General features: G+C 47.1%; 1 protein-coding gene across 1 annotated transcript; it reads left to right on the top strand.

Moving 5' to 3' along the window:
• Positions 1–33,937: 33,937 nt before the first annotated feature.
• GABARAPL2 (GABA type A receptor associated protein like 2) lies at positions 33,938–66,501 on the top strand. Its single transcript, XM_069217517.1, has 4 exons — positions 33,938–34,126; positions 41,748–41,803; positions 55,484–55,656; positions 65,915–66,501. The coding sequence occupies exons 1-4, from the start codon at positions 34,093–34,095 to the stop codon at positions 66,018–66,020; spliced, it is 369 nt and encodes a 122-aa protein (XP_069073618.1). The 5' UTR covers positions 33,938–34,092; the 3' UTR covers positions 66,021–66,501.
• Positions 66,502–72,089: the final 5,588 nt, after the last annotated feature.

Below are 72,089 nucleotides of genomic sequence, written 5' to 3'. Positions count from 1 at the left end.
GGTCTCTGTGCAAATCGCATGTAGCAGCTTCATAGACTTTAATGCATTTAACCACACACAATTTTGGGTTATTAGGAAGAACTGGATAACGTATACACTTAGAATTGGTTTTTGTATGCTTAGAAATACAAAAAGATACTCCAGCAGGAGTAAATACTCTACCTGCTATGTCCAGAGCCTTGACATCAGAAACTCTCCAACAAGAGACCAAACATAGGCCCTCATTACAACCCTGGTGGGCGGTGTTAAAGCGGCGGTAACACCGCCAACAGGCCGGCGGTAAAAAAAATGGGATTACGACCACAGCGGAAACCGCCAACACAGACATCCACTTTAACACTCTGACCGCCACGGCGGTAGCAACAAACACCGCGGCGGTCACCGCGTACAGACATGTGGAAGAAAATGTACCGCCCACCACATCACAACCCGCCAATCTGCCAGCTTTTCTGGGGCGGTACCAACGCCATCAAAAGCACGGTGGAAACAGGAATTGGAAGGGAAACCACTCACCTCTCCACACTCAACTAAGAACCAGGACGCCATGGAGCCCCAACTACAGGTCCTGCCCATGCTAGTCTACCTCCTCATCTACCAGGAACATCAAAGACAGCAGCGGCGATGGCGGTGAGTACTGCACCTAGTACACAGGGGAGGGGGCAGGAAAAATAGAGTGACACACACACACAACATGCAACACCCCCATCCCCACCCTCACCCACAACACCATACACACAAACACATGCAACAACATTACATATACACCCCGTACCCTCCTGGAAGAACGCAGGGACAAAAGGAATTGAGTCAACTTAGTGATATTTTAGAAATAGGCAGATATACTATAGAGTTGGGAAAACAGTATTAACACAAATATACAATATGTACAGAAGGCCGTACATTGTCCATTCACAAATGTCCGTGGGCCACTGGGCCAAAAATCATGGGCCAAGCCCACACTTGGCTCCTGCCTCAATACGGAGAGAACACTGCAGGGGCATCAGGTCGTAAACACACAGGCACCTCAATGGGATGGGGAAGGGGGGCACCTCAGCCGGAAGATGGAACAATGCCACTGCTCCTGGAGGGGGCTACATGCCCACAGCGATGTCCTGGGGAGTGCAAAGCCACAGTCTCTCAAGTGGGTGGTTTGCCCACTGCTTGGTCCTGGGGAGTGCAAAGCCACAGTCTCTCAAGTGGGTGGTTTTCCCACTGCTTGGTCCTGGGGAGTGCAAGGCCACAGTCTCTTAAGTGGGTGGTTTGTCCACTGCTTGGTCCTGGGGAGTGAAAAGCCACAGTCTCTCAAGTGGGTGGCTTCTCCACTGGTTCTGGAGGGGGCTTGGTGCCCAGAGTGCTTCATCCTGCCAAGGATAGGGTGAGTGGATCCATATCTCAACTGGTTCTGGAGGGGGCTTTGTGCCCAGTCTGCTTCATCCTGCCAAGGATAGGGTGAGTGGATGCCTTTCTCCACTGGTTCTGGAGGGGGCTTGGTGCCCAGAGTGCTTCATCCTGCCAAGGATAGGGTGAGTGGCTGCCTTTCTCCACTGGTTCTGGAGGGGGCTTTGTGCCCAGTGTGCTTCATCCTGCCAAGGATAGGGTGAGTGGATGCCTTTCTCCACTGGTTCTGCGGGGCTGCTGGTGGTCTGCACGCGGTGCAGGTGGTAGGGCTGGCAGCTCTGCTGGTGGGCACCAGGGCTTCACCTGCATCCTCCATTGGCTGAAGTGCCTTGCCTTTGGTTTTCTGCCCCTTTCTCACCTTGGCTGATGCTGTTTTGCCCTTGGCTCTGTCAGCTGGAGGTTTGGAGGAGGCCTTGCTGGGTGGGTCGTCATCCATGCCCCTGCTGCATGCTGGCCCCTTCTTCACCTTGGCAGGTGGCGGGTATGGTTTGGTCCTTTGTAGGGGTTGGTGGTACACTGGCTTTCCTGACGGGTGCCCTCTTTGAGCCTCTGGGATCTGCAGGGTCCACATTGGACGGCAACTTGGTGGCTGAGGTGCTGGGCTGGGTTCTGGACACCCTGGTCCGAGGGGAAATTTAGGGAACAGGTCAATTTTAACTAGGAAAAGTTTTTTAGTCACACTGGGGCCGGACGAGGGAGAGGGTTTAGGAGCAAAGGGAGAGGAAGTGGTAATAGGAGATGTCTGTCTGCTGTGTTTGGGTGAAGGTGCATGTGCTGGATGCTGTTGTGAGGTGGATGGCTGTTGGGTGGGTGTGTGCTTGCATTTGTGTACTTTGGGAGGAGGGGTTACAGACAAAGTGGGAGAGGACACAGGGGACGTGTTTATGGTTGTGGGGGTGGTGACTGCTCGTGAGAGGTGTGTTGTGATCGGTGTGCTGGTGATGGCAGTAGTGGATGAGGATGTAGTGCATGCAGGTGTGAGTGGAGACGATACTGCGAGGGAGGTGGACGAGGAGGAGGAGGGGGACACAGTAGAGGCAGTGGATGTTGGTGTGTCTGCATGGCGATGGTGCCTGTGTGAGTGCCTGTGGGATGATGTGTGGTGCTTGTGTTTGCCTGAATCACTCCTGTGTGTTGTCTTGTGTGAATGCTGGCCTGAAGATGTGCTTGGGATAGGCTGGGGTTGAGGGGATTGGGACTGGGTAACGAAAGTTGGAGGGGGAGGCTAGACACAGGGGCAATGGCTGCCATCAGTGCTGAGGTCAGAGCCTGAAATGCTCTCTGTTGGGCTGCCATGCCAGAGTGAATGCCCTTCAGGTATGCATTTGTTTGTTGCAAATGCCTCTCGACACCCTGGATGGCATTCAGATTGGTTGACTACCCAACAGTGAGGGATCTCAGAAGGTCAATAGCCTCCTCACTGAGGGCAGCAGGGCTGACTGGAGAAGGGCCTGAGGTGCCTGGGGCGAAGGAGATGCCCACCCTCCTGGGTGAGCGGGCACGGGAAACATACTGAGGGGCTGCTGGGAGGGCGGTGCTGGTAGTGGGGGTGGCGGCTGTACCAGTAGTTGGGGTGGGCACAGAGGTGTCCGCCACCGCCAGGGAGCTTCCATCAGAGGAGTAGTTGCTGTCTGTGGTCTCTCCTCCTGTCCCCGTTGTGGTGCTCCCCTCGCCCTCCGTCCCACTGGTGCCCTCACCCTCCAGGCCCATGTGAGATGCAGCTCCTTCCGTCGCTGGTGCCTCTGCTCCTCCGCCAGATGATGCTAATGCACATAAGTACAGGGTGACAAAACAAAAAGGGGGGGGAGACAGAGGATACACTTGGTCAATGCCAGCAACACCACTACCATTGGCGAACACAACACACAGGGAGCAGACCTATGCACAAGGCCATGCCCAACCAGTTCCTAGGATAGTCACCAGCCCATGGGGTACAATGCCTAACGCCATCAGCTGCACCCCAGAAACCCAAAGGACCCTGCCCAGTAGTAGATGCCCACTAACACTATTGGTGTAGGTGTGCCTCAAAGCCTGCCCAACAAGGGACCTACCCTGCCATCTTTGCCCTTGCCTAGGGGCACACATAGTCCCCACCCCCCACCCAGATAACTCCTAACATGCACACAGCAGGAGTCAGATTCAGTACTCACCCCCTTGTGGCTGCTGTGATACCTTCAAGCGCCCATCCAAATCTGGATAGGCCTCCGCCAGGATGCGGAACATCAGGGGGGTCATGGTGCGATGGGCACCCCTTCCTCGTTGGGGGTCCAGCCCCAGCTGGGCCTCTGCCCTCTTCTTTGCCTGGCGGCACAGGTCCTCCCACCTCTTGCGGCAGTGGGTGCTCCACCTGTCTAAGACCCCCAGCGTCCGCACCTCCTTGGCGATGGCACGCCAAATACCCTTTTTCTGGTGGGCGCTGACCTGCAGGGAAAAGACAGCAGAAAAGGGAATTAGTCACCCGTCCGGACCATCACACTCATTGCCCATAAGATCCCACCTATCCCCTGATGCACATACATTGACCACCTTACATGCTGCACTCTGGTCAGGACCCCTCAGCCCCCCCAACATGTGGCTTACACACAGAGCACTCCAGACATTCATGGCCCACACATCATGCTCACAGTGTACTCATCTGTTTGTCTGGAGGACCGTAAAGTAACGTGTACTGGGGTAGGACCCCATCCACCAGTTTCTCCAACTCCTCCGCAGTGAAGGCAGGGGCCCTTTCCCCAGACACTCGAGCCATTGTCGCTTCCAGACACAGGTCACGGCAGCACTTGCAGTGTAGGTCCTCTCCTGTTTATGGCCAGGTAGCAAGTGAGTGGATAGATAGAAAAGGGCGGTGACGTCCGCGGCAGTGCGTACCTTCACCGCCGGCGTACATCGCTATTGGCTCCTGGAACCCATAGGGCCCAATGATAACCAATGTGAAGTTGCGCGGCGGTCGATATTTGCAGGTGACTCTGGTTACCCCAACCCCTCATGGCTACTGACCCCAGTGAGGAATGCCAGATCAAGGGCAGAGGAACGTTACAATGAGGCACATGGGCATACAAGGAGGGTTACAGAACGGACCTTCGGCCTCCTGAAGGCCAGATTCGGTGCCTCCATCTGATCAGTGGATCCCTGTACTACTCACCCAAGAAGGTGTGCCAGATCATCGTTGTCTGTTGCATGTTACACAACCTGGCCTTGAGACACCAGGTGCCTTTTCTGCAGGAGGATGAGCCTGGAGATGGTCTTGTGGCAGCGGTGGAGCCTGTGGACAGTGAGGAAGAGGAGGCAGAGAAAGAAGATATTGACAACAGGAGCAACATTATTCTGCAATACTTCCAGTGACACACAGGTAAGACATTGTACGTTCATGTTACATTTCAATTAACTGTTGGACATTGTACAAGACAGCCTCTTACCCTATGTCTCTGGCCACTGACTTTACCCATTGCTATCTCTATTGTCAGATCCCTGTGCACCACTCTGGTTCCTGCTATGTGAACTGCTGCCCACTACAGGTCATACCAATGTATATATAACTGGACATATGGATTGAAATGTTTACAGCCTGGTAACCTAATAAATTTTGCAATCAATTGACACAATTCATACTTGTATTTGATCCAAAGGTGTTTATTTCAGTGCTCATAAGTAGAGGGGGATGTGCAATGGGCAGGGGTGATGGTGGAGGAAGGTCCAGTTAGAGTCCAGTCTCTTGGTTTCACAGGTGCATTGTCCGAGGGGGCATAGGAAGGGGAGTAATGGCAGTTCAAGGTGGACAGGGTGACATAATGGACAGAAGGGTGACAATCAGGAGAGTCTTATTTCCTGGCAGGGGTCTTGGCAATGTTCTCTGTCTTCTGCCTGGATCGCAGGGACCATTTGTGGGGCGGTTCTCCTTCTGCAGGGGGTGAGGTGCTGGTGGCCTGTTGGTCCTGTGGTGGGGCCTCCTGTCCACTAGCACCGGCGGAGGTGGAGAACTATTTATCTGTGTGGCTAGTGTCAGGGGCCCATTGTTGTGCCACTGCCTCCCTCATGGTCTAAGCCATGTCACCCAGCACCCCTGCAATGGTGACCAGGATGGTGTAATTGTTTGTTAGGTCATCCCTGATCCCTAGGTACTGTACCTCCTGCAGCCGCTGGGTACACTGCAGCTTGGCCAGTATCTGGCCCACAGTCTCCTGGGAATGGTTGTATTCTCCCAAGATGTTGGAGAGAGCCTCATGGAGAGTGGGTTCCCTGGGCCTGTCCTCCCCCTGTCGCACAACAGTCCTCCCAGCTTCCCTGTTGTCCTGTGCCTCTGTTCCCTGAACTGTGTGCCCACTGCCACTGACCCCAGGTCCATGATCGTCCTGTGTTTGTGGGGTTGCCTGGGGTCCCTGTAGTGGTGGACACACTGCTGAGTGACGTGTCCTGGGGACAGTGGCATGGGCCCGCTGGGTGGGTGCTGTGCTGGTGTTTCCTGAGGGGGGAGGCTCTATGGTGGGTTGGGACTGGGGCAGGGGAACCGACTGTCCAGAGGTCCCTGATGGGCCAGGTTGTTCATCCTGATCCAGGCGTGCAGAGCTGCTGTCATCACTGTGGGCCTCTTCAGTGGGTGGACTGGTTGTAGCTGTTCCCTGTCAGCTTGGCCTTGTGTTCATGGTGGTTTTGTGAGCTGGGTGAATCTCTGTGATGGACATGCTGTGGTGATGGGTGTCCATGCAGGTCTGTGATGGGTGTCCATGAATTAGTGTTACATGCTGGGCTTGGTATTGGGATGGGTGGGTTGTGATGGTGGGGTATATGTGAGGTGGTGGAGTGATGGTGGTGAGGGTAGGGGTAGGAGTTTGTGATGGCATGCAGGTAGGGTGGGGGATTTAGTAGTAAAGATTTGACTTACCAGAGTGCAGCCCTCCTGCTACTCCTGCGAGACCCTCAGGATGCATGATTGCCAAGACTTGCTCCTTCCATGTTGTTAGTTGTGGGGGAGGAGGTGGGGGTCCACCGCCAGTCCTCTGAACTGCTACCTGGTGTCTTGCAACCATGGAACGCACCTTCCCCCATAGGTCGTTCCACCTCTTCCTGATGTCATCCCTTGTTCTTGGGTGCTGTCCCACGGCGTTGACCCTATCCAGGATTCTCCGCCATAGCTCCATCTTCCTTGCAATGGACGTCTGCTGCACCTGCGATCCGAATAGCTGTGGCTCTAACCGGATGATTTCCTCCACCATAACCCTTAGCTCCTCCTCTGAAAACCTGGGGTGTCTTTGGGGTGCCATGGATGTGGTGTGAGTGGTAGGTGTGAGGATGTGTGGGGTGTTGGGGTGTGTGGTGTGAGGTGTGTGGAAGGTGTTATGTGCCTCTGATTGAGTGGGTGTTCCTGCCTTGTCTCTCTCTCAGTTGTCAAATCCTTTGGGTCGTAAAGGGTTGTGGGTAGTGTGGGTGTGTTTTTTATATTGGTGTGGGTGTGTGGGTGTGGTGTGTGTATGTGTGTCAAGTGTGTGTAGTTTGAATTGTCCAATGTGGTGGGGTTTTGTAAATGTGTGTGTATTTTGAGCGCGGCAGTGTGTACCGCCAATGGTTTACCGCAGTTGAAAGACTACTGTGGTGATTCGTGGGTCGTGATATTGTGGGCGTGTTCCTGTTGACGTAACGGTGTGGGTTCTGCTATCGCCAGTTTATCACTGACCTTTGGTGTGGCGGACTTGTGTGGGTGTCTGTATAGTGCCGGATTTCTCTGGGTGAGTCATAATACCCATAGCAGATTACCGCTGCGGTCACAATATGTTGGCGTCCGTCAGCACAGCCGTAGGTGGCATTTACCGCCAGGGTTGTAATGAGGGCCATAGATTTTATCCTGGGGAAAAGCAGGATAAGTTACACAACCTGATGCAGTTTTGGCATGCCTTGTTATGGAGAAAGACACCCCAAGGGGGTAAATACTCTACCTATAATATTCAAAGCCTTTACATAAGATACTCTCCTACAAAAGATCAGGCACAGCAGGAGAGTCAATTTTGCAGACAGTTGTTTGCGAGATAGGTCCTCATTACAGGGACAGTTCCTAAGAAATCTTAACACCACATTTGCGTCCCATAATACTGAATACTCAGGTTGAGGAGGCCGCACCATGAGAATGCCCTGGAAAAGTTTGAATATCAATGGATGCTCTCCTACTGGTTTACCAGTGACATGGGGATGCCCTGCAGATATAGCTGAATCATAATTGTTAACAGTTCTAAAGGCCAAACCCGAGAGGCCAAATCTGAAAGAAATTCAGTATCTCATGAATTTCTGTCTCAAAGGGATCCACACTCTGTTCACTGCACAATTGAACCCATCGCCTCCAAGCCAGTTCATATCATTTATGAGTTGCAGGGCCCAGAACTACAGCAGGAAGAACATTGCTGGGTCTGAAACTCCCTGCATTTGCAAGAGTCTCTGGAAAGTCTCCACGCCATGAGGGACAAGAGTCCTTGCCGGATACGTGGAAGAGGAAGTCCCATTGGATCTGAAAGAACATTCGGGAGGATAGGAATCTGTACCGGGTGGACGCGTGACAATGACATCACTACTGGGAACCAGGGCTTTGCCTTTCAACATAGGGTCACTAGAATTACCTCTGCCCCCTGTTGATGTATTTCGGCGGGGCCTCGTGGTATCATAAAAAACAGGGGAAACGCATACAGAAAGCCCTGCAACCACAATTAAAGAAATGCATCCGAGCCTACCGCCTGAAGATCAGGTCTCCAGCTGAAGAATATTGGGAGATGAGCGTTCAGGTTGGAAGCAAACAGTTCTATCGTGCATGGGCCCCAGTGCAGGTTCAATGCCTGAAACACAAGGGGGTGAAGCTTCCAGTTGCTGGAACCGCACCAATAATATGAATTCCAGTCTGCTGTTACATTGGATCGTCCCGGGATATATTCTGCTACTACTGAGATTTGATGATTGAGGCAATAATGCCAGAAATCCTTCACTATCTCTGCCAACAGGCGTGACTTTATGCCCTCCACACGATTTATGTACCTGACCACAGACACATTGTCCACCCTGAGAAGGATGCAACAGTGAGCTTTGTGAGGGGATAGGGATCTGATCGCAAAAGCCCTGGCCAACAGTTCTAGGCAACTCATATGATAGTGAAGTTCCTCTTGTGACCATCGGCCCCCCATCTCCACAGGACCACAACGGGCCCCCCAGCCCCAAAGGCTGCCATCCGACTTTATGATCGCTTCTGGTGCATAGGCAAAGATGGCTCTGACGTTCCACGCATCCATGTGATCCAGTCACCAGGAGATCTTGGTCCTGGCCTCGCTAGGCCCTTCTGTAGATGCATAATCTTCAATCGATGAAGGGCTTGATAAGGTAGAGGGCCTGAGAAAATGGCTTGTATGGAAGACACTAGAAGTCCCACCAGCCGAGCTAAGATCCTCAACGATATAGTCAGAGAGGCAAGAGCTTTCCTCAATTCGTTCTTGATGGAACACTGTTTGGACAGAGGTAATTGGAGCTGAGCTTTGATAGAGTCTATCTGAAAACCTAAAAATTCAATAGTCTGGGAAGGCAAAGTATTGGTTTTCTCGGCATTGATGACAAACTCGAGATTTTGGAGTAACTGAACCGTCCAAGAGATATGACGAAGAACTGTCTCTCTGTCTTAGGCCATCAGGAGAATGTCATTGAGGTACAAGATCACCCGCAGAGACTGCACCACCAGACCGGGAGGAGGGATTGCCATTGTCCACAGGAACACCATCAGAATCTCAACCAACACCGAAGACACCTTCAGCAGCGCCGAACACATGCACTTCCAAATCCACATCGATCCCAAGACCACCCTCAGGGGCACCCTCATCTACAGACCCCCCCGGACCCTGACCTCAGTTCAGTGAGTCCATTGCCGACACCGCCAGCACTCAAGCCCCAGTTTACACAGATTACATTCTCCTCAGGGACCTGAACTTCCAACTCGAAAACACCAATGACAGCAACTCGATCTCCCTGCTTGCCAACCTCGCCAACCTCGGACTCAATCAACTCATCACATCTCCCACCCATTCCGCTGGACACCCGCTCGACCCCATCTTCTCCGCCAGCAGACACATCACCTTCAGCCACACCACCGAACTCCACTGGACCGACCACCGCTGCGTCCACTTCACCTTCAATAAACCCATCACCCACTACCTCCCACAACCGACCCACTGCCGCAGCTGGAACAAGATCGCCAACGACAGGCTGATCTCTGCCCTCACCTGAGCCCCACCAGCTGCCTCCACCGACTCAGCCGCCCGCAACCTCGATCGAAGACTGCGCCAACACTCTTGCCCCACTCAAAAGACCTGCACACCATCAGTAAGGCCACCTGGTTCACTACCGACCTCCGGACCTCCAAACAGGCCTGTAGAAAACTCAAGAGGCGCCAGGAAAAGAATCCAGCCACCCACACAGCCCTCAAGAATGCCATCCACAAGCACCACCAGCTCATCCGAGCCACCAAGAGATCCTCCTTCAAGGAACGCATCGATAACAATGCTCTTCAACATTGTAAAGGAACTCACCAACCCCAGCTCCAGCACCAACGACATCCCACCTTCACAAGACCTCTGCGACTCCCTCGCCACCTTCTTTCACCACAAGATCACCGACATACAAGATAGCTTCAACAACATGACCTCACCAGAAGCCACCAACACCTCCAACTCATCGCCTCCCAACCACACAAACCTTCTGCTCTCCTAGACACACGTCAACGACGCCAACACCATCAAAGTAATGAACACCATTCATTCCAGCTCTCCATCCAACCCCTGCCCGCACTACATCTACAACAGAGCAAGCTCCATCATCGCCCCCAACTCCGTTTGATCATCAATCGCTCCTTTGAGACCGCCACCTTCCCGGAAAACTGGAAACACGCCGAGATCAACACCTTACTCAAGAAACCCCAGGCTGACCCCAAGGACCTGAAAAAACTACCGGACCGTCTCCCTGTTCCTGTTCACGGCAAAGGAACTCGAGAAGATCGTCAACAGGCAACTGTCCCACCACCTGGAGGAAAACAACACTCTGGACTCGTCTCAATCCAACTTTTGCAGGAATCACAGCACCGAGACCGCCCTCATCGCTGCAACCGACGACATCCGGACCCTCCTGGACAAAGGCGAAACAGCAGCCGTCATCCTCCTGGACCACTCGGCCGCCTTTGACACCGTCTGCCACCATACCCTACGCACACGACGCAGGGATCCGCAACAAGGCCCTGGACTGGATCACCTCCTTCCTCACCAACAGAACACAGAGAGTCTGCCTCCCACCATTCCCATCTGAAGTCACCAAGACCATCTGCGGCGTACCACAGGGCTCCTCCCTCAGCCCGACACTTTTCAACGTCTACATGGCACCGCTTGCCAAAATCGCCCGATCTCACAAACTCAACATCATCTCTTACGCCGACAACACCCAGCTGATCCTCTCCCTCATCAAGGACCCCGCCACGGCTAAAACCAACTTCCACGAGGGAATGAAGGCCGTAGCCAACTGGATGAAGAACAGTCGACTGAAACGTAACTCAGATAAGACGGAGGTCCTCATCTTCGGCCCCACCCACTCCACGTGAGACGCCCTCACCGGGAGCCGCACCAACGCCCACCAACCACGCCCGCACCTAGGCTTCATCCTGGACTCATCGCTCTCCATGACCCAGCAAGTCAATGCCGTTTCGTCCTCCTGCTTTAACACCCTTCGCATGCTCTGCAAAATCTACAGGTGGATCCCCACTGAAACCAGAAGGACGGTTACCCAGGCCCTCATCAGCAGCAGACTGGACTACAGCAACACCCTGTACACGGGAACCAAAGCAGCTTTCCAGAAAAGACTGCAACAAATACAGAATGCCTCCGCACGCCTCATCCTCAACATCCCCTGCCACAGCCACATCACAGCCTACCTGAGACTGAGAAACCTACACTGGCTTCCCGTCAACAAAAGGATCACATTCAAACTCCTAACCCACGCCCACAAAGCACTCCACAACGCCGGACCAGCATACCTCAACAATCATCTCACCTTCTACACCCCGAACTGTCATCTCCGCTCCACCGATCACGCCCTCGCCTCCATCCCACGCATCCACAGGACAACCTCTGGTGGCAGATCCTTCTCCTACCTCGCAGCCAAGACCTGGAACACCCTCTCCATTCACCTATGACAGACCAAGGACCTACTGACCTTCAGGAGACTCTTCAAGACCTGGCTGTTCGAGCAGTAGCAGCTCCCCACACCCCTCAAAAGCACCTTGAGACTCTCACGGGTAAGTAGCATGCTCTACAAATACTACGATTGATTGATAATCAAATGCACTCCTCGTTCTCTGAGATGCAGAACAACTGGAAGGAGTAATTTGGTGAAACACCAAGGGGTTGAAAATAGGCCTAATGGAACGGCAGTGAATTCGTACCATTGAGGGCCAAGTGAAACTGGAGAAATCTCCGATGGGGAACATAAATTGGAACCGAGAGTTAGGCATCTTTGAGGTTGAGACGCACTAACCAATCGCTTTCTCTTAAAAGGTTTCTGAGTAAGTGTATGCCCTCCATTTTTAAATGATGACGCACAATCCAGGAAATGAACTTGTTTAGGACTAAGCAGGACCCTCTGCCTTTCTTCTGCACCAAGAAGATCGTGCTGAGGAACCCCCAAGAGTGAGGGAGACTATCCACTATGGTTCCTTTCAGAAGAGGCGAGTAAATTTCTTCCTCAATTAATGTGCAATTTGTTTGGGAAAGGGGGAGTGGGGGTACTTTTGAACCAGAGGGGTATAGAACTCCAGGTAAAATCCCTGCACAGTCTGCAAGACCCACTGATCTTGCGTAATAATCTCCCATTTGTCCAGAAAAATTGTATTCTTCCCCCCAAAATAACCTCTAAAGAGGTAATGCCTCTTCCCTGCAAGGTTGGTGTCGGAGGCGTTACTACCTCCATGATAACCCCCTCTGGAGGCCCAACTGCTGCCTCCTCTGTAACACGTCGGGTAGAAGTTAGAGGCGTTATAGGAGCTTCCTTTGCTTCTCTGAAAGGCATCTCTTGAAGTCTGGAGGTATCCATGGCATGTTGCCGGACTTCTGAAGCACCAAGCCCTGTAAAAAGGGCATTACTAAACACTTTTTACATGGAAAACTGAGTTTTATCGAGTGACGCAAAGGTGGCTACATATTTTCCCAGATCCTTGATGAATTTGTTGCCAAACAGTAAGCCGGTGGCCAATGTACCTGCCTCAGTGGAGGCTTATTCTACCAGTTTGAGGTTGAGTTGCATAAGGAACGATTTCCTTCGTTCTGTAGACATTGCTTAGCTGGCATTGCTTAAAAGGCATTTTGCCCTTTGCACCCATCCTAGAATGACTTCAGGATCTGAAGGAGAATTGGACTCTTCCATGTGGACTGTCAGATCTAGAATTTTAGTCAAGGGTCTGGAGGGGTCCTGTAGTTTATCTTGGCCACCTCACCAAGCGAGATCCAGACCCTTCTTAGAGACCTTCATAATTGTTTTAAAAAAGGTTGCTATGTTAGGATCAAGCGTGGCAGCTACCTTTCCAATGAGTAAAGGACAAGGGCATTCTGATCTGAAGGTATTCCTGGCATCTCTTTCAAAACCCTTGCACAACATAACCTGTACGTAATGTGCCACCTCCATGCAAGGTACCAACTCCGTGGAGAGTGGGTGAATAATGTTCTCTGGTTCGAATAAAAGGTTCTGTCCACTAAGACTTGGAATTTCTGATGCTAGATGGTGAACCTTACGTTCTTTCTTGGAGGGAGGGTGTTTCTGTAAGTCTTTTTGGGAGCCCTCTGAGTCCAAGGAGTATGAAGAGGGCTCATAAGAAACATTGCAATTGGGAGAGGGAAAAGGAATCTCATGATCCTTGCAGAGGAGCAGAGCTCCCATATTCTTGATCACGGAGAACTGATGCTGCCATTCGCATCGAGTTCTGCTGATGATGAACCTCCTGAAGACTGCATTGGGAGGGACTCAGAATCATTGGGCACCATCTGCTGGGATAGGCTTTTGCTTGACTGGATCCACCCAGTAATTCTCTTCTCATAGTTGACTAAATGCTGAGTAAATGGTTTAAGGGCCTTAGTCAGGGCCCAGTTCACGGATTCTTGCATGTGGTATCCCAGTGCTTCCAACAACCTCTCTTCCATGTTGTGCTGATAAGGCACTTCATTTATGTCTTGATATTGGTCAACCTCTTTGGTGTAGTATGCAATGGCTAATAAGCTGAGAGGATTGAAAAAGGTTCAGTGGGTGGGGGAGGGAGACAACCCTGGAGCAGGTGATATCTGTAATCACTATGGACAGGCAGTGAGGACAACGGGTAGGTGTCAATAAACATTTAATTTGAAAAATACAAGACATTGCCTCAGGTCAGATACAACCTAATCTCGGCAATCCTATGGGTGGGATAATCCTCACCTCTGCGTCCTTAAAAGAACTAAAAATTATTGACGGGAAAGCTAGACATTTTTTTATTCTATGTCAGGCCCGAGATCTTTGGATTATGCTAGTTCAAAGCTGATCCACCACCATTGATGCTACATCAACAATAGGTTTATGATAAAACACCTTGAAGAATCTGAGGACCAGTCTGCCCCTGTCATTATGTCCTCCAGACGAGAGCCTGAACAAAAGGCTTTGGATGCCGTAGCACCCTGAGCTGAGTGTGCTCCAAACACAGAAATATCTGTACCAGCTTCATTGAGCAATCATCTAACCCACCTGACCAGAGTGGCTGATGAAACCGGACCAAATGGCTTCTGTAAAGAAATAAGTACTTGACTCTGGAGATCACGACAAACCTAATGCATAGATTCCTCATACGCTTTCAAACATTTAACAACACATAACTTTTGGTGATGAGGAAATGCAGGACATGAAATACATTTAGAAGCTGTTTTTGTTCTTTTGGAAATTGTAAAAGACACTCCTAAAGGAGTAAATACTCTACCTGCTAAATTGAGCGCCTTCACATCTGAGACGCATCGGCAAGATATTAAACAGAGAAGAACAGTACGTTTTGCCAACAACTGTTTAAGTGAAAGATTCTTGTTGCAGGGCCAAGCTCTCAAAAAACACAAAACTAAATCAACATGCCACAAAACCGAATTCTTATGCTGAGGAAGTTTGATCATCCTGATTCCCACAACAATTTGCAAACCAAAAGGTGTCCCGTGACCAGTTTACCCTCTACATGGGGATGACCTGCAGATATTGCAGACCAAAAATTGTTAATGGTTCTATAAGCCAAACCCTGAGATGCTATATTGGCAAGAAAATTAGCAATCCTACTAATACCTGTTCCCATGGGACAAATACATTGTTCACCACACCAACCAGTCCTTTGCCAAGAAGAATTGTAACCCTTGTGACTGGATGGGGCTAGGAATTGGGACAAGAAAAACAATGCTTTGTCAGAAACTCCCTGCACTTGCCAAAGTCTCCTGAAAGTCTCCACGCCATGAGAAATAACAGTTTTGTCAGAATCATGGGATGAGGAAACCCTGCTGGGTTTAGCAATAGAGATGGAGAGATGGATGGTGGGAGATGCACAGAAGACGAGCGCATGACAGTACCATTGCCACTGGAAACCATGGCTGAGCCTTCTAAAGAGCTGTTACCAAAACCATCTCTGCTGCCTGTCTCCTCACCTAAGAGAGTACTCTCTGAATCATGGAGAACAGAGGAAAGGCATACAAGAGCCCCGTCTCCCATGACTGGAGGAATGCATCTGACCCCGCAGCTAGGGGATCCGTTCTCCAACTGAAAAACCGGGGCAACTGAGCATTCAGTCGAGAGGCAAACTGATCAACAGCAGATGGACCCCACCACCAATTCAGGCTAGGAAACTTCTGAGGTTCCAGTCTCCAGTCGCTGCTGTCTCTCAGGAAGCGAGAGTTCCACTCCGCAACTAGATTGGAACGTCCCAGAATGTACTCCACCATCACAGAAATCTGGTGTTGAAGACAAATCTCCCAGAGCTCTTTGGCTATCGCTACCAGCCCCTGCAATCTGGTACACCCCAGACAATTTATATAGCGCACTGCTGAAATGCTGTCCATGCAAAGCAGGATACAACAACTCGGTTTGCGAGGGGAAAGAGATCGAATTGCAAAGGCCCCCGCCAGAAGTTCTAGGCAATTGACATGAAGCTTCTTTTCCTGAGAGGACCACTGACCTACCCATTTCCACCGAGCTGCAGCGAGCTCCCTAGCCCCAAAGACTGGCATCCGACTCTATCACTACCTCCGGAGTAGCTGCAAATATTGCCCTGCCATTCCAGGCATCCATATGATCTAACCACCAGGTTATCTCTGCTCTGGCTTTGTTGAACAAAAGAATCTGCACTGAGAATGACAGACCCTTGCAAAGATGCAAACTCTTTAAGTGCTGGAGGGCCTGATAGTGTAGGGGCCCTGGAAAGACTGCCTGAATGGACGAGGCTAGGAGACCCACCAGGCGAGCCAGGGTCTTCAATGATATAGTCGGAGAGACAAGGGCTCTCCTCAGCTCCTTCTTGATAGAATTCCTCTTCGCGAGGGGTAATAATAGCTGTGTTTTGACTGAATCTACCCGGAATCTTATAAATTCTATGTTCTGGGATGAAGTCAAGATTGATTTCTCTGAGTTGATGAGGTAACCTAGATCCTGAAGAGGTTTCATTGTCCCGGACTAATGCATTAGCACCGTCTCGTTTGACTGTGCCATAATCAGAATATCATTCAATTAAATAATGAGGCGCACCCCTCTTTCTCTGAACAATTGGACCACTGGTCTTAACAGCTTGATGAAACACCAAGGTTAGGACGAAAGACCGAAGGGAAGGACCGTAAACTCCTACCATTGGCCTCTCCAGAGGAATTGAAGGTACCTTTGATGTGGACTACAGATGGGAACAGATAGGTAAGCGTCTGAGATCTAGTCGTACAAGATCATCTTTTTCTTGTAACAGATCTCTCAAAAGATGGATGCCTTCCATTGTGAAGTGACAGTGAACAATCCAGGAGTTGAATTTCTGAAGATTGAGACCTAGACGAGAGCCTCCGCCCCTCTTTTGGACCAGGAAGATTGAGCTGGCAAAGCCCAAAGGATGAGGGTTTGATATGACTATGGCCTTCTAGTGAAGCAACGCAGAGACCTCTAGATCTATGAAATTGCTCTCTACTTGAGAAAAATGAATATTCCGGGGAGGCTTAGTTTGGTGGAGGGAAGTGTAAAATTCCATTCTGAACCCCAAAACAGTTTGCAAGATCCAAGGAACTTGTGAAATATTCCCCCAAGCATGTTTAAACTTTAGTATTCTTCCCCCCAGAATTTCTTCTGAAAATGGAATGAGTCTCATCTGTAGCAGTGCCATCTGATGTGGAGGAACCACCTTGGTAGCTGCCCCAGAAGCAGCAGCCATAACCTCTTCTAGATCTGGAAGGGTAGAATCCAGACGTGGCATAGGAACCTCCTTGTCCTCTTTGAGGGTAGCCTCCTGAGGCCTGATAATATCCACGGCCTGGAGCCTGACCACTGGAGTGCCCAGCCTGTGAAAAAAGGCCCCCACTAAACATTTTTTTCATGGAAGATTGGGCCTTGTCTAAGGCGGAAAAGGTGACAACATATCTTCCCAAGTCCTTTACAAATTTGTCGCCAAACATGCTGTTTGCCATGGTTCTTGCCTCATTTGGTGCCAGCTCTGCCGGCTTCGGGTCGATTCTCATAAGAAAGGAACATCTGCATTTGGTAGGTATTGCACAGTTAGCATTGCCCAGTAGGTATATGGCCCTCTGAGCCCATTCCAAGATCGCATTAGTGTCTAAACATGCACTAGATTATTTCGCTTGTACTGCGAGTTTGAGGATTTTTGTGATGGGAAATGTTGAGAAGCTTGTTGTGACAGCCCTTCCAGGCCCAATACAGACCTTTCTAGGGACACTTCGTGAATTTCTTTATAAAGGTCGCTAAGTTGGGATCTAGTTCGGGCATTTCTGCCACCTCGCCCAGTAGTGAGGGGCATAGGCATTCGGGGTGCAATGTACTAGTGACATTGCGATCAAAGCCTTTATGTATCCTGTCTTGCACATAGTATGCTACCTCCCTACAAGGTACCCACTCAGTGGATCTGGGATGGATAATGGCTTCAGGATCAAAGTATACATTTTGCTGAGTCTGGCTATCTTCCTCATTGCACTAACCCGAAGGTTTAGGCTCATTTAGCTCCTGCTCTGAATCAGAGGAGTGGGAAGAGGCCGATTGAGAGGCATCCAATGAAACTGTGGGGAGTCCTGGAGCTGGGCCTGAGGCTCCCAAAAAAGTGAAGGGGTAATATTCATGGTCCTTTAGCACCAATGCAGCCATCTGCGCAAGAACCTCAACCGATGAAGCTGGACCAATGGAGACTCTCTGGGCAAGGCCCAAAACTGGTGCCCAATCATCGCCAGACATATTCAAAATAGGGGCTCGTCCCCTGAGTTCCCGATGGCCATATCTCCTCAAAGGGAGGATAAAAGGCTTTAAGGCCTTAATTAGAGCCTGGTTCACAGAGTCCTGAACATGATTGCCCATGGTCTCAACTAATCTCTCCTTCATCTTATGTCCTTCATTTCCCTCTGGGAAGTCTAGCTAATACTCATCCTCCTCGGTGTAGAACGCCATTATTCTGACTACAAGGGATTGAGGATTTAAATGAGGGGGCACCCCAGCAAGTCAATCAATCAACAAGCACAAAGTGCATCAAATTAAGGCAACAGTATTAATGTGGAGGGATCACCTACCAAACCCCTAGGACAAAGCCCTACACCACTTTTGCCCCCCTTGGGCGTTTTAGGGAACAATTTGTAAGCCTTGCAAATGGTTAAGTTTGAATTAACATGATGCACTCAGAGACACATTCTAAATTTGGAGCGGGTCGTCCGTGTGCATGCGTGACATCGGAAAAGAAAAGAGGACTTCATCCTCTGCCCCGGGAGCCGCTAGTGGTGTGCAGACGTGCACTGATCACACACCGAATCCGGTGTGCAATCAAAGAGGAGTGGGGCAAGAAGCCCCCTTCCAAGATTTAAGTAATTAGAGCCCCAATAGAAGCACGCTTGACGTATCACGCACAAGCCGATCTTCCTTTGTTTGCATACGCAGGTCCTGCGCGAACCTAGAGAAAAGAGCCACAGCGAGCCACCGGGTTCGGGTCCCACTCCTGCTCCACGTTCCCAATAGAATCAATATATGTATAATACTGTAAGAAATACCAAGAAAAGGAAAACACTTATTTCGAGCTGCTGGCAGCAAAAAAAGAGGAAGGAATTTGTTACATAAGACTTATATATATATGAGGATTACATATGATTGGACAGTGTTATGGACTACCGGGGATCTTGGGATATGTAGTTTGTGTTTAACGTATTTTTATTGGCTGCTGTTTTTCTGTGCAGTAAATAGGGAGAAACAAAATCCGAAGCCTCCGGTCCTGACATACAATAAAAACAATTCTAGCCTACGCATCAACAATTTTCAATTCTATTAAGGACACAGAGGCGAGGATTATGCTTCTCTTTCCATGCTTTTATTATCCAGCAGCCAATCAGAGAAGATTTAGAAAACAAAACATATCCCATAAACCCTCTCCATATCACATGACCAACCTTAGAGAGGGACAATATATAAGGCTGAGACAATAATACACTTCCTCTTTCTTTGTGTGAAGACTATAAAAGTAGTCCTGTATCACAGTAAAAGCTTGAAAGAACAACAACTTAGGGGGTCATTCTGACCCTGGCGGTTATGGACCACCAGGGCCAACGACCGCGGAAGCACCGCCAACAGGCTGGCGGTGCTTCTGGGGCCATTCTGACCGTGGCGGTAAAGCCGCGGTCAGAAAAAGGAAACCGGCGGTTTCCCGCCGGTTTCCCGCTGGCCCAGGGAATCCTCCACAGCGGCGCTGCAAGCAGCGCCGCCATGGGGATTCCGACCCCCTTCCCGCCACCCTGTTTCTGGCGGTTCTCACCGCCAGAAACAGGATGGCGAGAACGGGTGTCGTGGGGCCCCTGGGGGCCCCTGCAGTGCCCATGCCACTGGCATGGGCACTGCAGGGGCCCCCTAACAGGGCCCCATTAAGATTTTCAGTGTCTGCTTGGCAGACACTGAAAATCGCGACGGGTGCAACTGCACCGGTCGCACACCAGCAACTCCGCCGGCTCCATTCGGAGCCGGCTTCATCGTTGCTGGTGCTTTCCCGCTGGGCGAGCGGGCGGCCTTTTGGCGGTCGCCCGCCAGCCCAGCGGGAAAGTCAGAATGACCGCCGCGGTCTTTTGACCGCGGTACGGTCTTCTGGCGGTGACCGCATGGCGGGCGGCGACCGCCGCCCGCCGCGGTCAGAATGACCGCCTTAATGTCCAATCAAATCGAACCAAATTTCTCCAACATGGAGAAGACCTTTGAGGAGTTAACAATCCAGATCCAAAACACAGGATATCCAGATTATGAAGAACGAAACATCGTCCGTCGAACCCAACCGAGAATTCTGACTTACTTCTGTTTAAAACCTAGGAAGAACAAACCAAAATCATAATATCTACGAAGGATAATACTAAATAACATACAGTAAACTCAATAATACAATTGTTTAACATAATAGGGTGAGTAACGTAATATGTAATTTCCGGAAAATTAGTACTTAACTTATAAGACAAATTCTTTTGTGTCGTAGGGTGGGATAATCCTCACCTCCGTGTCCTTAATAGAACTGAAATTCTTGATGCGTAAGCTAGAATTTTTTTTATTCTATGTCAGGACCGGAGGCTCTGATTATGCTTGTTCAAAGCTGATCCACCACCACAGATGTGATATCCACAATGGGCTTGTAATAAAAAGTCTTGAACGTGGACTCCATCGACCAATCCGCTGCTCTCATAATGTCTTCTAATCTAACACCCAAATTAAAGGATTTTGAAGCCATGGCTCCTCTAACTGAATGAGCTCCAAACACAAAAATATTGATTCCTGCTTTGGAGAGTAACCATCTAATCCATCTAGCCAAAATAGCAGACGTAACTGGTTTAAACGGTTTTTAGAGAGCAATTAAAACTTGACCACCAGGATCTCTCCTGAATTCACATGTAGCTGCCTCATATGCTTTCAGACACTCTACCACACATAACTTGGAACTGTGGGGAAAAGCTGGATAAGATACAGACTTAGTACCTGTTTTAGTACACCTAGAAATGGAAAATGAGACCCCATACAGAGTAAAAGACCTTTCTGATAAGTCAAGAGCTCTCACATCTGCTACTCTTTTGCAAGATATAAGACACAAAAGTAAAATCAGTTTGGCTGATAACTGCTTGTGAGATAAAAAACTTATTCTCTGGCCATGTAAGAAGAAAAGAGAGTACTACATTCACATCCCAAAGAAACGAATAGCGAGGCTGTGGGGGATTAGCAAAACGAATGCCCCTCATGAGCTTACCGACCACGAGATGTTCACCAACTGGTCTGCCAGAAACAGGTAAATGACCATCAGAAATCGCAGATTGATTATTATTAATAGACCAATAAGCTAAACCAGAGGATGCCAAATAAGTTAAAAAGTTGATTACTAAATTGACATCAGCTTTAAAGGGATCTGAATCCCGTTCTGTACACCAATGCACCTAAAGTCTCCAAGAGGAGGCATATCATTTGTGAGTCCTAGAGGACCAAGCCTGGTGGATGTAGAAAGAAGCTTGTGAGGAAAGGCCTGACAAGAGCCAACGTCTCCTGAAATTCTCCATGCCACTAGCCGAAGATTGACTCTCGATATCAAAGGATGAGAGATCCCAGATGGATCCAGAAGCAAGTCGTCCCAAACTGGGAACAGAAGAAGGAAGTCACATAATAGTTCCAGAGCAAGAGGGAACCAAGCTTGTGCTCTCCATAGAGGGATCGCTTGGATGACCTCCGCCGCTGACGACGCACTTGCGCCAGAACTCGTGGGATCATGCTGAAAGGAGGAAAGGCATAACCCAGAAGAGATGACCAATTCTTAAGAAATACATCCGTGGCTGTCGCCTCAGGATCCGGTCTCCAACTGAAGAACTTGGGAAGTTGATGGTTCAGGCGAGAGGTAAACAATTCCATTGAACAGGGACCCCCCAGCCGATTGATCCAATGAAACAGTCTTGGGTGCAGTTTCCAGTCGCTGCCATCCCAGAGAAACCTGGAGTTCTAATCTGCTACCGAATTGTTCACCCCAGGCAGGTACTCTGCAATTACTGAGATCCGGTGTTGAAGACAGAATTGCCAAAATTCCTTGGCAATATGTGCTAACATCTGTGATCTTGTACCGCCTAACTTGTTGACATAACTGACTGCTGAAATGTTGTTCATCCACAGCAGAATGCAACAATCCGACCGAAGAGGGGAGAGGCTCAGGATCGCAAATGAACCCACCAGGAGTTCCAGACAATTTATGTGGAGATTGAGATCCTCTTCTGACCCCCTGTAGTCAGGGTCCCGCAACGGGCTCACCAACCTCATCTGCTGGCGTCTGACTCCAGAATGACATCCGGTGAATTGCCGAAGATCGCCCTGCCACTCCAGGCTTCCATGTGTTCTAGCCACCAGGATATCTCCGTCCTGGCCTCCTCCGACAGAGGAATCTTGTCCGCATAAGATAATCCCCTGCGAAGATGGGAAATCTTGAGCCTCTGAAGAGTCCTGTAGTAAAGGGGGCCCGGGAAGATAGCTTGGATAGATGACGTAAGAAGTCCTACTATCCGAGCTATGTTCCTCAGTGATACAAGTTGTCTGGTTAATAGGAGGCGTAACTCCTTTTTGTTGTGCAATTTCTGTTGGGGAAGAACCAACTGAGACTTCACTGAATCTATCTTGAAGCCCAGGTAATCAATCTGTTGCGAGGGAATGAGGCAAGATTTGGTTTGGTTGATCAGAAATCCCAGGTTCTGAAGTAGTTGAACAGTCCATGATAGATGACTGTGAAGGATTGAGGGATCTTGTGCCATTAGGATCAGATTGCCTAAGTATACTATTAACCTCACTCCCCGGGCATGAAGGGCCTCTACTACAGGTCTCTTCACCTTGGTGACACACCAAGGAGCTGACGAGAGTCCGAAAGGAAGGACCTGGAACTCGAAACATTGACCAAGCCAGAGAAATTGAAGGAAACGTTGATGCGGAGGGAACACTGCTATAGTCAAATATGCATCCTTCAGATCCAACCAGACCATCAAGTCTCCTTCTTGAAGAATATCCCTCAAGAGATGGATGCCCTCCATCTTGAAATGCCTGTAAACTATCCAGGCATTGATTTCTTTTAGGTTTAAAACATGACGCATACCTCCTCCCTTCTTGTCCACCAGGAAAATGGAGCTGATAACGCCCCTGGGGAGTGGAGTAGACCGGCAAATTGCTCCTTTTTGCAGAAGAGACTGAATCTCCAAGGATATGATCTCTTGATCCTGATTGGAAAAATGGAGAAGAGTTGGAGAAGAAACCTGAATGGGGGATTGGTAAAATTTGAGTTTGTAGCCCTGTACTGATTCCAAAATCCAAGGATCTTTGGTCAACTTCTGCCACTCTGTTAGAAACAATCGGACCCTGCCCCCAAGAGCCACCTCCGAATAAGGGATAATTCTCACCTGATTTAGCGGACTCTTGAGAGGTATTTTGATGTCCTCTGTAATAGTTCCGCCACGGAGCCGCGAGGGGTAGAAAGTAGAGTCTGCAGTTTGCCCTCTATCATATCCTCATCCACGACCTGTGTCTCGTCTGGGGCCTTGATAGTAGTAACAGCCCAACAAGCAACCCTGCAAACGTCCGGCCTGTCGAAAAAGAGTGTCACGAAACACCTTTTTGAGGGACAGTTGGGCTTTATCCATAGAGTTAAAGGTGGCTGCAAATTTGGGGAGATCTTTGATGGAGGGAGCTCCAAATAGAAGTCCATGGGCCACAGGACCCGCCTCTGAAGTGGTGAGTTTGTTCAGTTGAGGACCTATCCCCATAAGAATGGATTGTCTCAGTTCCGTAGAAATTGCCACATTGGCATTACCTAACTGACAAACAGCTCTTTGAGCCCATCCCACTAAAATGTCAGGGTCAATAGAGACATTAGACTCCTTTGCCAGATATGCTAACTCCAGGATTTTTGCCAATGGGCCTGAAAGATCTAAAAGTTTGTCTTGGCATGACCTCCAGGCCCGGTCCAGACCTTTCTTAGGGTCCTTCAACCATTTTTTCAAAAAGGTGACCATTGTGGGATCAATCTCTGGGGTATCAGTGACTTTCCCTTCCAGATTGGGTCTAGGGCATTCCACCCGAAGTCTGGCCCTCCCTTCTTTATCAAATCCAGATGTGATGTGTTCTTGAATATAAAGTGCTACTTCCGGAGGAGGGGACCAACAAGAAGAGTGAGGATGGACAATTTCCTCTGGGTTGAAATTAAGATCTTTCTGTACTTTTTGCGATTGTTCCTTGGACTTGCCTGTCCTCTTACGTTTACTAGAGCCTGGGCAATCCATCTGATCTGAATCCGAATCGGAATCTGAACTAGAATCAGAAGTTGAATTGTCTGGGGCTGGACCAGCATCCTGCCATTGCTGGGGGTGAGAGGTAATGTAACCATGTTCACTCTGAATAGAGGCTGATAAGCGTTCAAATATTTCAGAGTGAGGCCATTTCTTGGCCTTAGATTTACCTTCGGAGGTAGACGGAAGCCCAGCTTGAGCCTCATCAGATGTGGGTGGTGGTAACCAACCTTTTGCCGGGCAAAGCTTTCAAAATGGTGGGTAAGAGGCCCCAGAGCATTAGCTAAGGCTTTATTAACAGAGTTATACACTATTGCCTAAAGCTCCTACCAAATTTTCTTCTAAAGAAGAAGCGTCACCACCAAAATAATCCTAAGGGACTATGGCCCTCATTACAACCCTGTCAGTAAATTCCGCTTACCGCCGTGATGACGGCCGCCAAGATACCGTATCCGCGGTGGTAATCCGCCACGGGTATTATGACCCACACAGAGATTACAGCCACAATACAGACACCCACACAAGTCTGCCACACCAAAGGTCAGTGATAAACTGGCGATAGCAAAACCCACACGTCACGCCAACAGAAATACGCCCACAGTATCACGACCCGCGAATCAACGCGGAAGTCTTTCAACCGCGGTAAACCATTGGCAGTACACACCGCCATGTTCAAAGTACACACATATTTACAAAACAACACCACATTGGACAATTAAAAAAACACACACTTGACACACATACACACACCACGCACTCGCACCACTATAAAACACACACACACACACACAATACCTACAACCCCTTACTATAAAAAAAAAAGGGACCAAGCACAGAGATACAAGCAAAGAGCACACACCCAATCAGAGGCACAGAACACCATCACTCATACACCATCCACGCACATCACATCACCCCACACATTACCTCACACATATCACCCACAGCACATCCATGGCACCTCAAAGACACCCCAGGTTTTCAGAGGAGGAGCTAAGGGTCATGGTGGAGGAAATCTTCCAGGTAGAGTCACAGCTATTCGGATCACAGGTGCAGCAGAAGTCCATTTCAAGGAAGATGGAGCTATGGCGGAGAATCGTCGACACGGTCAATGCCGTGGGACAGCATCCAAGAACCAGGGATGACATCAGGAAGAGGTGGAACAACCTACGGGGGAAGGTGCATTCTGTGGTTTCAAGACACCAGATTGCTGTACAGAGGACTGGCGGAGGACCCCCACCTCCTTCCCCACAAGTATAACATGGGAGGAGCAAGTCTTGGCAATCATGCATCCTGAGGGCCTCGCAGAAGTAGCAGGAGGACTGGACTCTGGTAAGTCAAATGTTTTACTACTTTATCCCCCCCTACCTGCATGCCATCACATACTCCAAACCGTACCCTCACTCCCATCACTCCATCACCTCGACCTACCCCACCATCACAACCCACACATCCCAATACCAAGCCCTGCATTCAACCACAAGGCATGGGCACCCATCACCACAGCATGCCCAGTAGAGAGACTCACCCATCCCACACAATCAGCAATCACACAAGGCCAGTAGGACAGGGAAACCACAATTATATAAGGGAAACATACCCATTGCACAAGATAGCACACACAGATACAATAACAATGCATTTGCATCCCAACAGGACTCCTACCCAACGTCAGCGGGGAGGAGGTGCCAGCTACATCCAGTCCCCCCACAGAAGAGGCCCACAGTGATGACAGCAGCTCTGCACGCCTGGATCACAATGACCAATCTGGCCCATCAGGGACCTCTGGACAGTTGGTTATCCTGCCACAGTCCCAACCCACCACAGAGCCTCCCCCCTCAGGAAACACCACCACAGCACCCACCCAGCGGGCCCATGCCACTGTTCCCAGGACACGTCAATCAGCAGTGTGTCCACCACTACAGGGACCCCCGGCAACCCCACAAACCCAGGACGATCAGGGACCTGGGGTCAGTGGAAGTGGGCACACAGTTCAGGGGACAGAGGCACAGGACAACAGGGAAGCTGGGAGGACTGCTGTTTGACACGGGGAGGACAGGCCAAGGGAACCAACCCTCCACGAGGCACTCTCAAACATCATGGGAGCATACCACCATTCCCAGGAGACCATGGAAACGGTACTGGCCAAGTTGCAGGACACCCAGCGGCTGCAGGAGGGACAGTACCTTGGTATCAGGGAGGACCTCACAAAAATCTACACCATCCTGGTGCTGGCTGACATGGGCAAGACCGTGAGGGAGGCAGTGGCACAACAAAGGGCCCCTGACACTAGCCAAACTGAGGAACAGCCTTCCACCTCCGCTGGCACTAGTGGACAGGAGGCACCGCCACAGGACCAACAGGCCACCAGCACCCCACCCCCTGCAGAAGGAGAACCACCCCGCAAACGGTCCCTGCGATCCAGGCAGAAGACAGAGAACATTGCCAAGACCCCCATCAGGAAATAGGACTCTCCTGATTGTCACCCTTCTGTCCCACTCTGTCACCCTGTCCACCTTGACCTGCCATTACTAACCTTCCCATGCCCCCTTGGACAATGCACCTGTGATACCAAGAGACTGGACTCTACCATGGACCTTCCTCCACCATCACCCCAACCCCTTGCACGTACCCCCATACTATTTACCACCACAAATAAACACCATTGAAATATAAACCATACTGGAGTCAGTGTAATGATTCGAAAGATGTATTCTTACTACATTCCCAAAGCATTGCAATGTCTATGTTCATTAAATTATACCAATGTATGACAGTTGGTGGGCAGCAGTACACATAGCAGAAGCCAGAATGGGGTACACAGATCTGAAAAAATGAAACCCAAAGGGAAAAGTCAGTGGCCATACACAGAGGGTAAGAGGCTGCCATGTACAATGTCCTAAAGTATACTGAAATGTGAAGAGGAGTTACAGTCTTTTACCTGTGTGTCACTGGAAGTACTGCTGTATAATGTTTGTTCTGTTGTCCACATCTTCCTCATCTGCCTCCTCTTCCTCACTGTCCACAGGCTCCACCGCTGCCACAAGACCATCACCAGGCTCATCCTCCAGCAGGAAAGGCATCTGGTGTCTCAATGCAGGGTTGTGCAGCATATAGCATGCCACTATGATCTGGCACACCTTCTTGGGTGAGTAGTACAGGGATCCACCTGTCAGATGGAGGCACCGGAACCTGGCCTTCAGAAGGCCAAAGGTCCTCTCAATAATCCTCCTTGTTCGCCCATGTGCCTCATTGTAACGTTCCTCTGCCCTTGTCCTGGGATTCCTCACTGGGGTCAGTAGCCATGACAGGTTGGGGTATCCAGAGTCAGCTGTAAATATTGAGGGACAATTGTGAGACACACACTAACCATTAGGGACAACCACCTAACCCAGACACCTACATATACTGTGTGGGGACCTAAGGCTCACCTATTAGCCACACTCTGTGCCTCTGGAATTGGCCCATCACATAAGGGATGCTGCTATTTCTCAAGATATAGGCGTCATGCACAGATCCTGGATATTTGGCTTTCACATAGGAGATGTACTGGTCCGCCAAACACACCATTTGCACATTCATTGAATGATAGCTTTTTCTATTCCTGTAGATCTGTTAATTTCTGCGGGGGACAAATGCCACATGTGTACCATCAATGGCACCAATGATGTTGGGGATATGTCCCAGGGCATAGAAGTCAGCTTTCACTGTGGCCAAATCCTCCACCTGGGGAAACACGATGTAGCTGCGCATGTGTTTCTGCAGGGCAGACAACACTCTGGTCAACACATTGGATAACATTGGCTGAGACATCCCTGATGCCATGGCCACTGTAGTTTGAAAGGAGCCACTTGCCAGGAAATGGAGCACTGACAGGACCTGCACTAGAGGGGGGATTCGTGTGGGCTGGCGGATAGCTGACATCAGGTCTGGCTCCAACTGGGCACACAGTTCTTGGATTGTGGAACGATCAAGTCTGTATGTGATTCTAATGTGTCTGTCCTCCATTGTCGACAGGTCCACCAGGGGTCCTTACACCGGAGGATGCCGCCATCTCATATGCTGCCTCAGCGGTTGTAGCCTATGGAGGAGAACGTGAGCAGAAGGTTATTTACCACATAGCTAGCACAACTGTGTTTGCATTAATATCACAGAAGCAGTGTGTGTAATTGAGAGTCAGTATATGTGCCAATATGTACTGTGACGCAGTTAGGTGCCATTCCATGTGCCCCCCTGAAATGGCATCTGCCTGACCTGTGAGGAGGGACAAGGGGAAATGAGGTAACTGCGCTGGCGTTGTGCAGCGTCGCGGTAGCGGTCAAAGACCGTCGCGCAACTCCGCATTGGTTTTCATTGGGCCCTATGGGTTCCAGGAGCCAATGGCGATGTACGCCAGCGGTGACGGTACGTACCGCCGCGAACGTGACCGACATTTTCTACCTATTCTCTCACTTGCTACCTGACCATCAACAGGAGAGGACCTACACTGCATGTGCTGCTGTGACCTGAGTCTGGAAGCGACAATGGCTAAAGTGTCTGTGGAAAGGGCCCCTGCCTTCACTGCGGAGGAGTTGGAGAAACTGGTGGATTGGGTCCTCCCCCAGTACACGTTACTCTACGGTCCTCCAGACAAACAGGTGAGTACACTGTGAGCATGATGCGTGGGCAATGCGTGTTTGGAGTGGTGTGGATGTAAGCCACATGTTGGGGGGTGCTAAAGTGTCCTGGCCTGAATGCTGTATGAGAGGTGGTCAGTGTATGTGCGTCAGGGCATGGGTGGGAACTGGTGGGCAATGAGTATGATGGTCCGGACCGGTGAGTAATTACATTTTCTGCAGTCTTTTCCCTCTAGGTCAGCGCCCACCAGAAGAAGGGTATCTGGTGTGCCATCACCAAGGAGGTGTGGACCCTGGGGGTCTATCACAGGCGGAGCACCCACTGCCGCAAGAGATGGGAGGATCTGCGCCGCTGGACCAAGAAGACGGCGGAGGCCCAGCTGGGGCTGGCCTCCCAACATAGAAAGGGTGCCCGTCGCACCATGACCCCCCCGATGTTCCGCATCCTGGCGGTGGCCTATCCAGAGTTGAATGGGTGCTTGAGGGCATCACAGCAGCCACAAGGGGGTGAGTACAGTTTCAGAAAGCTGACTTTGCGTGCTTGAGGAACTAGCTGGGTGGGGGCTGTGGGTGCCCCTAGGCCAGGGCGATCATGCCAGGGTAGGTCCCTTGTTTGCAGGCTATGAAGCAGCCCTACCCCAATGTTACAAGTGGCCAACTACTACTGGGCAGGGTCCTGTGGGTGTAAGGTGTGCAGGTGCTGGCGTTAGGCATTGTACCCAATGGGCTGGTGACTACCTTAGTGAGTGGTTGGGCATGGCCTAGTGCAGCTCAGTGTGTGTTGTGTACGCCAACGGTAGTGGTGTTGCTGGCACTGACCATGTGTATCCTCTGTCTATCCCCCCCTTATTGTTTTGTCACCCTGTCCTTGTGTGCATTAGCATCATCTGGTGGAGGAGAAGAGGCACCGCCGACGGAGGGAGCTGCATCCCACATGGCCCATGAGGGTGAATCCACTGTGGGTGAAGGCACCAGTGGGATGGAGGGCGAGGGGAGCTCCACGACGGGGACAGGAAGGGATACCAGTGACAGCGACTCCTCCTCTGATGGAAGCTCCCTGGCGGTGGCGGACACCTCTGTGCCCACCCCAACAACAGGTACAGCTGCCACCACCCCCCACCCACCAGCACTGCCCTCCCAGCAGCCCGTCAGCGTGTTTCCCATGCCCACTCACCTAGGAGGGTGGGCATCTCCTTTGCCCCAGGCACCTCAGGCCCTGCCCCAGTCAGCCCTGCTGCCCTCAGTGAGGAGGCTATTGACCTCCTGAGATCCCTCACTGTTGGGCAGTCAACCATTCTGAATGCCATCCAGGGTGTCAACAGGCATTTGCAACAAACAAATGCATACCTGGAGGGCATTCATTCTGGCGTGGCGGCCCAACAGATAGCATTTCAGGCTCTGGCCTCAGCACTGATGGCAGCCATTGTCCCTGTATCCAGCTTCCCCCCTCCAACTTCCAATACCCTGACTCAATCCCCTCTACCTCACCCTATCCTAAGCACACCTTCAGACCAGCTTGCACACACATCAACACAGAAAAGTGGCTCAGGAAAACATAAGCACCACACATCATCCCACAGGCACTCACACAAGCACCATACCCATGCACACATACCAACATCTACTTCCTCCACTGTGTCCCCTTCCTCCTCTTCTTCCACCTCCCTCCCAGTAGCGTCTCCACTCACACCTGCATGCACTACATCGTCAGCCACTGCCTCCATCACCAGCACGCCCATCACAACACACCCCTCACGAGCAAACACCACCCCACAACCATGCACACGTCCCCTGTGTCCTCTCCCAGTGTGTCTGTGAGCCCTCCTCCCAAAGTACACAAACGCAGGCACACACCCACTCAACAGCCATCCACCTCACAACAGCCTCTAGCCCATGCACCTTCACCCAAACTCAACAGACGTACACCTCCTACAACCACTACTTCTTCCTCCACTCCCACACCCCCTCCATCTTCCCGTCCCAGTGTGTCAAAAAAAACTTTTCCTGGCTAACGTTGACCTCTTTCCTACACCTCCCCCCACCCCCCTGTCCTTCCCCTGGGGCTAGGATGTCTAGATCCCAGGCCAGCACCTCAGCCACAAAATCGGCATCCTCTGAGGTCCCTGCAAGTCCGAGAGGATCGAAGGGTGCACCCGTCAGGGCTGCCAGTGTGCCACCTACCGATGCTAAGGACCACCCGATTCCACCACCTGCCAAGGATAAAAAGTGGCTGGCATGCAGCAGGGAAAAGACGCACCACCCACCCAGCAAGGCCTCATCAAAAACCAAAGAGGACAGTGCCAAGGTCGCAGCAGCGACTACCAAGGTGGGGAAGAGACACAAAAGCAAGGGCAAGTCACCTCAGGGCAGGGAGCCTCGTGGTGAGGGACTGGTGACCACCATTTCTCCTGACAGGGCAGCAACCTATACCACGGTAAGCACCACCACAACGACCGCTACCTGCATCGCCACCTGCCCCACCATCTGCACCACCCCCTGCACCGTCGCTGCCACAAGGACAGTCACCAGAATCCTCCCCAGTGGTCAGCCGTCCGAGGCTACTGAAGACAGCCTGGTGTCTCCCTCCACTACTACAGACACCTGCACTATGGGCAGCACCGGCAGCATCTCCGCCGCAGACACCTTCACCTGCACCACCATATGCACTGCCACGTGCCCAGCCGGTGCCACTACATTGGACATCAGCAGCATCCCCAGTGGGCAGCCGTCTGAGGCAGCAGGAGACGTCCTGGACCCTGCACACACCACATGAGGCACCACCACCAGCACTACCACTACCAGCATTTTGCAGCCTAAGTCGCCGCAGGATGGAGTGTGGCTCTGCCTCCATGGAGTATCATGCTACCTGTTCCCTGCACATCTCGTGACTCAGACACCCAGGTGAGGGAATGGGAACTGCCACACCCGAGGTGCAGCATCACTGGGCACAAGGCCCCCTCCAGAACCAGTGGAGATATGCATCCACTCACCCTATCCTTGGCAGGATGAAGCAGACTGGGCACAAGGCCCCCTCCAGAACCAGTGGAAATATGCACCCACTCACCCTATCCTTGGCAGGATGAAGCAGACTGGGCACAAGGCCCCCTCCAGAACCAGTGGAGAGATGCGTCCATCTCTCCACTGGTTCTGAGAGACTGTAGCCTTACACTCCTCAGGAGCAAGCAGTGGGCAAACCACCCACTTGAGAGACTGTGGCCTTGCACTCCCCAGGAGCAAGCAGTGGGCAAACCACCCATTTGAGAGACTGTGGCCTTGCACTCCCCAGGAGCAAGCAGTGGGCAAACTACCCATTTGAGAGACTGTAGCCTTGCACTCCCCAGGACCAAGCAGCGGGCAAACCACCCACTTGAGAGATTTGAGAGACTGTGGCTTTGCACTCCCCAGGACATCGCTGTGGGCATGTTGCCACCTCGAGGAGCAGTGGCGTAGTACCATCTTCCGGCTGAGGTGCCCCCCCTCCACTTCCCCCTGAGATGCCCGTGTTTTTTCGACCTGATGTCCCTGCAGTGTTCTCTCCGTTTTGAGGCAGGAGTCAAGTGTGGGCTTCGCCCATGATGTTTGGGCACACTGGTCCACGGACATTTACAAGGAACAGTAGTGTACGGCCTTCTGTACATAATGTAAATATTTGTATATACTGATATTTTTCAATTTGTTAGCTTTATCTGCATGTTCCAAAATATCACTGATTGAACTCAATTCCTTTTGTCCTTGCGGTCTTCCAGGGGGTAACGGGGTGTATCTGTAATGTTGTTGGATGTGTTAGTGTGTATGGTGTTGTGGGTGAGGGTGGGGGTGTTGCGTGTCCCGTGTGTGTGTCACTCTCTTTTACCTCCCCCCTCCCCTGTGTGCTAGGTGCAGTACTCACCATCGTCGTCACCGCCGCCGCCGCCTTCTTTCTATTTCCTGGTGTATTAGTAGATACACCAACATGGGGAGGACCTGCAGTTCGGGCTCCATGGCGTCCTGGTTCTTCGTTGAGTGTCGACAGGTGAGTCGTTCCCCTTCAGAACACTGTTTCCGCCGTGCTTTTGATGTCTTTGGTACCGCACCGGAAATGCTGACGGACTGACCTCTGATAATGCAGTGGGCGGTACATTGTCTTCCACCTGTCTTTTAGTGGTGACTGCTGTGGTGTTTGTTGCTCCCACCCTGGCAGTCGGAGTGTTAAAGTGGCTGTCTATGTTGGCAGTTTCCGCTGTGGCCGTGATTCCATTTTTTTTACCGCTGGTCTGTTGCCGATGTTACTGCCACTTTAACACTGACCGCCAGGGTTGTAATGAGGGCCTATATATTAAATGGTAGCCAAGGGCTACAATCAGGGGGAGTGCAAACCCCAGCAGGCATGAAATTAAATAATAGAGCATGGAGGGAGCTGCCTACAGCACTCTAGGCAGAGCCTGTGCCAATTATCTAACCCTGTGAAGGCTCAACTCACAGGGACTCTGGGAATAAAGCAAAAAAAAAAAAACACTTAATCTGAGGCTTAGAAAAGGCACTGAAAAACTGTGCAGGCACAGTGAAAAGACCGCCCCCTCAACACGAGGGGGCCTTCTGTGAAGCAAACACTTCTGTTTTTAGGCTCCTCTTACTTTTCATGTGTTCGTCTCTGAGCACCGCCACCAAATGAGCGTGCGATAATCGGAGACAAGCGTGCACGTGCTCAAAGTCCCAATGGGGCTAAAAAAAGGACTGAAGGCGCGAGGCGCCGTCGTCCTTTCCCACTCCACTTAATTACCGATGCGAGTGAGGCATGTGCTCCAATTACAGCTTCAAAGAATCTAAATACAGTAAAAACCATACGACATAGCACGGTAAAATAAACAATAAGTGAGACAGGAAAAATACACTTAACTGGCTGAGGGAGCAGCAAAGAAAGAGGAAGTGCATTATTATCTCAGCCTTATATATTGTCCCTCCCTATGGTTGGTCATGTGAAATTGAGAGGTTTTATGGAATATGTTTTGTTTTCTAAGTCTTCTCTGATTGGCTGCTGGATAATTAAAGCATGGAATGAGAATTATAATCAGAGCCTCCGATCCTGACAGAATTGACATCCACAGCACACTAGAGCTTGTGACTGATCATTTTAAAACCATCATTTATCTTCAGAAATCTAGGCTATACACCTTGTCAATGGTTTGCCCCATCTTCTTCGTGGATACTAGTACCAGACTAAAATCAAATAAAAAAATTATCGTTGTCTACTACTTTGTCTCGGTTCCCACTGACCACGCCCTCCTCGTCCTCATTCGCTGCTCCATCTCTTTGCTTTCTATTTTCGTAGCCACGCCCACGCCCACTCTGACTAAGACGCGCCCATTGGAGCTGTCGGCAACCCTAGCACCTGCGAGGCTCCGCCACTAGGAGGATGTTAGCTCGTAGTGACGCAGCGGAAGCCCGCCCCTACGCTTCACGCTACGTCAGAGGAAGCTGGGCCCGTCGGTGTTGTTGTTGTTGTTGTCGCTGTCAGAGCCAGAACAGCTGCGGTCTCCACCTGTCCCACCCGCACCATGAAGTGGATGTTTAAGGAGGACCACTCTCTCGGTGAGAAGCGAGGCAATGAGGAGGCAGTGCATGAAAGGGGGCGAGGGAGGGAAGGCTGCAGTGCTGACAGGTGTCTGGGGTCAAGTACCTGCAACGAAGTAATAGATAAATTGTCGATTACCTGGGGCAGTCCGAGATAGGTAGCCGAAGTTTTTATTCCGGGTAGGAAACACAACCAATGCTTAACTTCGGGTGATTTTTCGTTCTGACAAAGGACCATTGTAGTGACGATCAGTCTGTGAGCTTGACAGACGGTCGGCTGAAGGGTGGTGGTTGTGGGGAGGGGTGTTGGGGGGGGGGGGGGGGCAGGCACATCTATCTGGGATTCTCAGATTAGCGGTGGCACAGGTGTTTATCTACATGTGTACCAGGCCCATTTGGAGAGGGGGCAAAACGCTTATCTGAAAAAGTGGTGCGGCAGAGCGGTTGTCTGTTGACATTCTTATATACCCATGCGAAGGACTTGATAGACACCGTTTTGGTTATGAAGACCCACAGGCTGTGGCTATAGATGGCACAACTGATTTGCAGGAGGCAAAGAACATACAGGCTCCGACGATAAAACAGTTAGGGCACAAATCACTTACAGGCTCATACTTCGCAGACAAGCACAGGCATCCCTCAAATTACGAATACCATAAGTATTAGCTGAGCTTTTGTATTCTGGCACTTTTAGTCCTTGTTTTATAATGAGGCATATAAAGATACAAGTACGAGTATACAAAGGAAACACCTTGTACGGGTATCGTGATCTACTGGTGCTTGAGCGAAGCTTGCAGTAAGTGGACTAGAAATCCAGAGGCAGCTGAAAGTGTCACAACAACAACGGATAAGAAGTCGCCATTCCAATTAGACCCACGTGATAACAAAGGTCAGTGTAAATCCTTCAGATTGTCCTGTGGCCAGGGTCTTTTTAGTGGTAGCAATGCCACCAAAGCTGCTCACCAGAATCTTCGCAAGCCGTTTTCCATTGTAAGCACGTGAAGTCACTTTACCCTCTTCTTGCAAAGTCACTTCTGTAAACATCCCTTCCTTCCATAGCAGGCTCAGACTGATAGAGAAGAACACTTCCACTCTTTCAGTGGCTGCCCTTCCCATAATTCAGCTGAACTCTTATGTAGTGGTCAGTCTTGACATCCAGACACGCTGTCTAGAGAAGCTCATTCCATGGAAGTGACTTGGCCCCTGCCGCTGTCCTCGGCAGCCGTACCATAACACATATCCCTGTTTTACAGTGATATAGGAATGAGGTGTGACTGCCACTGGGGTTCAGTAGAAACTCTCTAAATCACTTAAGACCCAAGGGCCCGCAGCCTGATAACAAGTGGTGTGCAGAGGGCTCATCAGTTTTAGTTCGGGGATTATTGTATCTGCCAGAGTTCTAATCCTGAAACAGACCTAACTGGGTAGAAGGGGCAAAGGGGAAATATATTACCTGCTGGCATGAATACATTATGTCTAGCCTGGTTACGCACTGACCGAATCTCTCTGCCCACTTAAAGCCACCGCACATGCTGTCTGCCTACATGGCACATAGTTCGATTACACATGACTGCTTTACAACTCATGTTTCTGGTACAGGCCAAACACAACCACAGAATAGCAACCCTGGCTCTATCTAGAGCTACAAAACAGTCTCTTAATAACATACTAAGACCCTCATAGCATCAATACAGATGCATTTTCCAGCGTTCTGAAGTTTGGCAATTCCATGCAATTCCAGGTATATTTTCTTTGCATTCTGGGATTTGTTCTATTATTCCATTATAAAATCACAACTGCCGTTCCCATAATACAAAGACTGGGATGGATGAGCTACACAGACACGGACCAGGGAAACTTGAAGCTCTGTTTTTAAGGGTAGTGATCCAACGCTGCCTGCCTCAGGGCATTCAAAATGATAAACATAAATGTATTAACCACATGCTAAAAGTTGATTTGTAGGGCTGCAACACTGGATGTACTTCGACACTTCAACGTATGTCCTTGTTTGGGGCTTCATTGCCCCCCCCCCCCCCAATTGGTAATTGTATGTATTTATATTTGTATTTGGCAAACCTTGCTGGACAGCATTGAAGCGTTGCACAGGTTGGTGAGAACAGTACGAGATTAACAAAAAGATAATGGCCGAAGGATTTCTTCAGGAGTAGTCCAAGTGGGCTCCAGGTCGTTCAGCTGATGTTGGACAAGTTGTCTCTTGAAGGGATGGGCTTACAGCTCTTCTCTGAAATGGAGAAGTTATGGGTGGGTCAAACATGCAAACCTATTATTCAAGGTCTGCAGGCTGAGAATCCTTGTTTTTATGATATTTGTGTTTTTGGAGTTTACTCGTTGCCCTGGCCAACAAAGATTTTGGTTTATTTTCTTTTGGCAGGTTGTATGCTATATGTTGCTGCCTCTATGTGATCAGGCTGATGGTGAACGTGGTGCAGGCTGGGACTGTAGAGAAGTTCTCAGACAGTGATATGATGGAGTCATCTTTCATTATTTTGAGTCCCGTTCTTGCATGTCGTACCCTTTTCACTAGTGCTAGATGAGTGTTGAGAAGGGAGGTGTTGCCAACATTTAAGTGAGAGGACCAAGGCTTGAATGGTTGACCTGAAATTTACTTCTGGAAAGCGTTGCTTCACTTGGTGGAGTAGGGATAGTTAGTGTAATGCCTTCTGTTTTTTCTTGGTAGCATGTGTTCAGAAGGAAAAGCGTTTCTTACCGGTGGCTCTGCACAAGTATTCTATACGTCATGGTTAGAAACTTACCAGTTTCATTTTGGCAAGGCAGGCATGAGCAAGCGGTTCTTTGGTTTAGTTTTTCATGATTATGGAAAAATTGCTTTTTTTGTGATGTTCAGTTTTAGGGATGCCCTTGACATCTAGGTTTGGGTAAGGGCAAGACATTTATTGAAATATCAGAGTTGCTGCTCGTTTAGACCCTTTTAGATAGAGCTGGGTTTCGGTGGCTTGCTGGTGTACTGTGATGTTATGATCGACCCGGAGCAGGCCAAGTGGTTTTGTGTAGAGGCTGACGATGTGCTAGATAGAACCCTGAGACTCATTGCAGGTCACTGCAATCCACTGTGATCTGGGCGAGTTCATCTAAAACAACGAATGCCTATTGGATTGGTAGGATATAAACTACGTTAGCACTGTCGTTAAATCTCATGCATAGCTATAGGGTGTCCATTAGTGCATGATGGTGGACTGCGTCAAAGGAAGCCAACAGATACAGGAGAACCAGGACAATATTGATGGTGTCACTTATGGTTGCTGCCTGTGTGCTGTGCCACGTCTGAAGCCTAATGTTTAGTCATGTAGGAGGGTGGCGATTTGTTTTCATGTAACTGAACATAAATTGCTTTTTTCAATTTTCTTGCTGCTACAGGTATGAATTTTAAAAATTGAATGTTGCGAGATATTTGCTGGAAAGTACCTTCATTGAAAAGGGATGACATTTTCTTGGTAATTGGTGACATTGAAGGTGTTGAGAATATCGAAATATTTACCATGCTTGAGTTGTTTGAAGGTTGTCCACTTAAGTAAATTGTGTAGTGAAATTAGGAGTACAGTAAGTCGTCCATGTTTGGTGTGGTGCTGTCAGTTTTATTTCTGGCTTTGTCAGTCGTTTTAATAATTTTTTTGACTGTGTTGCATTTGTATGGGTAATTTTGTATTGAGGAGTACAGCTCTTGTTGATGCATGGTTTGACAACTTTGAAGAATGTTCTACTTTTGAGGCCTCTTTGATAGTAGATGTGTTGCAAACATCTTTTGCTGTGGAAATGAGGGTTTGGAGCCTGGTAGTGAGTTTTTTATTATTTTTATTTGGAAAGGTTTTCTTGGAGAAAAGTTGTTTGCAATAGACTTTTTTTTCGTCTATAGATCCTTCGTTTGCTGACTTTGGGTTCTTTTGATTACCATGGCGCACATGGGGTGTGGTTTCAGAAATTGAGACTTTAGTCTTAAGGCAACACCTTGGCACTGTGAAACCACCCAGTTACTGGACCCATTTGAAGGATGCTTACCTTATACCTTTAGCTGCAGCTTTGCTTGCCTCCGCCAGCATCCTCATACCCTGCCTTCCCACGGCCTCTCAACATGTACCTCACACACCCTTCAAACTCCGTGTCACTCACAGATTCTGTCCATCAGAAAAAGTGGCCCAGCAGTACCTTTAATTTGTTTTGATGATGTGCTAACAAGCTTTTGTACGCTTTAGCTCGCTATGCAAGAAAGAGTTCAGGATAAAACTGCGTATGTTTTAACTCGCACTCCAACGTAGACTAATACCTGAATATCAATGACACTTTGAAACCATGATTGCATTAGTTCAGACGCAGAGCTGTGCATCTCGAAACTGAACTTTCAGACTCGCGATTCCCCAGTGGTTTCCTGTAAGTGACGCTTATAACAGGATATACTGACGCAGGTTTATGCAGTTACTTTTTCAATGGCTTGCAAAGTGGACTCAGGCTGGATCAGTGGGCATTCAGCCCACCGCTGCATTAGTTTAGTTATTTTTTTAATAGAAGTTGTTGACTAACGTGTTTGCCAAAGTGCTGTCCTGTGTTCCTCACATTGGTTGGAAATCGTGTACCTACGTGAGGTATGAGGGAATCCCACACTATCTTATCTATTGATATCATGCGTAAATAAGTTCTTAAAACATATACATATGTCACATCCGTGCAGACACAATTATTGGAACCCACAGGCAGCTTGGTGCTCCAACATATAGTACATCCGTCTATCGTAATCTCCAACGCACGTCACAGTACCTTGTTCGTTTTTTAAAGAACGGTGTTACTAATTTGCTGTGGTTTTTCACAACGGAGGTTTTTGCCCTCCAGGTAAAACTATAGTGGCATAAAAATACGTCAAGTTACTGGCTCTCCTAAAATCTAATTGATAAAAACAAAAAAAAGTGGCGGGGGACTACTTGAATTAATCTAATCCACTGGTAATTACTCTGAGCTGCATTCCAGGATATTCGTTTTGTTCACTATGCCATTCCAGACTGGGGGCAATCGTATGCAAGTCATCCCGGTTCCTACTCCATGAACAGCCCAGCTCGAAGTACCAGGTCATGTCTCTTCGGCTTTATGTCAGAAATACCATCTAACCTAAATCGTTTGTTCCAATATCAGCTAGAAAAATATGGCTTCAAGTGAAGAGTTTCTGTTAACTCCAAGAGGTGATAATGTTGTAAACAATATTAAAGACTGGCCAAATGTATCATACGATGGTCTGACAACAGTATTCTGGTAACATACTCTCTCCACTGTCCAAGCCTAGAGTATTTTCTGGTGTCTCAGCTTAATTTGAGCACCCCCACCATTGCTGCTTTTGTTTTTCTAAGTGAGACTCTCAAGTCCGATGTGTATGCCCAAATGTGGCTTGCATGCTCACTGTGGCACTGGAATCCAGCCACACCTCACCGATGATGCACAATAAGGCGAATGCTAAAAATGTATGTTCCCCCCCATCGCTCCCTTTTTTATTTCCCCATTCTGTTATCCCCCTTCTCTATCTTTCCGTCGCTCCTGTTCATACTCTCATTTCTCACTTTTCTCAATATCATACCCTCCCATCTTATAAATCTTCCACGTATTTCACCTGGATCTCTTTTTCTCTTACCACTGCTTCAGATTTCTCTAATCCCTTGCTATCCCATTCACTTTCTTTTCACCTGCTCTGATTTCTCTCTTCATTTTCATTTTCCACTATCTTTCACCTACATCTTCTTTTATTTTTAATGTCTTTCCTTGTTTCTTCAATTACACATTTTATGCCAGTGCGCAGATGTTTTCCAGCCTAGAAGTGCCTCTCCACCCTAGTAGTGAAAGCTTCAGTTGCTTTTCTGTGGGCCCTACGACATCCCCTAGTGGTGGATCTCTACATAGCCATTTAGTATTCCCATAGCTAAGTCCTCTATCTCATACACTATCGTCTTTCTCACACCTCACCAGTCTGAATCATTCCCTGTCATTCGTCTTCCATCCTCTGAAGATGAGTATGTTCCTGTGTTCCCATTTAGGTGAGACCTGCCATTGCAGTTTGGATATGACTATTCTTTTTGGAGCAGAACCAGATCTCATCTGCATGAGGCTCGTCTATCGTAGAGCAAAAACAATGGACTGAAATGCGTCCTGAATAATGTTCAGTGGCTGAGATGAATGCATGCATTCCACCCATCATCTATTTGCTTTTTAAAAGCCTATGCACATTGCAAAAGTTTTGCATTTGTATTAATAGCCAAGCAGCCACTGATAAAGCAACATATTTGCCTACTGTAGGACCTGTATTTGGGCAAATAATTCGAACAGAAAGAAAGAGACCATAACACATATACAGACTTCTAGCAAAGGTATCACCTGCAAGGCTGTAGCAGTTCTGTTCTGACCAGTCACTTCTATGGCTACATACACTACAAAGACACTCTCTGGTTGGCTGATTTGAAGATCAGATTTAAGTTGAATAAAATATTTTAATTTGGTTGAAGGGCAGTAGGGCACTTAACAGGCGGTCAGCTTACATTTTCTTATTTAGGCACGGGGAAATAAAAGTGATTTGCCCAGAATCACAGGATGATGGGCCTACAACAGAACTCGAACCTGGCTGTCCAGTTCAGAAGTTAGCAGCTCTGGCCTTTAGGCCATATCTTCTCCCCATATGATTACATGTCAAGAATAAGTTGTGAAGAAGAAACTATGGAAGTCTATAAAACACCTAAAGATACACTACACTCCAGCTTGTTTTCTGCAAGACTCACTTAAAGTAGTCAACATCCCAAACACGATCATCTGTATATAAACTGCAGCATCAAATTATACCCATCCAATTGGCATTGGCTTAAAGCTTTAAACACCCCAAATCCTCAAGGAACTAATTGCTCAATAAACCTAATTTTAAAATATTCACATACAACTGTACACAGGTGTGTGCACATTTAGTAACACATTTTCTTTTGCAGAGGTCTTAGTATGCTCGAATTGACCCAGCAAGAGTATTTACTCTTTTTTAAAGGGACAATGCTACACCAGAGCAATTCTAGGCAACGCCTTGTATACCTTTATGTAGAATTGTCAAATAGAACCCTAAAATATGGATCATTTCTACAAGAGGAGAGGGGAATGTCCCTTTGTCTAAGGTGCAAAACATTCAACACTTCCCCTGCTGATTGAGACAAAGCTCCTGAAAAGACATACACCACTGTAAGTATCACACAATGAAGAACATAAATGTGCCATCTTTAGGGACATAGCCTATCATACAGATTTATAGGAGCTAGGTTCCAGAGGGAATTTAGGCCTTTTGTGCATGCTGATGTACATCGGAACAGGTTCACTACCACATGTTCACTCAGATACACTGCAAGAGTCTGAATATCTATGCATATATAGAAATGTAGGAAGCCTGCATCATTGTCTGTGTGCCGAATGTGCTAAGCCACTTACATAACTGCTTAAATTCTGCAGAATTTAATCATTACAAAATAAATAATTGAAATATAAAACTTAACTTGTTGCTTACCATCTGTTCACATGTGATAGATACTAAGTTGACAATGTATCAATGCAGCTTGGATGTGTAGTTAATTTTTATAAATGTGATTGCATTTTATTACAGAACACAGATGTATAGAAGCTGCAAAAATTAGAGCAAAGTATCCAGACCGAGTTCCGGTGAGTTGAAATAGTCACTACCAATTTAGTTTTTTATTTTAAACCTTTGAAATCATGAAGTTGCACATTGCAACATGTTTGCGATCGCTACAAATGTGCATGTAAGTGTATGTTTGTGAATGCAAAATGATGATCCTCAGAAGTTGTCAGTAACAGGACATGAAAGCAATTTTTTTTCACAGCCTTTGGCTTAGACGCGCAGTTTCAAAAACGCGAATGGCCTTCACATGTTAAAAACAATCATTGTCGAATTCAACAGTTCTGGATTAGGCTGCCTGCCTAATGGCTTTGTCAGTGCATATTTTGTCAGGGTTTTTGTAAAGCTCTATTGTTTACTCAGCTGGCAACAATGAAACAAAAAAATGGCTAAAATGAAAACTTTTTTTTATCTCAGAAAACTCACGTTGCATAGTATTTATTTACTGGCACTGAAAGGAACTACTTTGTGTATATGTGCTCCTTGTGAAAAAAACAGAAGGCTATCACTCACAGACTGTCCCATGGTGTGGTGGGCGGAAGAAAAATAAATAAGTTACTTACCTGTAACTGTAGTTCTCCAGTATTGGAAGCTTTCATAGATTCACATGCTTGAATACTTCCCCGTCATCGAGATGGGAGTCCTTGGTGGGATATAAAAACTAGGCCAGAAAATGAATGCACACAATACATTGACTAGGCCTCCATAGAATATCCCATCATAGTCGTTTAGTAAATAGACCTAAACTCAAACTTCAACCAATCAGATTGCCTCACCCCCTTAGAACCTCCTGTGAGGAGCTGCCTTCCCTCAGATTTTCCACAGCACGTTGTGCTGAGGAGTCTCCTTTGAGCTCTGCTCAAGATTTTCTTTAAGAAGATCTGTTTCTACAGCTTTTGGACATTTCTTTTCTTTCTGGTGCTTCAAACTGGCAGCCGTGTCAGAGTCACCAAAGAAAGTCCTTTTCAGACATGTGCCTCATGTTTAAAGAAAAGACTATATGTGGAGGATCCACATGAGGAATGTATTTACTGCCTATACCCCCACCACAAGACTAAGGACTGCAAAATCTGCAGAACATTTTCTACTAAGACCCTGAAGGGCAGGGAGGGTCGTCTGCTGTTGTTGCTTCAAAGAGGTAATGACTGGACACTGCCTCTGATGGGGACAGTGCCTCTTCTTCTATTTCTGCCCCTAAAACACCTGTGAAGAGAAAACAGGAAAGCTCTGAGATTCAAAAGCCACCTAGAAAAATGGCACAAAAGACAGCAGGAGCCTCTGCTAGGAGTCATGGCTCTCCACAGAAGAAGAAAGCAGGCACAGATCCCCTCAAAAAAGCAGCAAAAAAGACTGTTTCTGAACCGGCTACTCCATCTCCTAAAGTGGTTCACAAGTTTTAGAAGCCTAGTTCAGCACCGTTGACGCCACCATCGTCGACGGTACCCTTGTCGACTACTGTTTCAACGGTAATGCCTGTTGTAGTCACTATATACATGTCGACGGCAGCGGCTGCAGGATCTTCGTCGACGACTGTATCCTCCTCGTCGATGGGGCGACCCATCTCATCGACGCTTTTCTCGCCAACAACACTCCCAGCGACGATTGCCTCGTCGACGACACCTCCGTCGATGATGATTCTGACGACGCCTCAGTCGACGACGCTCTAGTTGACGGTTCAACGTAATCGGCTACAATGTTTCTAGCGACGATGATATTGTCGACGCCCCCATCGACAACAACTGGTTTCTTGGCTTCAACTGTTAAAATGTTTCCAACGAAGAGACAAAGACCATCTACATTGCCTTTAAATCCATCTGCGCAGCATACTCCTCTCAAAAGGCTCTCAAAGACTCATCTGACACCGTCCATGTATTGTGTGCATACATTTTTAGGCCTAGTTTTTATATTCCACCGGGGACTCCCATCTCGACGACGGGAAGTATTCAAGCATGTGAATCTATGAAAGTTCCAATACTGGAGTGATGTGAATGCCACAACAACAGATCAGTGGATGAGGAGTGGTGATATATATAAAAAAATCTAACGTTCTTGGGTAAAACTAGATCTTATAATGTGAAACTAAAACTCTTTTGTGACGTAAATAGTCAATTGTCACTTCTTCGGTTTCCTGAAATACCAAGCTATACTCAGTAAGACTATTCCACCACCTTTGTATAAACAAGTTAGAACTTAAGTAACAGTTGTACATGTGCCTTACTTCAGTTTTTGAAGTTCGTCTATTCCCCCTGAAGAGATAACATCACTACAACAATGATTTTACCACTGTGAATTTCATTTAAAGCTGGCATATTTTAACAGACTTCTGGCCACTCCTGTAACTTTAAGTGTGAAGATCGCGGTTCTTAGCTTAGCTTGCCCTTTACAATCATGGTCAGTTTTGATTGGAATGAATGGATCCCACATGCCCCCACACAGCATATCGATTCTAAATCAGTGATGTCCTTTGTGGGGACTTTGGGTTATGTAGGCTTCCCGTTCCCAAATTCTCCCCACATGCCCATGTGAAGCTGCTGGATACCTTTCAGTAACTCCAGATTTGTTCCTGAACCACACAATACCCTGGTCAACTTTGTCAAACACACTGCAGTAGTTATTAAAGCACGTTACATTGAATGATGGCGCCTCTCTGCTATTCAGAGCCTACCTGAACCCTTTTGACCTACAGATACTGGGCTTTTCTCAACCAACCAAGCAGGTATTTCTTGGAGGATCAGTTTAGTGAATATCTGTGCATAGGGACCCAAAAAAGCTTTTAGCATTTAGGCTGCTGGATTGCTAACAGCACATTTAAAAAAAAAAAAAGTGGTAAAATAGTAAGTCTTCTCCGGGACTGTAACCGATCTGTAAACCTACTTTAACCTCCGAATCAAAAGATTAGATTGTAAACAAGGGACCACGGGCAGTGGAGTAACTGTAAGTTTTACATTTTCAAATAAGGACTCAGTATTATGATCAAAATTACAGATGCTCCACACGAAGTACAAGACAAGTGGTAGAGATTTTCAAACCCCAGCGGAGCCCTTACAGGGTAAAAGATGAGCATATTTAGACTAAGGACTAGCATAGGGACATGGGAGTTATCGACATTGATAACATAAGGCTGAAACAAGAGAAGGGTAGACGGTGCTTGATTTGACAGAATGGTTAGTTTAGTTGCTCATTATTGTTGTTAACTTCCATCAGAATTGCTGTAGTTGGCAGTTATATGGGGCTGAGGTATATTGAACAGAGGTGGGGAGTTTTGAAGGTGGATCTTGAAAGATACAGTTTATGTTTCTAATTCAAAGAGTGAACTGTTGGGCAGCTAATGACGTGGATCATATTTAATGGCCATAACTATGTTGTTCTTAATTTTTCTGTAATAGTTCATTGCGAGCAGAAAGTAGACATCCCATGTTTATTCAAGCACCTTCTTTCCGTTTAACAGCAAATCAAGTATTTTAATATTTATTTAATTTTTACACATAAGGTCTCAGGTTGAAGTAAATCCTCTCAGGTGTTACGAGGAGGTAATTAACACCTGGTCATAATCCCTAATCTAATTGCATGCACTGATAAACATTACATTCTTATTTCAATTAGAAACCGAAGAGAACATTGGCATCACACTGGACCCAGATGGCCAGCACCATTCAGCTGAAGTTGTGCTTTTAGTACCGTAATCCGTGTGGCATTTCCTAGTAGTGTCTATCCCAGGCTTCTCCAAAAATGAGCTTGTGAGCTACTGGTAGCTGTCCAGCTATAAGTAGCTTTCTTGCGTGCAGCCCGCCTACCAAATCAGAACGCTTTGCTTTGTTGTATCCCAAAATAGAAAAGCTTGAATTCGAGAAATAATTGTGTGTATTTTCAGAACACATCAGCTGATGTTTGGAGATAAATAGTTGAATTTCCATAATATATTTAATGCTTTAGTGATAAATCATGTTGTTGGGAAGTCTTATTACTTATTTTAGCTTGTGGTGCCACGTATTAGCCATTGCTTTGCAGATTTATCGACTTTTATTTATTTATATATATATATATATATAATATATACACACACACACACACATACAATTCTGGTGGCAACTATGCCTGTGTTGATCACTGCTTGTAGTCTTGCATGAAGTGGCCACTAATGCAATCTTGTCTGATGTTCTCACTATACTAATAATATTAGTAGCTTGGGGTGATTTTCATTGAACCTGAGTAGCTCTTATTGCAGAAAAATGTCGAGACCCTTGCTCTACTCTATTTAGTGGTGGGTAAACAAGCAACCACATATTTTATTGGCATAGTCACCATTTTGGCCTACCATGACTGCTTTGGATTAAAAACAAAGATTTACCTCTTATGATGGATTCCTATCATCTTTCTCCCTGAAGTGTCTTTATGGACCCAAGCTTGTCTTTTACGTACTGTTTTGTACACTGTGAAGCTGAAGGCTCCTGCCACGGGATCTTTGTTCTCCACAGATAAATCTATAATGTTAATTTAGAGAGGATGCACCTGACAGAATTTGTCTAAGCTCTCCTAGGATCTCAACGTTTCTGACTGTGCTTTCATCCTGCCATCTAATGAATTAACCACACAGATGGTTACTTCTGAGGGAATTTAAAAGTATGCATTGGAACAGTGCCCATTTGGCCATCAAGTTTATGGGGGTCATTCCGACCCCGGCGGGCGGCGGGTGCCGCCCGCCGAGCGGAAACCACCCAAACACCGCACCGCGGTCAAATGACCGCGGGGGTCATTTTAACTTTCCCGCTGGGCCGGCAGGCGATCTCCAGAAGATCGCCCGCCGGCCCAGCGGGAAAGCCCCTGCAAAGAGGAAGCCGGCTCCGAATGGAGCCGGCGGATTTGCAGGGGTGCGACGGGTGCAGTAGCACCCGTCGCGATTTTCACTGTCTGCTAAGCAGACAGTGAAAATCTTTGTGGGGCCCTGTTAGGGGGCCCCTGCACTGCCCATGCCAGTGGTATGGGCAGTGCAGGGGCCCCCAGGGGCCCCACAATACCCATTCCCGCCAGCCTCTCGCCAGGAACAGGCTGGCGGGAAGGGGGTCGGAATCCCTTGCAGCGCCACCATGGAGGATTCACTGGGCCAGGGGAAAACCGGCGGGAAACCGCCGGTTCCCCTTTTCTGACCGCGGCTTTATCGCCACGGTCAGAATGGCCCGGGAAGCACCACCAGCCTGTTGGCGGTGCTTCCTCTGCCCTCCACCCTGGCGGTTTGAAACCGCCAGGGTCGGAATGAGGGCCTATGTATGCTCGGAGGTTCAAATTCTTGTTCAAGGTGATCCCACAATGAAGGGTTACTTCTCATCCCATAAGTGCACTAAGAGAAGTCTTATACCATAAATCTGTTAAGCCAAGATTAAACATGGTTTGGTCAGTTTCATGGGGAAATCAAGACGACCTTTTGTTCACTGTGTGTAGCTCGAGATGTTTGTGTTTCATCTAAGACTGAATGCTGCGAACTTGGTCAGAAAATTCTATGTCCACTGATTATTATTTCATCAGGAAATGCTCCTGTTTTTTTTAAAATGTATTTATTAAAAGAAGAGGAGACACCTGGCCTATTTTCTGACAGTCCAGGACTGCACCATGTAAAAAAAAAGATTGATTCGGTCAATCCATTTGAGTGTCAGAGCAGAACATATCTCTTTGAGAATAGCAGAAGGAACTGGATTTATGAGATTACATACTTATTTATGATTACAAAGAAAACCTAAGTTTCTGAACTGATACTGACGGTAATCTCAACAAGAGTTGGTACAAGTGTCTTTTTCATCTTTTCTATAAAAGGAGGGATCTGTTGAAGAATTAACCACTTCATTAGCAACAATCCGACTAATATGTTGCACTCTGCATTATCACATGCACAACACTCAGCTTGCACTTGCATGGGCAGAGTCTTTTACCCTTGATGGGCTGGGAATGGAAATGAGAACCAAGAAGAGCATCTGCCTGCTCTTGGGCAATGGAGCATAGGCACAACCAAGAGTTTTTGAGAGGAGTAATGAAACATGTGAGCCGTCACTTAGGACTGATGCAGAGAGTGTCTTGTGCACCATGCATCTTTCATAGGCATGGTCCATCTATTCACTGGTAACCTGTGGATGAGTTACAACCAGGGTTTAACAGAACAGTGAAAGCAGATTAATTAACAGATGTGGCAGCTGCTTATTAGACAATGTGAAGGCAACAGATAAGATATTTAGGTAAACAAGCATCCTATTCCATGAAGCCTTATAGTTCAAGCCTGTATGAGCAAAGCTAGTCCAAAACCTTTTCCCACTACTCCTTCAGACATAGAATGTAAGAAAAGAGACCCTGTAGGCAAAAGAGTATTTTCATCAAGCATCGTTGCGCTCCGATTCTTTAGTGAGTCTCTCGGGTTGCTACACTTATGCCGCTGGAACATAGCGAGTGAGATTTGGCCAGCTTTGATGGAGGACTTTAGAAGTTCCTTTGCACAGACAGTACCGGATGACTAGGATGCTGCAAAGTTTATTTTGAGTTCTGGCTTGGAAACCACACATTGTGTTGTTTGGGTTATAAGCACCGGTGTTGTCATTAGACACCATGCCAGGATACATGCAATCAGATTTTCGGAGGATGTCCAAGCTTTATTGACGTGCCTCCTGTTGGGCCTCAATTTCTTTATGAGAAGGCAGATTCTGCCCTGGGATGTTTTAAGGATAGCAATGTTATGGCTCATTCTTTGTGCTTGTGTTCTCCCTCCTGTCAGTTCCACCAACAGTATCTAAAGTTCACAGGATATTCAAGGTGCTCTGCCTATCATCAGAGGCAGCCTGTGCAACTTGTTCAGCCTTTGTGTGGCTCCACGCACAGCTGTACAGAAAGAGGTCACCAACAGCAGCAGAAGTCCACTTTCTTGTACCTGGCCAGTGTAGCTGCCTCCAAGCCCCTTTAGTTTTCCCTCCATCAGCTAATTGTGCCAGTAGAAGGCCATAACCAGCTCTGTCTACCCCTCTGGTACTTTATTATGTCATACTAGTTTGACGCCATAAAGTGCCAGATGGGTCGATCCTTCAAATAGTTTGACACGGTTATGCCCTTCTGTTTTTGTGCACCTTTCTGTTCCTTCAGGTTTGCTCAGACATCCCCAAATCATGATCATATTCTTTCCCAAGAGATGCTTATGTTGTTTGCTAAGGGAGCAATCGAAATTGTACCCTAGGTGAAGAGGGACCTGGGTTGCTGTTACAGGTACTTCCTGGTCCCCAAGATGGACAAGGACTTGAGACTGACCTTACAACTCATTCCTCAAAAAGTAGAATTTCAAAAGGATGACACTCTTGACTCTGTTGGCTTTGAATCCTGAGGAGTAGATGGTGTCCTTAGACTTGCAGGGTGCATACTTTCATGTGTTGATCTGGCAGGCCCACAGAAAGTACCTCAGCTTTAAGTGGTTGGATCACTTAAAATTGCTGTTCTAGCCTTTGGTCTGACATCAGCATCTCATATATTTACACAGGTCATTTCAATGATGGCTGCCCAATTTTGTAGGTCGGGAATCCATGTATTCCTGTACTCTAATAAACTGTCTGTTGAAGGTGGGCCTCCCTAAGCAAGTCTCAAGACACCTTCAGACAGCAAAGTTTTTACTGTTAAATATTTTTTCATCACCGAGCTTAAGTCCAATCTTCGACCTACCCAGAGGCTTTCATTAATTACAACCATGCTGAGTACAGTTGCCATGAAGGCATACCCATCTCCTCAGAGTCCAGGACATTTAGGCTATCATTGCAATGTTTTAGGCAAGAGTTACTGTCCCAACGCTTAGGATTCTGAAAAAGCAGGTCTCCTAGCATCCTGTATTCTTCTGGTACCCCTTGCTAAATGTGGGCCCTACAGTGGAAACTATACCTGAAATGCTCCAAGAATTGGGAATGCCATGTGGATAGGCTTCATATCTCCAATAAAGTGGTTGATGTTAGCTGCCACCCTGACATGTGGCAAACCTTTCTTCCTTCCTCTTCTGGAGATAGTGTTGATGATTCATTGTATCCACTTTAGGTTGGGGTGGTCACCTGTATGATTTGGAGATCTGTCTCCTATTGAGCAGCACCACAGTGGCTACCTTCTACCAAGGCCAGGTCAATCCAGGTGCTGACAGCAACACAACTGCCATGTGGAACTGCAACAGGCAGTGGAGTCTTGTGCCCTCTGGAGGCTAGTGCAGTGGTTGGACCTTCACAGGCTCGCCGTGACTGTAAGTCACTTTCATGGCATCTCTGTGTGACAGCAAATGAGCTCAGCAGTGTCATTTAGGCAGGTCAAAAGTGTCCCCAGGAAGTGGCACAGGGTATTTTGTCCGATGGGTTGTGCCTGCTGTAGATATTTTACCTCTGAAAGTGCTCAGTGTCATGCCTTTTGTTTCTAGAGTTTCCTCCTCAGGAGTTTCTGGTGGATAAGGTTACGCATTTGGTGGTATTCTGGCTACCTGTGTGCATACCTGCCACTTGCATTGAACAGTGGGTCCCAAAGAAATTCAGGCAGCTCAAAGCACATCTGGTACTTGGGGCCCTTCATTGAGTGAGAACCGTCTGGTACACAGAACTGCTGACCTTCAGCACCTACCCTCCCTCTTTGGCTTCCTCAACAGGATGATCTGTTGTCTCAACAGCAGGTCAGCGTATGGCATCTGTATTTCTGCAATCTACACACCCATGAATGGAGATTGAGAGAAACCAGCTCAGCTTCCACCAGAATCGATGGTCAACACCTTGGCTGCTCGCTTTTGTTCCACAGCCAGTCTGCTGATGCTCAATTTCATTGTCTTGTACTAGAAAAGCAGGGTGATTCTCTTCAGATTAAGCTGTACGATGTTGTTTTGCTTATGTTACATTTGGCCTGGCAAAACTTTGCTGTGGTTGCTAATAAAAGTTACTTATTGGTCTTTCGGCCTTTATTCGTTTGCCCGAACAGCTGTTGTTATTCAGTTTTTGCCATGTGATGCATTTTTAAAAAGGTTTTCACATACGTTTTCTGCTGCCCTCACAAAATAACGTTATCCCACTGTATATGAATTTAGGCCTCCCTTTCCTGATGTCTGCTCCACTTGAGCCTCTGCACAGTTGTACCTTAAGGTTCCTAACGTTGAAGACCATGTTTCTCATTGCAGTCTCTTCTGCATGTCGCGTCAGTGAGCTGCAGGCATTGTTAGTCTAGCCTCTATATACTGTCTTATTCCCTGACAAGCTGCTGCGTAGGGGGTTTGCATCCTTGTTTATGAAAGTGATATTCACCCTTCCATATGGAGCAGTCCACACTGCTCACTGACATCTGTCCTCCACATCCCTTTGAGGACAAGAGGCTACAATACTTAGATCCTGAATGGGCCCTTAGCTTTTACATTGGTAAAAATAAGAAGTACAGGTGAATAATGAGGACTTTGTTGGACCCACCAATACAAAGAAAGAAAAGGCAGTTCAAAACTGGATCTTCCCACAGTGGATTGTCCTCAAACTGTGTTATGTCCTGGCCACGAATGACCCAAGGGAAGGCCTTATGGTTCATGTCACCAAGACAAAGGGAGCAACTACCGCCTTAGCTCGGGGAGTCCCTGTTTTGGACATTTGCCAAGCAGCCATGCAGGCATCTCTCCATTTTGTTCCTCCGGCACCACTGCATTAGTTCACAAGTCCAAAGAGAGGGTAATTTTACCCACTTGGTGCTGCAGGACTTCCTATTGTAAAGTCCGCTCCTTAGATCCACCTTCACGTGGAGGGAGCATTGCATTGGTATTGATTCACAGGGTCAGGAATCTGCAGTTTTAAGTATCCATCAGAAGACTACTACCCTTGGAAAAAGTATTTCTGGTGGATACTCTAACTTCAGGTTCCTCACTTATAACGTTTGTTTACGTTCTATAGTGTGAACCCTTAGGAGTTAATAAGTTGTCAAGTTAGAATTTTCACACTCAGTGCTCAGAGTATGTCCATCATGCTCCACGTCTGAGAGCACAAAGAAGACCAATGAATGACCTTGACGTCGGCACCTAGCAGCTTGTCATCCTGCCCAGAGGCAGGATAAAGTTGCTACGGAGCCCAGTGGTACAACCAGCCAGCCAGCATGAGCTGTTGCCTGAGTGTACTGATGCTGTCTGACACATCAGTAGATTCACAAGTTGGGGAATTGGCTGTTCAATAAGGTACCCACTTGAAATAGCATTACAGAAAGTGAGTAAGTTCAACTTAGTCATGATGTATTACCAAAGTCATGGATGCCCCAGACCCTATTGGCAAAGATTCTGATTTTATATAATGGTACTAACGCTTCAAGTAATCTTGTGCACATGTTTAGCAGCAAGTGATTCTAATTCCTCTGTTAACAGGTGTAGAAGCAATAAGGGTACACACTCTTTTGTCACAAGGCCTCTGAATGTTGGCTGAGTTTTATATTTAATAAACACCACAGTGGAATTTATTTAGATTTATCCACTAATAGGTGTACATTGGATATATATCTAAATATGTAAAAACATTACATTTTAATAAGGTATACTTTTGGTTTCATCACACTCTGTGTGTATGTGTGTGTATATGTAAGGTTTTCTTATAACTTTAGTGCTGTTTGATGAATCTTCAATAAAGTTTTTAAAAAAACATGTTCTTCTCCCTCTGATACTCCCTGGAAAGGTTTGTGTCATCCCTCAAATGGGGGCTGAAAATAAGGGGATAGGGCAGGGAGGGCAGGGTCCAAAACATATTTCCCCCTTAGATTTTGCATAGAAAAATGGGACACATCGCAAGCCCAAATGGCTGAATGGAATTACACCAACTTTGGCAGAAAGCTAGATTTTCGCACAGAAAGTGTACTTTTTGTGATTTGGTGTAATAACATTAAGTAGTTTCTGAAAAATGAAGGTTAAAAATAAAGATATTTTACATCATGGAGGATCTGTTGTACCACAGATCAAGAGATTATATCTGATTGGCAGTCACCACATCAACAAAGTTGAGGAGTGGCCGGGACTCAGTCCTGTGAAAAAGTAAAAAATAAGATAAAGGGGGTAGGGATACCCTGCCCCATAGGCATTGTTAGGGGAGGGGGTTGTCCTACAAGGACTCCCCTGGGACAACCCCTGGGGCCAAAAACTTTGTTTTAAAAAATGTTGCCACAAATTTGCAGATCATCCATGGCAAAAATCATTTTTGAAAAAGCACGGGCTCATGCACATAAAAAAAAAAAAAAAAAACTAGGAGTGGTCCAGGACCAGAGGGCAGCACATATTCATTAATATGGGGTGGAGGGCATGCAGTCCCACTCGCTGAACCTAGAATAGGCCACGAGGACCCCAAACTCCGGTCCCGGTAAAGTAATATTAAAAGGAAGGGAGCTTGCAGCCCCCTCTCCGAGCTAATTTCAGGTCCCGGGAACCCCATCCCCTGGGGCTGCATTGGTTTTTAAGGGGGGGGGTGCATGGCCCCCCCTCCCAAGCCTTAAACAGGCCAGAGAACCCCATCTGACAGGGCCTGTAATGGCTGCAGTGTCCTGGAGACCCCATCCCTCGGGACACTGCTGATTTCTGTCCAGGAGAGTGCTGGGATACACTACCCGCTCTCTCCAGGTTAGAAGACCAAACGTAGCTCCCACCCAGGCGAGACCAAAGGAATGGTACCAGCTCCTGCCCTGGGTCCACAGGGCTCCCATATTTTTTTAAAGCACTTCTGGCTAGAGGTGTATGTTCTTCAGCTGGAGTGCAGAGCCCCCTTGTGGTTGGGTCTTTGGCTGCACGTTGTAGCTTGAACTGTTTAAAAGAGACTCGGATTTTTTTTTTTTATAAATAACATTTTATAAAAAGAAATATAACCTTTAATTTAAACATTGCACTGTGTAGATTGCTGAAACAAAAATGTGATTATAATTATTGTTGATTTTTTTTTTGGGACAAAGACAATAGATGGTCTTTATAAATGTTGATATGCTGATACTTTAATAAAGCCAGTAGGCCCATATTTTAAGGGCGAGCACAAAGTGCTCCGTCCATTCTGTAATCTCTCTTTGGGCTTTAAACCATGCCCATGCCACGTCAGTCACTTACATTGGTTCGTGGGCTTGCCTTTTAAAATCCACTTGCTTTCATTTGTGTACGTCATGCCTTTTCCGGTGTTTAGCCCACCTACACAGCACCGGTAAAGTACCAAAAACATACGCGGCTCCATGTTTTCAGCTTGGAGACCGGACTACTTTATCTGTTTATTTGTCACGCAGCGCGATCGTGCTGAATTTTACATAGCGGATTGCGCTGCGTTTATTTTTTTTGCTTTACAACTCTAATAGCTCTAACTCGAACTAATGCGAGACCCGTTGCATTTTGGTTATGTGATCCATTAACAAAGTCAGTAGGTCTACTTTACTTAAAATGGCAGGTAATAATATCTTACTTTGCATTGAAAAAATAAATAAACCCTTAACATTCACTGAAAAAAAACAAAAGGTTAAAGGAACGTTATAGTTATGTGAAAATGTCAGGTAAAACAAACCACTGAAATTCTTCAGTTATAGTTATCTCAAGTAATTATAACTTGTGTCCTGAAGTAACTATAACTCACTTGAGTATTTTTTTAGTTTTTTGTGTAGCCTTAATTGCACTTTATTTTTTTTCATTGAGTTTCTAATTTTTTTTTTTTTTTAAAGACATGCAGTAAGTTCTTATAACAAGAGCTAACAGTTCTTTCTTCTTAGTTTTTGAAACGGCAGTAGTGTTTTTGTTGGGTATTTCTCTTCACTACTAGTAACACAAATGTAGCATTTTCCCATGTCATTTTTCCAGTATAAGCACAGTGCCCCTACCTCTTTTGTAGACAGTATTGGATAAGGCAGAATCAATGGCTACTCGCCTCCAACTGGAAAAACATCAAGCATTTGCAATGCAATGGGTTTCGCTTTTGCTCGAGTTAAAGCTAATAGCACTGTAAACTCCAAACCAGACTTTTCTTGTCACATAAACTGAAAATGAAAAGTATAACAGTTTCACATAAGCGAGCCTACGGCCGCCATGAGCATGAAGCAGACACACAAAGGGAACGAGAGTTCGCTCTCAGTGAAACGTATCGGCAAAAGTATAATTATCCACGTAACCGGCAGAAGTGCAGTTATCCATGAAGCTGGCAAAAGTGCAAATATCCATGTAACAGGGTCGATGTCATGCAAAGCAGTCAACTACTGCATGCCTTTCACTAATAAAATTAAGCGAATTTTAAAAGGCAAGCTCACAAACCAACCAAACTGATAGGTGTGGTTAAAAGCCCACAGAGAGATTACAACGGGGACAGATCGCTTTGATCGCTCGACCCTAAAAAACTGGAGCGGACGTTAAAAATAAATGTGGGCAACAGTGAAGAACAGGACGAGGCTGAGAAGGAAATGGGTTGCAGGCATCTGGCTGGTGAACAGGGAAAGCAAACAATGTGGCAGGCCAGAAAGCTGAAATGGAAGAATAGCTCGCTGCTTGGTAGGAGAGAAACGCACTAAGCTGACAATATAACAAACAAGCAGGCTAATCTAAGATGCAGAACAGAACTGCTTTTACCTTCCCTTGTGATAAAACTGGAGAGACACGCATGACTGACGGTGAATGCAGTGGCATGGGGATCTGCAACTGTGAATCCCACTTGCTGAACTTACACACCTCATCTCTATTAAATAGTGTTTTTGTTTTCAACTTCCAGGTTATAGTAGAGAAGGTTTCTGGCTCACAGATTGTAGACATTGATAAGCGAAAGTACCTTGTTCCTTCGGACATTACTGTGGCGCAGTTTATGTGGATTATCAGGAAACGGATCCAGTTACCTTCAGAGAAAGCAATCTTCCTCTTTGTGGACAAGACTGTCCCACAGTCTAGGTGAGGATTTTTTATCTATGTTTCTTCGTTAGAAATTACTGCAACCGTCCTTGGCTTTTAACTTGCATGGCATTCAGAATTGGTTATCACTGCCTATATATATTTTTTTTTCACTTATCTCTGAGTATTTCAACAGTATGTCTTTGCAAGCATGTGCAAAGAAATGTGTGATGTCTTTTCTGTGCCCAGTTACCTGGGGATACAAAATATTCAGAGTGATTAACTTGGAAAAACAAAACATGGCGATCAAAAAGAAATACAAAGACTACAGGTAAGTATTAGGATACTGGAAAGGGTAAAATATAAGTAAAATGTGGAGATGTAAAAAAGTAAGGAATTAGATTAAAAAACAGAAACAGTATTGTCAATCAAAGGGAATGATAAATGGGTTAGAGGAAAGAGGTGGTACGTATAGACCTCTGCCATTCACCCTTAATTCCTTTTTAAATAAAATTAATTAATTTGAAAAAATCAAATGGCAGCCTCAGAATTACCCAGAATACGACCTCAGATGACCTCATTTTAGAAGAACTCACACTTTACTATCCAGCCTTCTCTCTTTTGCTTTTCTATGCTACCACTTATTCATCCTCTTCTTCCCCGCCATTTGATGAACAACACCTGCATTACAGAGGAATGTTTACTATTAAGAGGCTCACATGTTGGGGATTGTTTTCAGTTTTCTCTGTTAAGTTGAATCTGTGCCATAAATGGTAAACTAAAGCCCTCGGAGAAGTATGCTTCATATTCAACCCTGCGCTGCCAGGCCTTTCCCCCCTCAGATGCCAAGCCTTTATTGGCTGTTTGCGCTTAGGCCCTCATAACTTTTTGTCCCTATAAGCTACCCATGCCAAATTTGCGTCCTTTTTTTTCCAACATCCTAGGGATTCTAGAGGTACCCAGACTTTGTGGGTTCCCCTGAAGGAGACCAATAAATTAGCCAAAACACAGCGAAAATTTCGTTTATAAAAAAACAAAAACAAAAATGGTAAAAACAAAAAAAGGGCTGCAGAAGTAGGCTTGTGTTTTTTTCCCCCTGAAAATGGCATCAACAAAGGGTTTGTGGTGCTAAAATCACCATCTTCCCAGCTTTCCAGAACAGGCAGACTTGAATCAGGAAACCCAATTTTTCAACACAATTTTGGCATTTTACTGGGACATACCCCATTTTTACTATTTTATTGTGCTTTCAGCCTCCTTCCAGTTAGTGACAGAAATGGGTATTAAACCAATGCTGGATTCCAGAAAGCTGAACATTTCTGAAAAGTAGACAAAATTTTACAAAATTCAGCAAGGGGTAATTCGTGTAGATCCTACAAGGGTTTGCTACAGAAAATAATAGCTGAACTAAAAAAAATATTGAAATTGAGGTAAAAAAATAGAAAAAAAAAATAAGGTGAAAAAAACAGCCATTTTTCTCCACGTTTTACTCTGTAACTTTTTCCTGCAATGTCAGATTTTTTTTAAAGCAATATACAGTTACGTCTGCTGGACTCTTCTGGTTGCGGGGATATAGGGCTTGTAGGTTCATCAAGAACCCTAGGTACCCAGAGCCAATAAATGAGCTGCACCTTGCAATGTGTTTTCATTCTATATCGGGTATACAGCAAATCATTTGCTGAAATATAAAGAGTGAAAAATAGGTATCAAGAAAACCTTTGTATTTCCAAAATGAGCACAAGATAAGGTGTTGAGAAGCAGTGGTTATTTGCACATCGCTGAATTCCGGGGTGCCCATACTAGCATGTGAATTACAGGGCATTTCTCAAATAGACGTCTTTTGTTACACACTGTCTTACATTTGGAAGGAAAAAATGTAGAGAAAGACCAGGGGAAATAATACTTGTTTTGCTATTCTGTGATTCCCCAAGTCTCCCGATAAAAATGGTGCCTCACTTGCATGGGTAGGCCCAATGCTTGCGACATTGACACATCACATTTTTACATTGAAATCTGACGTGTTTTTTGTAAAGTGCTTAGCTGTAGATTTTGGTCTCTAGCTCAGCCGGCACCTAGGGAACCTACCAAACCTGCGCATTTTTGAAAACTAGACACCTAGGGTAATCCAAGATGTGGTGTCTTGTGGGGCTCTCACCAGGTTCCATTACCCAAAATCCTTTGCAAACCTCAAAATTTGGCCAAAAAAACTATTTTTCTCACATTTTGGTGACAGAAAGTTCTAGAATCTGAGAGGAGCCACAAATTTCCTTCCACCCAGCGTTCCCCCAAGTCTCCTGATAAAAATGGTACCTCACTTGTGTGGGTAGGCCTAGTGCCCGCTAAAGAAAATGCCTCAAAACACTATCTGGACACATCAAAATTATCAAATACAAAACTACCTGTTTTTACAGGGCGGGGGACGACATACCAAACCCAGACATTTCTGAAAACTAGACACCCGAGGGAGTCCAGGGAGGTGTGACTTGCGTGGATCCCCCTATGTTTTCTTAACTAGAATCCTCAGCAAACCTCAAATTTAGCTAGAAAAAAAACTAATTTTTCCTACATTTCTGTATGGGCTCACCACACCGGGACTAATTTCCTACTGCCCAACATTCCCCTCAGTCTCCAGGTAAAAATGATACCTCACTTGTGTAGGTGGGCCAAGTGCCTGTGACAGGGAAGATCCAAAAACATGTCGAAATTGAGGGGGAACCAAAGCGGGTCCAAAAGGGCAGTTTGAAAAAAAACATTTTTAGGCTGACAAGTGCAGCAGAAGTTTAGATGAGACAGTGCAGGGTGGTAGGAAATTTGTGGATTCCTGCAGATTCCAGAAGGTTCCATCACAAAAATGTGTGTTTTCCAGAAAAGTTGGAGGTTTTTTTAGGGCATTATGGGTAAGAAAATAGTGCATGTGAAGCACACCACTCTGGAATCACCCTGATGTTTAGTTTTCAGATGTGTCTAGGTCTTGTGTTTTTTTTTTTTTACATGGCAGCATCCCAAAGTCTAAAAAGTGCAGCCCTCACCATTCCAAGTGGGACGATTTTGAGAGTTAGCCAAGCTCCCATGGCCCAAATGTAAAACCAAAACCCCAAATAATCAAAAGTCCTCTTGCTTGCTGTGGGATAAGATGTTTAGCTGACTGTTACCCCCTTCAGTTGGGGTGGGGGCATAACCAGGCCCATACTGGCTGGTAGCCACCGTCCCACAATTTTTTTGTTTTGTTATTCCCTGGCATCTAGTAGACTTTCTGAATCCTAAACCAAATACACACACACACACACACACCAATCCCTGGTGCCTAAGTGGGTTCTGCCCTCCCCCATCCTACAGGGGCAGATTGGCCTAACAGAAATAGGCCCATCTGCCCCCCCCCCCCCCACCCCCAGGGGAACGACCCTTGCCTAAGGGGTCGCTCGCTCCCCTTGCGTGAAATTGATGCAAAAAAATAAAAATCCCTGGTGTCTAGTGGTTTCTGCCCCCCTTGGGGGCAGATTGGCCTAACAAAAATATATGTTATGTGCAAGTATTAAAAAAAGAAATCCCTGGTGTCTAATGGTTTCTGCAGATTGGCCTAATAAAAATAGGCCGATCTGCCCACACCGGGGCAGAAATGGCCTAAATACAATTTTTCCTGCCCAGAGGAGCGACCCTTGCCTAGGGGGTTGCTCCCCATATATAAAAAAACAAAAGTAAACACAAAAAAAATATATCCCTGGTGTCTAGGGGTTTCTGCCCCCCCCCGGGGGCAGATCGGCCTCATTATAATGGGCCGATCTGCCAGGGGTGGGGGGGGGGGGGGGGCAGAAAAGGCCTAAACATATTTTGCCACCCGGGGAACGGCCCTTGCCCAAAGGGCCGCTCCCCTTATGTGCAAGTATAAAAAAATTCCCTGGTGTCTAATGGTTTCTGCCCCCTTTGGGGGCCGATTGGCCTAATAAAAATAGGTCGATCGGCCCCCAAGGGCAGGCAGAAATGGCCTAAATACAATTTGGCCCCCCGGGGAGCAACCCTTGCCTAAGGGGTCGCTCTCCACATATAAAAAAAGAAATAAAATAAAATGTATCCCTGGTGTCTATGGGTTTTCTGCCCCCTGGGGGGTTCAGATCAGCCTAATTATATTAAGCCGATCTTCCCCCTGGGGGGGGAGAGGCAGAAATGGCCTAAAAATAATTTGGCCCCCTGGGGATCGGCCCTTGCCCAAGGGTGCGCTCCCCTTATATGTCAGTATCAGCACAAACAAAATTCCCTGGTGTCTAGTGGGCATTTCTGTTGCCCAATCTCATAGTGATCGATCGGGCAGCAGAAATGCTTGCAGAAACATGAAAGGAAAGGGCTTTCCTTCCCTTTCATGCCTCTGCCGACCCCTCCTCCTGAGCGGAAGAGAAATGCTGAGCATTTCTCTTCCGCATCGCGAAGATGGGAAGTGACCTCTGATGAGGTCAGCACGCGATTGCGTGCAGACATCATCAGTCGTAACTGGGGTGTTGGGGATGGAAGGGGAAGCGATTTCCCCTTCCAGCCCTGCCCTAGGGGGGTGGCGGGAGGCCCTCGGGGGGAGCGCCAGCGCTTCCCCCCCCCCCCAGAGCCTATACCAGGACGTGGTGGTTACGTCCGTGGCGCCTCAACGTCACATCACCGGACGTAACCACTTCGTCCTTTGCGGGGAAGGAGTTAATACACAAATAAAATGCATGTCAGTGTTTACAAAATATATGAAGTGCAAGCTGTTAACCTTTCACACACCTAATCAAATAAAGCCTAGCAAAAGTATAAAGTATCTGCATGAAGAAAGCAAGCCTGGATATCAGTGCTACAGAAAGAAACAACTGATCTGAAAAAGTACAAACTCTTATTAAAAAGCAGGTAGAAATAAATGAGACAGACATGAAAGAACAGATCGGTAGAACATTTGTAGGCTTGCTTAAAAAGGAAGGATTGTAGCACCTTATGGAACAGTGCTGCGTTAGGAAACAACTAATAGCAAGCTCCGGAAATGGCCTTTATAGCAAGAATCTTGAGAATGTCCATGCCTAGTTAAGTCTTGGTTCTAGTCTCAACAACTGGCAGTTGAGCAGCCATGTAAAAATTGGTTGTCCAAGGGCAAATCCCCCTTAATTAGTGCACCCGAGTTTAAAAATAATCGGTGGTGCAGAAGTGACCAGTACAAATGGAATTAACATAATTGGATCAGATTTGTGAACACTGGGCGTAACGTGGGTCACTGAATAGAGCATGACCTTTAGAGGAGAGAGAGACTAGGTAGGAATACTAGAAAGAATAGCATTACCCCTGGCCAGTTATTTAAGAACATGTGTTTGATGGTTGTGCGTATGTTAGCAGAGGATGGCAGAGGCTGGGTTCGCTGCAGTATTCGAAAAGTATTTCGAAAGAATGTGAGGAAGCTGACTTACTGATGTGAGCTTGGAAATATAGTGGTGTGTCAATAGTGAAACCCAAATATTCAACCTAGGGTGGAGAGATGGAAGAAGTACTTTGGGTAGCTATAAAAGAGATCAAGGAAGATGCCAACAAACCCTGAGGGGAAAGGAAACGGTGAAAAAGCAAAGGTTACTTATCTGAGTTCTAGTTCTGTATGAGAGGAATCCTCACTGAAGTCATAAACATTAGAATAATTCCTTGCTCCATCCGTGAATCCCGGAGCACTTTTTATAGATCTATAGTCTGTTGAAGCATGACACAGTGTCAATGTCTATCTGTCCTTATGATGAGTAGCAACCTGTAGTAGTGTAGCAGAAGCTAAATTGTTGTTCTGGAAATAAACTGATGAACTATAATTCACAGTTTCAAGTTGGATTGCAGCATTTGTTGTGCAAGACAGGTTTGAGAGTGTATGAAAAGGAAACGTATGCAGACAGATAGGCTTACATTGACAGGTGAGAAAATGTGTCCTGTCTCTTTAAGTATCCAGGTGCTTCCTGTACCCATGATGCACTCTACTTGCAGGTGTCTCTCAGAGTCAGTTATTCTTTCTAGTGAAGTTGGTGATAGATTTGATTTTCATTGCCCACCCGTAATCAGCCTAGGAAGTGGGTGGGAGTTTAGGAGTTTAAAGATTGGTTAAATGCAGAACTAGAGCGACAAGTATGTAACCATTTCTTCTGCTTCATAGGATCTTCATTGCTAGCAATAAGTGTTCGAATTAAGTAGCAAGCTTGTCTTAACCACCAGAAGGTGGCTGTTGGGCAGCAGGAATAAAATAGAAAGAACATCAGACCTAATTGGAGAGTGTATAGATTGACAAATAGAGTTTTTCTATTGAAAGATTTCTTAGGGTTTCCTCGCCAATTCTAACATCAGCCTAAGTGTCTAAATCTAAACAGTGGTGTCTTTTGAATGTGTGGATTGATTACTATACTTCTGCCTTGCAGATGCCAGCAATTGGTATAGTCCTAATCCAAGCTGTTGTAACTGCATTTCCTCTGGTAGTGAGCCTTAGGCTTCGGTGGAAGAGGTTTGTTCGCTAGTTGGTAGTATAACGTGGTACAGGCTACTACCCATGAGGCAATATATTGTTTGGATGTGGCTAGATTCTGCCTGATTTGGCCATAATTAACGAGCAGTTGCCTCATTCTTCTAAAGTCCTTTGTTTTGTCTAGGTAGACATGAACGACTGGTCTAATATCTTTATTTTTACTTTTTATTTATGTTTTAAGACCTACAAGAGAAACTGAACTTTACATCGGTCACGTTTAGCCAAGTGTAAAATCATAAATGGCAGCATTAACAGAGTGGTCACAAGTAAAGGCCAGTGGTATGCAGTATATCTAGAAACTTAGGTGGTCATTCCAACCCTGGCGGTCCATGACCGCCGGGTTGGAGGACCGCAGGAGCACCGCCGACAGGCCGGCGGTGCTCCAATGGGCATTCCGACCGCGGCGGTAAAGCCGCGGTCGGACCGGCAACACTGGCGGTCTCCCGCCAGTGTACCGCCGCCCATTGGAATCCTCCAAGGCGGCGCAGCTAGCTGCGCCGCCGAGGGGATTCCGACCCCCCCTACCGCCATCCAGTTCCCGGCGGTTCTCCCGCCGGGAACCAGATGGCGGTGGGGGGGTCGCGGGGCCCCTGGGGGCCCCTGCAGTGCCCATGCCACTGGCATGGGCACTGCAGGGGCCCCCGTAAGAGGGCCCCTAAATGTATTTCACTGTCTGCTGTGCAGACAGTGAAATACGCGACGGGTGCAACTGCACCCGTCGCACAGCTTCCACTCCGCCGGCTCGATTCCGAGCCGGCTTCATTGTGGAAGCCTCTTTCCCGCTGGGCTGGCGGGCGGCCTGAAGGCGGCCGCCCGCCAGCCCAGCGGGAAAGTCAGAATTACCGCCGCGATCTTTCGACCGCGGAACGGTAACCTGACGGCGGGACTTTGGCGGGCGGCCTCCGCCGCCCGCCAAGGTCCGAATGAGGGCCTTAATCTAACATGCAACTCTATATGAGAACGCCATAGGGTCAGTATTTCACTGAACATCGCTGGTTGGGAGGCTGGCAATTACTCGCTGTCAGTATTTAAGCTCCCTTCTCTCATAACCGGTATTGCTTCAAGGGTTCCAAGATACCCTTAGGTCTCAATTGGTACGGCAGTAGCATACTCTAGGTCTCTCAACTATGTATTGCACCAAACCGGATCATGCACTCAGTCCTCACTTTTGGAGATCAATAGTGCAAATGCTGTGCGCTTCCTATTTGTTTTAAAAATGTCCTGTACATAGCCTAACAGCACCAGAAGTGGTGCTGGCTCCTTACCATATGTAGGCTTCGCGGTCATTCTCATTTTCTTGCTTCTCACTGGTCAGCAGCATCAGGGTCACGTCATCAGGTTTCACTTTCACTTTCCATTTTTGTTCCCTGGAGCGTGGACCAAGTAGAGTTCCCAGCTGGCGGCAAGTGTCCTTCCACTGGCTGCATTCTTCGCAAGGTACTTTTTTAAAATTTACATTCTAGCACTCTATAAGAGTGCATGTGTTTTCAGATGGTCTGCCCTCCTCCCTCACATTGCTTCCGCACAGTCATTGCTTTCACCAGCCTCTCTCACCAGGTAATCTTTTTTTTTTTTTTTTTGGTGCACACTGTTAGATTGCGTGCCTTTGCAGCACTTCTCCTTCTCCCCTGCACACCTCCAGCTTTCCGGTCGTTATAGAACATCACATGCCCCACCCCCCTTTTTCTTAAACCAACCCCTGCCACTACACAGTCTTTGTTTCACACCGTCCTCCCTCGTGTTTTTTTTTTTTTTTTTTTCAAATTTATGTAGGGCAATCCAATCCGATGGTACTGGAGTGTTTTACATCAGCATCGGTTACGTTCCACACATTTTGTCGGCACAGGGAGATTCAATGAGTTGCCCAGAATCACTGGTTGTTGAGCCAATGCAGACTCGAACCTGGGTCCGCAGTCAGCAGCTCTGCCCGTTATACCACATCCTGCCCCAGAGGAGAGGGTAGCTTGCCATTCTCCACCCCTCCTGCGCTGATTTGAGGCATATTGTACAGCGGCACAGGCTACTGTGCAACATGTAAGAAAAACAAAGGGCTATGACACAGTCAACGCTGGCCATTCCACTTTTATTTTCTTTACTTTAAGCCGTGTTGCACAGCAGCCCTTGCCATTGTGCAGAATGCCTTAAATCAGCTCAGAAGGGTTGGTGGGCAACAAGTAACCCTCTCATCTGGGAAAATGCTGCTGCCAGAGCTGCAGACAAACCACTGCTATGCAAAGCGTCTAATCTACGGACATCTGGGGAAAGGCATCGACGTTACAGCCAGAGCTGCAGACCCACTGCAGCTATGCAAAGCTTCTAATCTAGGGACATTAAATATTGTTACTGGTAGTTTGACTCTTTCATCAAAAAGGTTTCTCCTGTCTGGCTAATCGGTTTCATGGATTTTCACTTCCTTGCCGATTTCCTGAGATACCAACAACACTTTTCATGCTGGACTTTAGGCAGGAATCTTAATATAGGATGAACCTATGGAGCAGGGAGCAAGAACAGGTGGAATACTTTTTGCAATGAGAGACCGTGTACAAGAGGTACCACCACTCAGTTGCCATCTGTTCCCTGGTACGTTAGTGTGACTTCCACCCAGTTCTGGATGTTCAGCCTGTAGTGTTAAGGCATGCTCTGCTTCACAAGCTGGTATTTATAGTGCAAAAACTGCACATAGAAGTCACAAATTCTTCCCCAGGCTTAAAAGCACCGCCGACTGAGTGACAGGCACATGATGTGGGACATTTGATATATGCTGGTGGATGAATTATGTGCAGTGAGGTGGTACAGTTGCCACAGTACTTGGTGATTATGCTTTTGTGAGTTTGTGTTTGCCCTCCTGGGGGCAGCACGTGAAGGTAGGTGTGGTTTATTGTGTTTTACAACAGGGCATGCTGTCTACAATTATGTTTCTAACTGCAGGGACTGCTATAGTACTCTGCGCGTCTCACTGTATGGCATGCTCATATCTAAAAAAAAAACATTGCAGCAGGGATTGAGATTAAAAGAAGTGCATGTGCTCACCATACCACAGTACCTGTTTGCCAGCTTTTAAGTGAAAAATGTGATGTTACCCAATACCTCCTCAAGAAAGCACTACATTGCAGGGTGTGCTGACATCAGCAGTTATCTGGTTCTGTAATTTACAGGTGAGCATACTGTTATCTGTAGTTCTTTTGATCCCTCCAACTGCAGGGCCTACTAGTTCAGTGCTTTAAACCTCAATGAAGGACATACTGATACCTGTTATGTTCAGTGCTGTTGGCGGAACCTATTGACTTTGCCACCGAACTCGGGCACGTACATTCTGAAGATGTTTCCGGTTTCGTTCTAATTGTAGGTGATGGGAGTGGTCAAGTTCTTAGTAGCGAGAACGGTGAAAACCCTAGACATACAAAAACACTTTACTATACACCTAAATGGGACTGGAATGGAACAACGCTTCTAATTGCTTTAGATAACACACCGACCATCTTAGATTAATGCCAGCTATATTGAAGGAAATGGGAAAGGGCAATAATTGTGCTTTTTTTGGTGGCCTACATGTGAGCTTATACGTTCCCTTTGTTTCTCTATTGATTACTAACACGAACGACCTGAATTTCTTTAAAATGTATGATAACAATTATACAGGTGACAATGTATTGCTGCACAATTATTTTATAATACACGCTATCAGTATGCACCTTAGCCCCCTTAGCAACATGTCTAAAAAATATTAACAAAACAAACAACTCTGACATAGGTGAAACCTACTGGTTTTGCCAGTGCTGGTTTGTATTTGTAACACATTTTCTTTTTCTATTTCCCAAGCTTAACCATGGGACAGTTGTACGAGAAGGAACGAGATGAAGATGGGTTTTTGTATGTGGCCTACAGTGGAGAGAACACGTTCGGCCTCACAGAACTGACGCCTTGAACTTGCTCATTGCACAATGTACTTCTAGATAGCTTTGTGGCTTGTAAATAGATTGTCATTTTTTCCTCCTGGTCCTGCATTTGTCTCTTAACGTACTCATTCATCTGTAACTATTTATATACACATTTATTCAAATGTCCTGTTTTATTCGACTGATAAACTACCTTATAGAATTTTAGGTTTCCTTCTCTGGTGTATGTTTTCAACCTATTTGTCCCGGGTGCTTTGCTATTCTGAAGTATGTATTTAATGGAGTTGTTGAACATTGAAGTGAGGTGGGTGGACAACTAAACACGTTTAACATAAGCCCTCATTCAGGATAATCGGCGCCGAAGGTATAAACAACTGCTGAGTGTCACTCTAGGTTCCCTAGAGCACGTGGTGCGGTGGAACACTGCCCGTCTTGCACTCTGTTAATTCATTACTCATTCACAGTTTTAAGACTGAAAACAAAAACATTTAAATAAAAACCCTCCTGTGATGTGCCTGGTGTGATTATTTTTATTTATTATTTTTTAATTTTTTAACACTTGTAGTGCAGTTTGGGCAGTTACGTATTTCTAGAAGCGTTTAGCCACTAACCACTTTCTGGAGTGAGATACTTAACGGAGAATTACTATTCTAGACATTCTAGAACATGTATTTGGTTTCTGAAGGCTGAGCCGAACCTTTGGGTTTGACTGTGCCTGTCACATTCAAGTGTCCCTTGCTTCACTCCTGCACACGGTTACTTTAAACACGCTCTACTGGCAAGTGTAAATCTTTTTGTGGTTTTGCAAGTATTGTTTCAACACTTAGGCCCACATTTTGACTTTGGCGGTCTTTTTCAATGACCGTCAAATCTGCGGGTACCAGAAGACCGCTGGTGCTGGCGGTGTTCCGCCCACCATATTACGAGTACTGCTGGATTCCTGCCACATTTGGGGCAGAAATCCAGCAGTAGTCGTGCTGGCGGGTGGAGGCGCATGGGCGGTACTACCACCGGCCCCACCCCGCCAAAAGGACTCCACCAGCCGTATTAAGAGTAGCTATACGGCCTGGTGGTGTCCTGATGGTGGGGCGCTGCCGGCGATGGAAGCGCTTGTTCTCTGCCAGACGACCTCCTTGACGGATAAGGTAAGTCGAGCGTCCGACAAGGGGGGGAGGGGGCGTGTATGTCAGTGTTGCTGAATGAGTGTATGCGGAGGGGAGTGAGAGTCATCTGCCGGTGATGGGGAAGAAATTCCCTGCCACCGGTAGCCTAGCACCGCAATGGAAACCTTGGTGGAAAGCTGGCTCAAAATACCACCAGCGGTCTTCTGTGGACCGCTGGGTCGGAGATGCTCATCCCCGGCCTGGGGGGTCCAACTGCCCTGGCGGTATGAGTGGGGATGTTGCAGGATGGCAGAGGCCAACCAGCCACATTCATAATGTGGCAGTCTTTAACGCTAGCCTGTTGGTGGTGAAACCGCCATCGTGGTCCTGGCGGTGAGAAGACCGCCAGGGTCATAACGAGGGGCTTAGTATTTCAGATAGAAGAAGTGAATTTATATTCTAGTACTGAGTGATACAATAAACAGTAATCAGCAGAGTGGCATAGCGGCTGCATGTCTGTGCAGCGCTCTGAAAGGGACTGCACAGGGACAGGGTGCCACACCGCATAACAGACTTTGTTCGGGTATTTATTTGCTTGAAACTAAATACTGGTTCAGTACACCGATTCATTCAGTTGCAGTGACCACCTGTTATTCGTTCACTTTTATAAATTAAAAATTACTTACCTCAGACACCACCAGCGTTGATTGTGAGACAGAAATGAAAAAAAAGGGGTTTGGCCCTGAAGAAAGCTACCTAGACCACCCCTGGACATTTTATGCAGGCTGAAACATGCTGACCTCTTTATTGGGTCAAATTAGTGCCTTGCATTTTAATTTTTTAATTATAAAACTAGGGATGAAATAAAATATTTTGTCAAGCAGTAAGTAATTTTTAATCCTGTTATCCTCAATTTCTGTCTGGAGTTGATTCCTCGCCATAACAACCAATTTAAGTAGGGCCAGAAAGAGCTCTGCTATTATGTTTGAACCCTGCACTGGTTGTAAATTATCAACCAATACAAGGTGGAGCCCTATGATGAAGCCTATCGCCTCCTATTGGGTGAAGCCTTTAGTAATACTAAAGATAGCTCTTAACGCAGTGACTTGACCTTACAGCCCTCTGTACATTATACTGTAAGGGTTAGAAAAACGTGGGTGAATACCGGACTAGGTTTCCATTCCCAGAGTAAACTTATCACTAAACAGAATATATGACAAACAGCACCAGCATACGTGATAGCAGCTGTGATACAGCATTAGTGCACTTTTACATATGTAATTACTACAGACAGCTGAAGCACAGAAACATCGCACTACGCTGATTAGTGCCACAGCCACTGTAGAGCATAGTTTCCATATTCCTGGGGTTTAGTGGCCTACAGGGGTATCTTTAGGAGGGTGTTTGCGGTGGAAAACCCCCCAAAAAGTGCTCAGTTGGGTCGCACACCCCTTGAATGTCGCTCTGGGTGTTAGTGCATACAGGCCTGGGGTAAAGACATGACCCCACAAGTAAGGTCAGGTCACACACCCCTTGAATGTTGGTCTGGCTGTTTGTGCAGACGGGCCTGGGGTGAAGAAATGACCCCCCAGTGACCCCACAAGTAAGGTCAGGTCACACACCCCTTGACTGTCGGTCAGGTTGTTAGTGCAGGCAGGCTTGGTGTGAAGAAATGAGCCCAGTAACCCCCCACATGAGGTCTGGTCACACATCTCTTGAATGTCGGTCTGGTTGTTGGTGCAGACAGGCCTGGGGTGAAGAAAAGTCCCCACACGTGAGGTCGGGTCACACACTCCTTGAATGTCGGTCTGGTTGTTGGTACAGACAGGGCTGGGCTGAAGAAATGATCCCAGTAACCCCACACGTGAGGTCGGGTCACACACCCGTTGAATGTCAATCTGGTTGTTAGTTCAGACAGGGCTGGGGTGAAGAAATGACCCCAGTGACCCCACAAATAAGGTCAGATCACACACCCCTTGACTGTCGGTCTGGTTGTTAGTGCAGGCAGGCCTGGGGTGAAGAAATGATCCCAGTAACCCCACACTTTAGGTCGGGTCACACATCCCTTGAATGTCGGTCTGGTTGTTGGTGCAAACAGGCCTGGGGTAAAGAAAGGCCCCCCATACGTGAGTTTGGGTCACACACTCCTTGAATGGTGGTCTGGTTGTTAGTGCAGAAAGGCCTGGGGTGAATAAATTACCCCAGTGACCTCACAAGTAAGGTCGGGTCACACATCCCTTGAATGTTGGTCTGGTTTTTGGTACAGACAGGGCTGGGGTGAAGAAATGATCCTAGTAACCCCATACGTGAGGTCAGGTCACACACCCCTTGAATGTTGGTCTGGCTGTTTGTGCAGACGGGCTTGGGGTGAAGAAATGATCCCAGTAACCCCACACGTGAGTTCGGGTCTCGCACCTCTTGAATGTCGGTCTGGCTGTTGGTGCAGACAGGCCTGGGGTGAAGAAATGATCCTAGTAACCCAACAAGTGAGGTCAGGTCACAAACCCCTTGAATGTCGCTCTGGTTGTTAGTGCATACAGGCCTGGGATGAAGAAATGACCCCAAAAGTAAGGTCGGATCACACACCCCGTGAATGTCAGTCTGGTTGTTAGTGCAGACAGGGCTGGGGTGAAGAAATGACTCCAGTGACCCCACAGGTATGGTAAGCTCACACACTCCTTGACTGTCGGTCTGGTTGTTGGTGCAGGCAGGCCTGGGGTGAAGAAATGATCCCAGTAACACCACACATGAGGTTGGGTCACACACCCCTACTAATCCTGCTCTAGGCCATTGCATGTAATATAACACATTTGTATTCTATGTAAGGTAACAGCCCTACGTACGAGGCACCAGTACCCTGTTCCTGTTTAGCAGATAAAGTTGATGTAAAATATACCTGCAGCCTGTGAGGTACCATATATTGTATCAACACTCTGAGGTGCCATGGGCCTGTCTTTGAAGTCTTGTGCGTCTCTGTAAACCCTGCTTCATGTCATGTCTGTGTAACACTCCAAGAAGCATGTGCACTTTCTGTGCAGTCTGTTCGATGCCTCCACACCAGCTTCAGCCTACTAGGTGTATGCACATTGTGGCAATAGGATGTGAGGTGCCTTTACAATGTACTTCCTTGCAGCCTCTGTGTTTGGGAGGCTGCAGTGCCTAACTGCACGGTTCTCCCTGGAGCTACACTCTGTCATTGGGTTGGCTCGTCTGCCATTCCCTGGCACAGAAGGAGCAGCCATGACCAGCTCCCCTCCCCAGAAATGACCATCCTCAGAATGGAAGATGTCTGCTCCACCAAATCCTCTAGCTTCAATTCATCTAGGTGGAAAGGAGGATTCCGTACAAGCCTGACTCTGTCCTGGACACATAGACTCCGTTAAAAATCATAGAGAAAACTCTGATTCATCGCTAACCAACTCCATTCTTATAGTGTCCTCTGCAACATACTTGTTCCCCAACCCTGAACACGATTCTGCTAGGCCTAGACAGACCCTGGTAAGAGAACTGGTGCTGTTAGCCCTTATCAGTGGAATGATGTAATTGCTTTTTCTCCCTGCCCCACATACAATAAAGAAAGATTCCTTATACCTACCTGATAATGTTAATGCCCTCTCTTTTATAAAGGAGGCGCAGTTTCTGCCAAAATAAATGTTTGACACTGCCATCAGAGGAAGGGAAGGATCTTTGTGCAGTGGCTGTAGATGTGTGTACTGGTTTGGCTTGGTTGGCTGTTAGAAAGGTAGGTTCCAGCTTCAGGCATGCTTAATGATTATGGAGTCGGACTCTGCTCTGGTGTCTGTCCCGTTATATTTCTTTGGTCACCCTACGTGCTTCCTGGTGACATCTTGCAGGCCTTGCTACAGTATGGCTTACAATTTCCATTCAAGGCAGAATTTTTTTATATATTGGAATGAACACTGTAGCTGAAAATGTTTTTTTTTTTTTTTTTTTTTTTTAACATTCGGCACTCTGAAGTTACTTAATGGTCATACCTACAACATTTTATAACTGCTAAGCAAAGAAATAAATCAATATTAATAAATAAATAATACCTATTTTTGTGTTATAAAGTACAACATTTGTTGTGTTTTCTATTTGATTGAGAGATCTGCAGTTGATCCGAGCCCATATGACTGGGTATTGGGGCATGAACCTTGTGAAGGCACATGCCTCAGTATTGGGCGCCTTTCAATCGTCTAAGTAGGAGGCTTCTTATTGTGAGTTCAGTCTGCAGACACGTCTGTAAAATGAGCCAGTACGATTCAGTTTTTTGGTAACGGTACACACAGGCCTTAACTTGAAAGTAACAATGGTTTGCAACACAAGGTAACTCAGTTCTTAAGTGCCTAAACGATTGGTTTACCAAGAGCACCTGCTTTTCTGGAAGCTGCTTAAATGTGTTTGGTTCGGGCCCGTCATGAGTTCTTCCAGCTACACCAGAATAACTTTACCCCTAAGAATATGTTTTTCATTGCAGAGGATGCAATGTGGGTGCACCCTAATCCAGTCCATGGATCCAAGTTCACCAGATACTCTTCTGTGAGGCCCTTTGATGTCTCCTGTAATTCACCAAATTATATTCTGCCAATTATACTGCCTTTGCTGTAAGCCAAGGAAGGCAATACTTGATGTGAAGACCACTGCTAACCTAGCTGTTCAGAAAGGGCTTGAGCTGCACATACTTTACACAAGGACAGAAACTGACCCCTTCCAGGAAAAGCCAAAAGACAATGTGACCTGTTTTGACCCTAACCAATAGCTCCCATCCCAGGAAGCCACATCACTCAGCCGACTGGCTATATATGGGCTTAGTGGCTAGTTTAGGGGCAGGTGTCTCAAGCAAGAACACAGAGAAGAGTATCTTGTTGGAAAATTTAAGGCTCACGCCCCCTCAAAATATTACCTGAGATGCGCCCCCTGTCGGTCTACAACCCCCGTTTTTTTTGCCAAACAAAATCTCGAACATTATCAAGTAGGCAGGAAAAGCACTTC

This window comes from Pleurodeles waltl, chromosome 12 (genome assembly GCF_031143425.1).
Source record: "Pleurodeles waltl isolate 20211129_DDA chromosome 12, aPleWal1.hap1.20221129, whole genome shotgun sequence".
Classification (NCBI taxonomy): Eukaryota; Metazoa; Chordata; class Amphibia; order Caudata; family Salamandridae; genus Pleurodeles; species Pleurodeles waltl.
The sequence above is the reverse complement of the archived record's forward strand: the minus strand, read 5'-3'. Positions and strand labels throughout refer to the sequence as shown.

What these genes read in the sequence shown, in the direction of transcription:
- GABARAPL2 (XM_069217517.1), top strand. Translation starts at nt 34,093, where the DNA reads ATGAAGTGGATGTTTAAGGAGGACCACTCTCTCG. An exon ending in TAAGGAGGACCACTCTCTCG is followed by an intron (nt 34,127 to 41,747) that starts GTGAGAAGCGAG and finishes ATTTTATTACAG; the next exon opens with AACACAGATGTATAGAAGCT. An exon ending in AAGACTGTCCCACAGTCTAG is followed by an intron (nt 55,657 to 65,914) that starts GTGAGGATTTTT and finishes CTATTTCCCAAG; the next exon opens with CTTAACCATGGGACAGTTGT.